This window comes from Ursus maritimus, unplaced genomic scaffold (assembly GCF_017311325.1).
Source record: "Ursus maritimus isolate PB19 unplaced genomic scaffold, ASM1731132v1 scaffold_6, whole genome shotgun sequence".
Lineage (NCBI taxonomy): Eukaryota > Metazoa > Chordata > Mammalia > Carnivora > Ursidae > Ursus > Ursus maritimus.
Genome location: NW_024426774.1, coordinates 37,861,017 through 37,922,199, shown reverse-complemented (window position 1 = coordinate 37,922,199; position 61,183 = coordinate 37,861,017). Strand labels below are relative to the sequence as shown.

At 43.4% G+C, this 61,183-nt stretch overlaps 1 protein-coding gene and 1 long non-coding RNA gene across 3 annotated transcripts in view; both read left to right on the top strand.

Annotated features, from left to right (window-relative positions):
* Positions 1–19,169: 19,169 nt before the first annotated feature.
* LOC121100943 lies at positions 19,170–22,697 on the top strand. Its single transcript, XR_005832715.1, has 3 exons — positions 19,170–19,289; positions 21,513–22,048; positions 22,429–22,697. It is a non-coding gene; the product is annotated as an uncharacterized LOC121100943 (long non-coding RNA).
* Positions 22,698–55,731: 33,034 nt separating this feature from the next.
* The window catches only part of KDM3A (lysine demethylase 3A), a 54,115-nt gene continuing 48,663 nt past the window's right edge, over positions 55,732–61,183 (top strand). Inside the window, exons 1-2 of one of the 2 annotated variants that reach the window (XM_040623225.1) lie at positions 55,732–55,784; positions 56,395–56,610. In XM_040623225.1, coding sequence (XP_040479159.1) covers positions 56,425–56,610 — 186 coding nt within the window. In that variant the 5' untranslated portion in view covers positions 55,732–55,784; positions 56,395–56,424. The remainder of the gene's footprint in view (positions 55,785–56,394; positions 56,611–61,183) is intronic. The other variant, XM_040623224.1, reaches the window with a different exon arrangement.

Sequence of the window (61,183 nt, the reverse complement as noted above, 5' to 3'; positions counted from 1 at the left end):
AGATGACTGAGTAGAACAGAGGTCCATGTAAGGTGTAGATCCTAGGGCCACTAACTCCATTCATATTCCGTTCACACTGTTCTGAGGTTGTATCCAGGAGCCCTGGACACCAAGAAGATGACTGCAGTATGAATTGAGAAATGGTCAACATTTCTTTTGTGCTCAGCCTGATATTACAAGCCAAGGTCAGGGGTTTCTGCCTAAGAACACCCATGGATTTTGGTCATATCATACTGAAGTACACAACACGTAGGGTGGCTGTCTGACTCATGGAGAAATACTCAGATAAGGGAAGGTAGAGGTCAACTCTGGGCTGTTGATACCTCCTCCCTGTTTATAGTTGATTGGTCCAGAGGTGGATACCTGACTCAGGCCAATTAAAACACTTCCTTGAGATTTTTCAAGCTGGAATAAGGGAAATGCAATGATCCCGCTCTGATGAAGAATGCATCAGAAGATGCTCTTCTCATTTTTCTATTTGCATGGAAGACCATCAGAATTAGGAGAACTTTAAGCTGTCATATAGAAACAAGAGTAAGGGGCGCCTGGGTGACTCAGGCAGTTAAGTGTCTGCCTTCTGCTCTGGTCATGATTCCAGAGTCCTGGAATCAAGTTCTGCATCAGGGTCCCTGCTCAGTGGGGAGTCTGCTCCTCCTTCTGCCCTTCACCCTGCTTGTGCTCTTTCTTGCTCTCTCTCTAGTAAATAAATAAAATCTAAAAAGAAAAAAAGAAAAAGAAAAGAAACAAGAGTAAGGAAGAAATGCCTGCATCATTTAAAACCTTGTTTCTAGAGCTCTGAGTCCAGCTATATGCCTGCCCTTCACATGTTATGAAAGCATCCTTACCTCACATCTCACTTTGGGCATAGAGTGGGCTTCTGGCACTTGCAAGTTAGAGTCCTGAGAAGTAAATTATTACCCTGACTATAAGGCCCTGAGTCCCAGGCCAGCCCATCTCCTAAGGGACCTCTGTGAAGAATGGTCCAGCAGTCTCTGCTAACTTTCATCATACCTGTGTCATGGCTGTTGAATGTCTCAAATTATTCAAATCCCCTGGCCACAGGCCAGGCCAGCATAGACCCAGGTGCCAGCCAAGTGGGTCAATCCCTTGCACCAACCTGCTGAAGACAGAGGGACAAGTCAGGGCAAAATCCTTGAAGGCAAACCAATAGTTAAGACTCATAGAAGCAAAACCCAACACCAAACCCCAAGTGCAGCATTGAAGCCCAAGAGCTGGGAGCCTGAGAAGCCAATTTATGGGAATAGATCAGTCAAGTTGGAAGGCAGGTCCCTGACCTTGGACATCTGCAGCTCCTTCACCAGCTAGGTGACAGAGTGTGGCCTATTGGCTAAAGGTTCAGGTTGAGAGGCCATGAACACAAGAAAGGTCAGGCAGTCAGGTATTATCTCAGTACTTTACTAGTTTGGGATGAGTTTCTTGGCCCTTCTGATCCTCATTTTTTTCATCTATAAAATGGGGATAATGATACATAACTTGTTGTGAAAATTAAATGCAATAACCTCCATGAGGTGGTTACAAAAATGGTTACAAATTCTTTGGCATGTCTACCTCAAGAAGTGGGGTCTGTGTCCCATCCTCTTGGATCTGGGTGAGGATGTGAATGATTTGACCAATATTTTACAGAGGAAGTGACATCATTTGACTTCTAAGGCCAGGTCATAAAAGTCCATGTAGTTTTCCCCTTACCTACTACTCATTCTTGGGGCACTGAGCTATGGGGCTCATAAAAGAAGTGTACTACCCTGAGGCCACCATGCTGTGAGGAAGCCCAAGTCATATGAAGTGGCCACATGTAGGCACTCCAGCAGGCAGTCCTTCAAGCTATCCCAGCCCAGTCACCAGAGATGTGAGCAAAGAAGCCTCCAGATGATTCTTGCCCCTAGTTATTAGATCACCCCATCCATTTGAGTCTTCCCAGCTGAGTTTCTGTATATATTGGAGTAGAGGTAAGCCATCTTGTGCCCTGTCTAAATTCCTGACTCACAGAATATATAAGTGTAATGAAATGGTGATTGTTTTCTGCCACTAAGTTTTGGGGTTGTTTGTTACACAGCAATATATAGCTAACCAGAATGCCATGTAAAGCTCCAGGTAGAGTAACAGAGTTGGGATTTGAACCTATCTCTCTGATTTCTTCAGACCAGGGACTTTCTACTTCACTAGTAGATCCTGAGAACAAGCACGTGGCAGTGATAGCGTTTACATTAAGAAAAATCAGGGGCACCTGGGTGGCACAGTGGTTAAGCGTCTGCCTTCGGCTCAGGGCGTGATCCCAGCATTATGGGATCGAGCCCCACATCAGGCTCCTCCGCTATGAACCTGCTTCTTCCTCTCCCAGTCCCCCTGCTTGTGTTCCCTCTCTCGCTGGCTGTCTCTATCTCTGTCAAATAAATAAATAAAATCTTTAAAAAAAAAAAGAAAAATCAGGAGAATGTAGTGAATTTTTCATATAGCTAACGTAACCCATTTAAAAGACCATCTCCTATTCTGAGATCATCCTTTCTACCTTTGGGGTTATTAGTAGGTCCTTTATTTTATGACATAATGGTGATAGCAATTAGAGATTGTTGCTTTATTAATGTCTTTCTTGGCAAAGTAAAAAGCTACCAAACTTATGTTTGGGTTTTTGGTTGCTGTTTTTTTTTAAGCCTTACTGGTGTTTGAAATTCAAAAGTCCAAGAGCCACTGCTTTGTCCTATTCCTCGAGTGTCACAGAATCTGAGATGGATACACTGGAAACTTGTATAGAGTTTTACATTTTCTTTTCTTTGTTTTTTAAAAAAAGATTTTATTTATTTGAGAGACAGAGCATGAGTGGTGGGGAGGGGCAGAGGGAGAGGGACAAGCAGACCCCTTGCTGAGCAGGGTGCCCGACGTGAGGCTGGATCCCAGAATCCCAGGATCATGACCCGAATCAAGGCAGAGGTGTAACTGACTGAGTCACCCAGGTGCCCCAGGTTTTAAGTTTTCTTTGGCTGTTCCCTATTCCCTCATAGGACTAGCACATGTGTTCATTTATAATTTATACCCCACCTGTTTCCAAAAAGATTCAAAGCAGTAGGATAGTCTTTCCCCTGTCACATCCCAGATGCCTCTAACTGTTACTGAGTCAGACAGGGCCCCTCCCCAGGAGCCAACAGGATTCAAACAGCAGAAAGGGGTTGATGGGGGACGACACTGTACTATCTGTTGAAGGCAGAGCTGGCATGTTGCCCTTTGGCAAGGCTTAGCAGGGAAAGGCAAGAGATTGAGACGAGGGGCTCTTGGCCCTCATCCTGGCCCAACCCCCACACGTGGGCTGGTAGGGGAAGTTTCTTCTGTTTCCTGGTATATGGCTCTTCAGACATCTATCTTTAGGCTGTAAAGCTTTATTTTAGGCAATACTTCTTTTCTTCAGGTGACTGGCTGATATTTCCAGGCCACCTTATGAAGGACCTCCCATGGTAGAGACCAAGAACTTCTTGGGAAGGTTAGTGTAGCAGAGAGGTTAAGAGTCTGACCCCTGGAGCCATAGTGCCTGGATGGAACCCTGGCTCTGCCAGTTACTAGATATGTCGTGACCTTGGGCAAACTGTTTTACCTTTCTATGCCTCTGTCTCCCCACATGTAAAATGGGGATAATAACAATAACAGTACGTATTTCGTAAGATTATTGTGATAAGTAAGCTAATGAAGCACTTAAGACAGTGCCTGGGAAAGGCAATTTAAAACCACAATGAGATATTCCCACCCATGAGATTGGCTACATTTTAAAAGACTGACCATACCAAGGCAGACAAGCCTGAGGAACAACTGGAACTCTTATACATTGTTGATGGGAATGTAGAATGATGTCACCACTTTGGAAAACAGGTTGGCAGTTTCTTATAAAATGAATTATATACATAAAATGCATAAATATGAAAAATGCATGTCCTCACAAAAAAAGAAATGTTTACTTACTGCATAGCCCAACAACTTTACCATCAAAAGAAATAAAAATATATGATCACAAAAGATATGTACACGAATGTTTGTAATAGCATTATTTGTAACAGCTAAAAAGTAAGCAGCTCAAATGACCATCAACAGGTGAATGGATAAACAAAATATGGGGGATCCACGCAGTGGAATACTACTCAGCACTAAGAAGGGACGAACTACTGAGACATGCAACAACGTGCACGAATCTCTAAAAACTCTATGCTAAAAAATGTCTCTGGAATTCGGAAGGGAAACCACAAATGTAGTCAGACGAATGCACTGCCATTTAATACTTGCAAGAAGTTTTCTGTCTCTAGAAATCTATTCTAGAATAGAAACCACACAAGGGCAGGGCTCCCGGTTGGTTTTTGTCTATGATGGAGCTCAAACACCCATCAATTGATACCTGACACGTGGTTGGAACTCTATTAATATGTACTGAATGAATGAATCTCTGGGACATACTGTTTCTTTGACTTGATAAAAGACCAAGATAGGCTTTTAAATTTCCTAAAGGTATACCGAGTGTGCATACACTGTTCTTGGGGAAGATGCGGGCCTTACTGTCATATGGATCCAAGCTTTTGAGATTGCTGGTTGGGAATGTGAAATTGTGTGCCCTTGTACCCTGTAACTGTGGGAAGTATCTACCCTTCTCTCTGTCTCTCTGTATGTCTTTTATTTTAAGGCATGGGTGTAGGTAAACGTTATTTGACTGTGAATGAATGTAGAAGACATTCTCCTTGAGAAGTTGCCTCTTGCTGTGGTGATGAGGGTGGAGTCCAGTTTTGGTTTTGTGAGGGGAAGAATGTTGCTTGCAGGATCTGAGGGGTGGGTGGGACAAGAGGAAGGGCCTGATTTAATGAGAGACTATGTGGGATTCTAGACACAGCTGGGCTGCTGTGGGACCAAGGTAAAGATGTGTCATGTTGGGAGGGAGGAAAGGGCATCCTTGACCTCTTTAGACAGAACCCAAATCTGCTTTGGCATGTGGACGAATGAGCAGGGAGCCAGGGAGGGAGCATTTTTTGGTAGGATGCTCAGGGTCTCCAGGGACACCACTGGCAGTGGCCATGTTGATTCCCTCTCAGGTGTTTGGAACAGGAAGTGAAGGACATGACAGGTGCTATATGGAAACCTTGAATTTTGGTCCATGTTCATAAAAGAAGAACAGATGCTAAGGAATTCACTAGCATCATTGAGAAGGGTCCTACATCCTGAAGACTGAGTCAGCAGGACTGAGTTTTGTGCCTGAATGGTGTGATTCCAGTGGCACTCAACTACAAAGCATGAAGACACAGTCCCTGTGACTTCCTCCCACAACCATGTCCAGGGCAGCCTTCCACCCTTCTATGGATCCAGATGTATCAATCAAGAGGGGCTAGATTTTGCCAAAGCAACAAACAACCCCAAATTCTCCATGGCTAGTCACACAAATTTACTTCTCACTTATCACTATATGACAATTACAGGTTGGGTGGGGGCTCTTCTCCTTCTTCTCTTCACTCCGGGACTGAGGCTGACAGAACGGCCACCACTGGAATATTGCTCAGGAAAGAGTATTCTAAAGAGTCTTACACGGGTGACCATTGAGCTCATATCTCAATGAACAGACCCACTCATATGGTTCTATCTTACCACAGAGGAGCCAAGAAGTACAATCCTATCACATGGCCCAAAGCAAGAAGCTGGAAATAATAATCACTACCATATCAGGACTCTCCACTTGCCATAACCTATTCCAGGTCCCCCTCCCTGATAATGCCCTGGCTTTTCCTAGTCTCCTCTTCTCCAGTAAAAGGCAAAACTGACCTGTCTAGTGTCCATTCTGTCAGGATCCTGTGCTCTACTCTCCATGGTGACATCTGACTAAATTGATCAACTAATTCAGATTGTCTTAACAAGTGCTAATGTTTCACAGATTAGGTTGCTGTGGATTGAATTTTGTCCCACTACCACTACATTGACGTGTTGAAGTCCCAACCCACAATGTGATGGTATTTGGAGATGGGGTCTCCAGGAGATAATTAGGTTTACATGAGGTCATGAGGTTGGGGTCTTCATATGGGATTAGTAAGAAGAGACACCAGAGAGTTCGCTCCCTCTCTCTCTCCACATTGTGAGGACACAATGAGAAGGTGGCCAGTGAAAACCAAGAAGAGAGTCCTCACCAGGCACCAAATGGGCCAGCATCTCAATCTTGGACTTCCCAGTCTCCAGAACTGTGAGAAATAAATTCTTGTTGGTTAAGCACCCAGTCTATGGTACTTTTATTATAACAGCCCAAGGTTCAGGGTCTCTAAGGTAGGAGCCCTGCATTTAAAGAAGGGCTATTTGGAGACAAAAACTTCAGGTCAGGCTTGGAGAGAAGCTCTTTGAGGATAATGGCTCAGGGTCCATGGGTCCTCTGAGGCCTCCGAACTCATCCTACACAAGCTCAGCTACTAACACATGCATGGCAAGTTATATGCTGGAGAAGCAATGTGGATTAAGCAACGGGGACTGCCCTGGGAATCAGAATTTTCAGATTTCTGTCTCCGCAACAAATGAGCTGTTGACCTGGGAACAAATCACAACCTGTCTGAGTTTCAGGTTTTTATTTCCCACCCGTAAAGTAGGAAAAATTGCCTTTGCCCTGCTTCCCTGCAAGGTTGTTGTGAGGCTCAAATGAGATGTTCTGAAAAGTCCTGAATATAATCCCATTATTCCCATGAGATGTTTATTCATTCTGGGAGTAGAAAGGAAAACAGGATCGCAGATGGACATAAACAGGATCACAGGTGGACATGCAAAGGGCCAACTATTCCCATCACAGGCTTTCTGACCATCGGGGACCCCTGGAGGCTAAGGGATATTCACCAACAGCCAACTATAGGCATAGCAAGCCTGTAATGCCAGTTCTCTGGGACGGGAACCCTGGCGCCCACACCCTCAGCCCAGGCCCCTCAAGTCATCCTCCAGCTCAGACAGCCCCTCAAGAGAGCTTTATTTGCCTTCATAATCTATCACCTTTTAGTATACTATACACAATCGATTCTCATTATTTGCAGATTCCGTATTTGTAAGTTCACCTACTTGCTAAAAATTTGTAACCCCCAAATCAACACACGCAGCATTGATTTGGGGATTACAAGTCATTTGTGGACACGCACAGAGTTCTGAAAAATTGAGTCACCCAGATCACACATTCCCAACGGAGGTCAAACAAAGCAATGCTTTGCCTGTTTTTGTTCTCCTTCTATAGACAAGGGTCCTTTCTGTGATCTACTTAGTGCTGTTTTATTTACCGAAGTTTTGTGCTTTTTGTTGGTGATTTCATTGTTTATAATGGCCCCAAGAGTCATGCTGAAGTGTTGCCTGGTGTTCCTGACTGCAAGACTCTGCGATGAGCCTTACAGAGAAAATACGTGTGTTGGATAAGCTTCATTCAGGCATAAATGCTAATGCTGTTGGCCATGAGTCCAAAGTCAACGAGACAGTAGTATATATTCAATAGGGTGTCTTTCAGCAGAAACACGCATAAAACAAGGTATAGATTGATTGGTGGATGAAAGTGTTGTAACAGGTCCCAAGAACCTAACCCTGTATTTCCCCTAGAAGCAGCCGCTCAGTATTTGCTAACTCAGTGTTTGTTCTGATTTTACGGAACTCCCACGAATAAAGAAAACAGATTATATTTTGTTAACTTATTTGCTGTCTGTCTCCCCCACTAAATGTGAGCTCATGAGGACAGAGATTTTTGTCTTTTTTATTTCAATCTGCTACGTTCCTAGCTGCGTCCCTGGTACGTGCGCCGAGCACAGAGCAGGCACTTGGCAAGTGTTTGTGGAATGAGTGAGTGGGAAGGAAGGAGTGAGTGGGGCTCAAATCCACAGCAGGTGCCCTTCTGTAAGTAGATTTTATTCCTGCTTTCCCTATTCCCGGCTTTCTCCCACAACACACAGAAGAGCAGCATCTGCGTGATACTTACCTGGCTGTGCTCAGTGTCAGAAAGACCCTTTCCTCACCTCCCTGACCTCTTATACATCTTGTATATTCCTGGCTGGAGCAAATCTAGTTACTTCCTCCTTTGCCCACCTAACAGGTGGTGGTGAGATGGCTCGTATTTGACTACATATCTTTCAATCCCAGGAGACGGGGTGATCTGAGAGAGCATGGGCCTGGCTTATCCATCTATGGTTTTGGCGCCTTGGCTCATGGATCTATGGTAAATATGTGGCAGTTGTCACACATAAATTTGTTGTATGAATGAACTAACAAATGAATGAAAAAAACAGACAAACTCCCAAGCTCTGCCTGCTTTACCAGAGCAGGATTTCTCCACTCGAATCATCCCCAGTGAGCTCTGTCTCCTTCTGCCTCTCTGATATTTGTGTCTGCACGGAAGTGGTGGCCACAAAGACAGTCAAAGACAGATGGCCTCAGCAGCCCCAATCTAACATCTCCCCAGATTGGCAGTCCCAGAAGAAAGAAGCTCTATTCCTCCAGGTGCACATATCCAACCCAGAGAAGAAGCTGATTGGTCTGCTCTTCCCACGCCTACCTTCAACCCAACCTCTTCTAGCTTTCTGATGTCTTTGAAGTGTGTCTACATCTCCCTGGTGACCACCTAAGAAGTTCATTCATTACTCCACAAAGCTGGTGCTACAGACTGAATGTTTGTGTTCCCCCCAAATTCATGTCCAAACCTAATCCCTGATGTGATGGTACTTGACATGGGATCTTTGGGAAGTGATTAGGTCAAGAGAGTGGAGCCCTCATGAACAGGATTATTGCCCTTATAAAAGAGACCCCAGAGAGATTCTCCATCCCTTCTGCCCCTGGAGGCACAGCAAAAAGACAGCCTACTGTGAACCAGAAAGTGGGCTCTCTACTAGACATGGAACCTGCCGGCCTCTTGATCTTGGACTTCCCAGCCTTCAGAACTGTGAGAAATAAAGGTTTGTTTTCTAAGCCATCCAGTCTCTGGTATTCTGTTACGGCAGCCTGAGCAGACTAAGACAGCTGGGCTGGACAAATGCTGAGCTCGCTGCACATCCTTCCTTTCCCAAGGGTCCAGGGTCCCCTGGGTGAGGGCCTAGAGAGAGCTGATTAGATTTCAGGGGAATGTCCCCCTGAGAAGTGTGCAGGAAGTTCATGCTTCCCCGGAATGCCATTGTTCCAGAAGACCTGGCTGACAAGTCCGGAAAAACAAGTAGTTCTCGCTCCAAACGTGAGAACTGTGTGGATTATACAAGTGGAAAATTGCTAGACCAAAAAGAACCCGGTTCATCCCCCACCTTCAAGAGCCAGTAACATTTAGGCTATCCAGGAAAGAAGAGTCTCTGTAGAAATCGTCATCAGCATCATCGACTGTAGCTTTTGGAAACCTCAGTTTCTTACCCACAAGATCAGTATCTCCCACAGGGCTGTTTGCAAGACAAAATTTTTAAAAATTAAATTAAAAAACACATATGAATCAGGTAGCAAGTATCAGGGTGACGCAAAGGGGAACTCGCTAAATTTCAGCTACTTCTCCGCCATAGTCAGTGTCTATCCCACCGCAGTGGGAAAGAGAAGTTCACGAACAGTAGCTTAAATAAATATAAACGCACACATTTGTTCTGGATGTTTCTATTCCTTTCATTCAATGAACAGGTACTGTTATTTTAACATGATTATCTTTTGCTTTCGTATTTCAGTGTATTTCGTTTAAAATGGTTAACTCGAGTATAAGATCAACATTAATCATTTGAGCCAGCTGAGTGTGTAAAACTTGGAGTTTTGGCTTCTCCGGCTGGCTGCATTTTCAGTTTGCTTTCTCTCTCATTGGTAGCCTGGTAGCCTAGTCGTTTTAATTCAGAATTAATTAAAGCCATTTCTTTCTCTCTCCAGGCAGAGGCAGGTTCTGTGGAAGCTGGGTGAATTACTACCATAAACTCTAATTAATCCACCCGGAGTCCAGTTATTGTGATGAGCGCTGGCTAGCCATGGCACACGGGGGCAATGCTTGCAGAACACTTGGAAGTGGAGGTGGGAAGCATTTAAACTCAGAGCCAGGGCCGTAAGAAAAGGCCCCGAAAAGGCCGCTTTGTCTGTTGAGCTCATTAAAGTGGATTACCATCAGGACAACCAGCCCCCAAATCACAAACTCTGGTGCTGCAAGACCCCTTTAGAGTCTGCTGTGGAAGCAAGCTTGCATTTCCCCATGGAAACTGCGCTGCCCGGTAAGCGGTTAGGTCCGGCTCAGCACCACCCTCTGATGAACCCACAAAGCCGCTGAGTGTTTGCAGCCTGAATTCTGGAAGCCAGGAGCAGGGAGCCTGCGGTGTGGGAGGGACCTGGTCCTGGTACACGGCTGCTCTTTCCCAGAGTACGTTGCCATCCTGGAACAGAAAGTGTTAACCTGGGACCCACACACGCTTTGTTGACCCCAAAAGGTTTGTGTCCACATGGGTTTACGTGTGCGTATGGGCATTGTTCCAGCGAGGGGATTCAAAGCTTACTTGTGACTCAGAGATGCCACTGACAACTCCGCCAGCCCTCCCGCCCTCCCCCCACCATCCGGGAATGTTGTAGAGTTAACTGTACCACGCAGTCTGGGCACTCTGTCTGTCCAGATGCCCCTCTAACACGTCATCCCCCTCAGTTCCCCATTCCACTCCCCCTACCATGGCCACCTGAACTAGGGTGGCAGAGCCGTGGTGCCTCAGTGGTGCTTCACAACCACTTAGGAGGGCTGGTTAGAAGGCAGCATGTGGACCCTACTCTTGGATAGACTCGGAGGGGAGTAGGGGGCTGTACCAGGCAAAGCCAGGCCTGCTGGGCCTGGAAGCCAGCCAACCCCTTGTCTCGGCCCCCAAACCTCACCCATGGCCCTGCCCCAAAACTTGGTTCTTGGTCTTCCTGCCACTGGAAAGGGGGGCTGGGGTGGCGAGGGGAAGCTCAGCCACAGCCTCTGCTGCAACTTGGCCACGGTTAACCTGGAGTCAGCCCTGCCCCAGCCCTGCCAGTTCATGGTTAGTGGGGAGCTGTGTTAGTCTGAGGGACTGTCCGCATACCATGTCCATTCACGTTGTTTCTTCTTCCTGGACAGAATCTTCTCTCTTTAGGAAAGTTTCTCCTGACCTCCAGATGGGAGCAGTGCTCCTGTCCCTCACACACCTTCTGAGCTCCCAGAAGTTTCTTTCATGGCCTACTACCCCCATGGATGATTACACCTTTGTGATACTGATGAGCTCCCCGGGGCAGGGACAACAGGTATTCCCAACAGCACCATTGGCTCCCTGGTGCCTGCACATAGTAAGCGCCATTTGTTGAATGAAAGACTGACTATGTGCTAAGGACTGGGTGACTATTCTTTTCATGCCCCCAAAATGGGGCAGCCATCTGACAAATGTATATATAGTTCTTTGGGTAGTGGGCAGAATATTTTAAAAGGGGATTGTCTCAGAGAATACAGAAGGCAGAGAGGCCTTAGTTATAAACCTCAAACATTCAGGCAGCATCTCAAACATCCAGTATTTGAAAATATTTCAAGCCAAGACAGCCCTCTTTGCATTTTACCCAAATTCCTTCTATCTCTGGCTTTGGCAGACCTCTACAGATATCCCTAAACACTATCTGGCATTTTCTCAAAGATCACTAGAAGACCTTCTTGTCAGCACCGTGAGGTGTGTGCAGAAATATCTGAAGTGAGGCCCAAATTTGCCACACAATACTGTTTTTTTTTTTCCATTTCATCCCTAACACCACTCTCCCACCCATCAGTGAATGACAGAATTAGATCAATTCAAACATGATATTCTAGCCTAGCAAAGATTTCCCAACTAAAAGAGCATCTATGTGTGTTTTTTTGAATCTAAGCATAGTCTCAGCTTCGCAAACCATGTATGTCTCTCTCGGTGAGGGACCAGGATCACCTCCTAGGATCAGTAGCAACCCCACTGGTGGGATGGGGAGGTGAGGGAGTGTAGTGGCATGAACAATGTCCCCCAGAATTCATATCTACCCCGACCTCAGAATGCGACCTCATCTGGAAATACAGTCTTATAGATATAAGTAGTTAGGATGAGGTCATATGGGATTAGGCCAGTCTTAGGACTTAGGACCAATGACTGTTGTCCTTAGAAGAGAGGAGGACACACAGAGACACACAGGAAGAAGGTCATATGATGATGCAGACAGGGATTGGAGTGAGACATCCAGAAGCCAATGAACGCCAAGGACTACTGACTACCACCAGAAGCTAGGACAGATTCTCCCTCAGAGTCTTCAGAAGGAACCAACCTGGCCAACACCTTGATTTCAGACTTCCGGTTTCCAGAACTGCGAGAGAATAAATTTCTATTGTTTTAAGCTACCGAGTTTGTAGGGGCGCCGGGTGGCTCCGTCGTTAAGCGTCTGCCTTCGGCTCAGGGCGTGATCCCGGCGTTATGGGATCGAGCCCTACATCAGGCTCCTCCGCTGGGAGCCTGCTTCTTCCTCTCCCACTCCCCCTGCTTGTGTTCCCTCTCTCGCTGGCTGTCTCTCTCTGTCAAATAAATAAATAAATTCTTTTTTTTAAATTTAAAAAAAAAAAGCTCCCCAGTTTGTGCTGATTTGTCACAGCAGCTCCAGGAAACTAATATGAGCGGCTGCCTTGCGACTCCCGGAGGAGCTGCCCTGGTGTCTCCATGTTCTCTGTGGTCTGGGCTCTTCCTGCATCGTCTGCAGGGCCCAGGGCAGGAATCACAGTCATATGAGCAAAGCATACAGGGCCGTGGGTTTGTGACAAGTAGCCACAGGGCAACCCTCTGAAAACAATCTGTGCAAAGTCCAATCATGGGCCCAAGGACAGGATACACTGCACGCCTCAGTTACCCCCCTCTACGGTAGAGATGATAACACGCCCCGGTGTGCAGATAATGTTAGTTAATGAGCAGAATTTCATTAACCATAGGCAAGGCTGGGTGCTAGGGAGAGAACAAGGAGGCAAAAACATTTGAAGGTTATTATCCAGTTCTTATTAATAATGTAATGATAAAAACTATAACATTTATTGGGCACATAGCATACCAGGCACCACACTAAGACTTTACAAGTCTCGATTTAGCCTCACATCAGGGCTTTTGACATAAATAATGTGTCCAAGTTCAGAAAGCTAGTAAGGAGAAGGGCAGATAAGACATGTGTGCATTAAAAGAAAGAAGAAACAACAGAGCTGAAGATACTATGTGCTGAGGGCAAGACTTAGCAGAAACAACATGCAGTGGCGAAAAATCTGTAAAATACAGACAAAAATAGTTCCAACCTCATAGGCTTGTTCTGAAGGCTAAATGGGCTAATGTTGCAAAGAGTTTTTTCCTTAAGTGTCTAGCAGAGAGTAAGCTCTCAATGAGTATTAGACAATCTAATTATTAGTCATATGGGTGGGTCAGAGAGCCAGGGCCTTCCAGATGGAAAGACTATCTCCAGGAAAGTAGGGATTCTGCAGTGGGTATATTTTATTCAGGAGCCAGAGGTCTACACTGAGCATGGAGATGAGGAAAGCAGACATGTGTGGCCAAATTAAAGAACAGGCACTGGGAAAGTGATCTGTGATCTTCTGAGCCAGGGCGTCCACAGAGTTGCTGGAGGAGGGGCGGCTAGGAGGTGGATGTTCTAGGCCCTTCCCTACTCCCCCCACCCTGAGTGAAACTGTATTGAGCTGTTTCACCCACAGGTCTTTGTTATGGGATTATGTCTGGAAAAAAGGACTCTGATTCCTAGCTTTGGTGCTCCCAGCCCTGTGAAGTTAGGCACTTCACCTCTCAGAGCCTCAGTGCTCCCACTGTGAGATGGGGATAATATTAGCAATTATCTCCCAGGGTAGTCAGGAGCAGTGAATGATTCAACATATTAAGAGGATAGAACACTACGGACACCTAGTACTAGCAAAAGGATTCTACCGCCACCGTACAGAGGAGGAATATGCTGATCAGAGACAGGAGATGGCCCCTTGAGGTTGCCAGGCTGGCTGGCAACAAAGCCAAGCCAAACCAATCTTTGACAAGTCCGATCCATTCCCAGAAACCCTGACCCACGCTTCCTCTATGCCAGACACTGTGCTAAGAGCCTCACAAATAAAACTCACTTAAGCTCCTGACAGTCCTAGGAGTTGAGTGTTATTATTCTCCCATTTTACAGATAAGGACACTGAGGCCCAGAGCAGTTAAGTAACTTGCCGGGAAGGGGGAGGGGGTGTCAGAGCTGGTTAGCACGCCAGCTGGGACGCAAACCGAGGCAGGCTGGTACCAGACTGTTAAACTTTGCCTCTATCAAGTGACAGATCTCTATTTGTAACGAGGAGGGCTGAAATATAAATTCGGGGCCAGAGGCAGGTGGCTTGCTGCGCTGTTTGTGGTTCCGGCTGCCTTGGGGCTGCCTTCGTGACGCAGCCCACGGAGGACAGCATCCGCGGAGACCCAGGTGCCCTTGCTCAGTCGCTTTTGCCCTTCCCCAGGTGCGCCTTACCCTGAGCCGAGCGTCCTCCGTGCCCTGGCTTCCGCTGCATGCAGATCAGCTCAGCTTTTCCACTCCGGGTTCAAACCCCAGCTCTGCGCGCTGACTGCGGACCTCCCTACACGCCACCCACTATCTCTAAAATAGGGATGCCTTTCTTGTTTCGTTTGTTTGCTCTGTTTTGTTTTGGTTTTCTTGCTGTACTCGGAGGAGGACATCTACGGCGTCTAAAGGCAGCGGCAGGTACGCATTCCCTCAATTCCTGTTGCGCCTCCGCCAGCCCCACCCTGCTACGCCCCTGCTCAGGTGCCCACACCTTCCCTCTAATTGCGGACTCCTGGGCCCGGGCTCTGCCCTGCAGACCGCCCCGCATCAGATGAGAAAATGCTCGACTCAAATGGAAGCTAATGGATCCAAACCTAATAATAGCAAGTAACGTTTAGAACACTGCCGTGTCCCAAGCTGGTGCTGAGTGCTCTAAATGCATGTTCTTGTGAAATGGTCCCACGAGTCCTGCAATTTCCCGAGGTTTCAGAGTCGCTGAGTAACTGGCCCGAGGTCACGCAGGAGCATAGCGTCAGAGCAGGACCCAGCAATCCGACCCCCGGCCCGGGCAGAAGGCCCCTCCCCGGTGCCTGCGCCCCACGGTCCGTCCCACCGAGAAGCAAGCCCGCGCGACCGGATTTCTGCCCCCAGCTAGGACACTCTAGCCAGGGGGCCGGCGGTGCGCGGCCCCGGGGAGGCGACTCCCCCGGGACTGGCCTGGGGCCGGCGCGCCCCCTGGGGGAGCCGGCGGGGAGAGCCCGAGAAAAGCCATGGCGGCGGGTGGGGAGGAAGCGGGAGTCTTGGAAGCCCCCTCTGCCTTCAGCGGGGTTCGGCTCTTCTCGAGGGACCGCAATTAAGTGAGGTCCCCAAGTTCAAACCCGGGCAGTTGGAATACTTACGCCCTGTGGGGAGGGCCCAGCATGAATCAGGAGCAGGTGCGTGAGATTTTAAAACGAGAGAGGTTCTCGGAGGAGCCCGCTGCACAGGCGACAGGCAGTCCCCTGGTGCTGGTGCCCTGACATCACCTTCAGACCTGCGCTGGTCTGAGGCAGCCAGGTGAGGTGAAAGCTGTTCATGTCCCACTCAGAGGTTGTCAACGAGGAGACTAGAACAATGCACTATTAGGGAGGAGGAATTTTCAAGTATAGAGGACCTCTTGATGGTCAAAGGATTCTTGCTTTGGACACAAAGTTGAAATTAAGAGAAAACTCTGAAGTTTCACTGATTAAAATTTCTGTGTCAAGAATCACTGATTCTATGACAGGTACCTCCCTAGGCAAAAGTGCACCTTGGGAATCTTCCCAGACCTGGGGTTAATCTGAGGATCACAGAAGCACATTTGGAGGGAATATTGAGAAAGCTAGGGGAGAGCTAGTTCAGTGGTTGTCAAAATGTGGTCCCTGACCAGCAGCTATTGCATCACTTGGGATCTTGTTAAAAATGCAGATTTGAAAAAAAAAAAAAGCAGATTTGAGGACCCCACTTCAGACCTGCTGCGCTAAAAACTCTATGGATGGGGCCCAGGAATCTGTGTTTTAAGCCCCCCTCTCCCAGCACCACCTGCTTCCACCCTCCCTACCCTCACCTCCGGATTCTAATGTAAGCTCAAGTTTGAGAACCACTTGTCTGAGTTCATCTTATTCTGGTTGTTCTTGTCCTCTGCATGTTTATCACGTGGTATTAATTTTATTACTGGTACTATCACAATATAGCATTCCTTAATTAGGCACTGGTGAGTCAACACAAAAATGAACAAGACATGGTACCTTCTTCTTAAGAATTCACAACCTAATGGGAAACTTGACTGTAACCCGGACAAACTGTGATCTGCTCTACAGCCGAGGAACAAACATAATAAGGGCACAGAGGCGAGAGGGGATTCATTCCTAATGATAAGCTGAGACAAAGCATTACTGAAACAGGGACATGTTAGGTTTGGATCTTGAAGGATGTGTGTGATTTCCAGCAAGCAGAAGAGGAGGAATTTATTATTACTCAATAGCATTTCAAATACCCTTAAACCAAGGGTTTAGTTTGTTTTGTTTTACGCTCAACAGAGCAGAATAGCAGTTATCCTTGGTGTCTCTTGTTTACCCAACAAGTCAGGGAGCCTCATTTGCTGGTGACTCTGGATAATAACAGGAAAGGGAAAATAAATTATCTTCATTAGGTTCCAAGGTTAGTGACCACCCAAGGTCATGGCTGGGGACTGTTAACCCAGATGCCACTGGTTTGGATTAGAGGAGCACAATGCAGAAAGAGTTACCTGGATCAGATGCCTGAAATGGAGACAGGGAAATGGAGAGACAGTAACAGAGAGGAGAGAAGGAATAGAAAAGGAATTGACTGACTGGATGGCTGTTACATAGAAGCCTGTGGAAAAGAGGAAGAAGCCGTGGTTCAGTAGTACCTATACTTTGCCTCCTAAATTAAATGTCAATAAGGCTTTTAACCTGAAAGCTTAAAAGGAAATTTAAGTCAGAATTTCAATTATTTAATACTACAACGTAGGCTATGTGGGGCTGGCAGAGCTGAGATCCAAGGTGGCTTGAGGAATCACGCTGCATCACCCGTGGGAGAGATCAGGGCCATCTAGCCCCTGGATCAGTCAGGGTCCATTTGGAAAAGCAAAACCAAACAGCAACTTGAACAGGGGAAGTTTAATGCAAAGAACTATTAACTGTAATAGCGGATTGGAGTAACGGGGGGTTGGCTAGAAAGGTGTGACGAGAACTCTAAAGAATCTAGGAACAGGGGCTGCAGGGAGTAGCCGCTTGCCCTAGTGCTGCCATGGTTCACGGGATGGCTGGGCTGCCGAGATGCTGCAGCGGCAGCACTTGCCCGGGACGGGGCCTCTCGGACGCTGGGGAGCGCTGCTCCCGGCCAGGCATCCCTGGAGGTGCTGTGCTATGAAACTGCCAAACTGCCGGAGCTGTGGTGCTGGCCGGAGGTGCTGGTCCCCGGGTGCTCCAAGAGCCTGGGGCTTCAGAAGCCTTCCTGCTGCAGGAACCTGCTGAGCAAGAACACGAGACCCAGAAGCAAAAGGCTTTCCTTCTGCAGGGTCTCTCCAGAGCCCTCTACTGCTCAAGCTTTCGTGCCAGTTGGGAAAGGAAAAATGTGTCAAAGTCCCAGCCCCATTTTCCGAGAGCTGCCCAAAAGGGTGACTCAGGGGCCGATAAAGCAATAATCTGGTAGCCAGCATGCTCTAAGCTGTTGTAGGCTCTCCGGGACACGGAGAAACAGCATCCTTTGATTTGAACAGGGCTCACGTGACAAGCAGGAAACAGCCGAAACTTGTCTACAGTTGGAGTTTTGGGGCTGGCAGAGACTTGTCTGATGGGCGCCTGGCCACGTGTGCCTCCAAAACTGTGTAGACCTCACGCTCTGGAAGGTAGGGTTTCCACTCCTAGAGACCCATGATAAGGGAGGCAAACATCCGATGACTGCCGTGCTGGGAGGAAGAGGGAAGAAAGTCCTTGACAGTCTGACAACGCGAGAATAGTTAAATGAGTTACGGAGAGTTTATAAGATGGAATATTATGTGGTCATTAAAAATTGCTACTCTAAACAATGTTTAAGGAAATTGTAAAATGCTCATGGTATAATGTAAAAAGGGGGAAAAGACTAAAACAATATATCTATAGAATATTCTCAATTATGTTTAAATAAAGTATGTATGTGTCTATAACGAAACAGGAGGAAATGGTAAGTGTTTATCTCTGGATAGTGATTAATTTTTCTTTTCTTCTTCGTATTTAGCTGTATTATCCATGATTCCTAGACTGAGCTTGTGTCACTTTCGTAACTAAAAGAAAATGTATGATACATTGTAAGGAATACGCATGTCTCTGGCATTCAGTAGCTGGAGGGAAGCTTGACATCACACTTCCTTCTGGGAGCTGAACTTCAAGATCGGATGTCTCTCCCGGAGCAAACTTAACTGCCTCTTTATGGCTCCGGTGGGGTTGTGGCTGGGGGTCCACTACCACCTTTTTCATTTCCCCTTCCTCCCTCTCTTGAATATTTCCTTTCTTTGTGCACGAGGAGAGAGAACGAAAACACACAGCAGTGTGATCACGTGATCTTAGTAAACTCTGCTCTGGACAGCTGGCCGCAGGGCATTCCGCGGTTTGTTTCTGAACTGGGGCAACTCCCTCCTTCCTCCCCCCGAAACCCCCCTCCTGAGCTGCTGGATATTTACCAGTTCATTTGTATCCATGTTCCCTCTTGAAACAATCACTGGAATACGGTGAGATGACTTTTTCTTAGATTTTCACTTGCTAGATTCCCATTCCAGAATCCTGTTTGTTTGTTTTTATTTTTTATTTTAATTTATTTTTTAAAAAGATTTTATTTATTTATTTGACAGAGAGAGAGAGAGAGAGTAGCAGAGAGAGAGGGAGAAGCAGACTCCCCGCTGAGCAGGGAGCCCGATGTGGGGCTAGATCCCGGGACCCCGGAATCACCACCTGAGCCAAAGGCAGACGCTCAACTGACTGAGCCACCCAGGTGCCCCTGTTTGTTTGTTTTTAAACAGAACTCAGTTATGGTAAAGAAATACATGCTGCATAACAAGAAAATCTAATGTTCATATCAATGATTTAAGTCTATTAATCAATATCCATTTGAATAGCTTCCTGTGTAATAAAAGGAATTGCATTTTCGTAGGACACTTTCAGTGAATCATTGTGTGACCAACCCCGTCCTCTTCTCGTGAGTCTGAGGCAAGACCAGCAATTTAATGACGGATATCACTGAGCAAATAATGGGAAAGCAATGGAGAGAGGTGTTTGAAACTAGTAAGCGATATGTCCCCGCCCACACCCACCACACACAGTCAAGGGGAGATGGAGATTCCCTCTGGCCTATGGAACAGAAGACACCTGGAGAGAAGCAGGAGAACTGGAGGCTGGAGGGAGTCCCAGGGCAGGGTGTCATTTCCCACCCAGGTTAGATTCAAATGAGTGGAAACCAGTAGTCTAGCACTGTCCGGTGGGGAGCCGAGAACAGAGAAGCTCTGTTCCTCCTTGCTCTCCAGAACTCTGGTACCTCACAGGAATTTCTCATGCCCTCATGCAGGGGGAGCCATAGAGTAAAAATGAGGAACTGGGACGCCAGGGACGTAGAGGTGGTGGGTCAGCCTTACTGAACTTCCCCTGGCTTGAAGTGGCATGGGGGAACAGCCAGCCACGTTTTCCTGAGCCCCTCTGCCCCGAGAAATGTACAGAAGTTAAATGAAAAGAGAGGAATGCTAACCTGTAGGGTCTCTTGGTTAAAAGAAGGGGGTGCTGTAGAAAATGGTGTAGCCATATGAAGCTCTGGGCCAAGAGCCAAACCCCTGCTAGAGTGGGATACTGTGGTGCTCCCCCATATTCCCTCTGGAGGGGATACACCCACCCCCCAGCTGCTGGGAACTCTGGTGGCTGACCATTACGCAGTGGGAATTGACCTGGCTGTGGGAAATGACCCTCTGGGCAGGAGCAGCCTACAGCTAGAGACCGACTGATGTAGGGATCCTAAAGCCAGCTTCCCTTGCTTCCATTTGGAACCCTTCTTAAGGGTCATTCCAACTCCAGAGCTCCTCCTAGGATGGGCTGAGGCTTCATTTGCAACCACATTGCCGGCTGGCTTCTCTGCACAGCCCTACCTTCCTCATTCCCTTATAGAAGCGCCTCCCGCAAACACTTTCCAATGAACCCTTTGTGTGGGGAGACAGTGTGCAGTTCTCCGTCTCAGAATGGAAATTTATTCTAGGATAATCAGGGCTAGGAGTGGTCCTAAGAAGCTGACTCTAAAAAGGGAACTGGGGAGGGGCACCTAGGTGGCTCAGTCGTTAAGCATCTGCCTTCAGCTCAGGGCACGATCCCGGAGTCCTGGGCTCGAGCCCCACAACAGGCTCCTCCCTGGGAGCCTGCTTCTTCCTCTCCCACTCCCCCTGCTTGTGTTCCCTCTCTTGCTGCCTCTCTCTGTCAAATAAACAAATAAAATCTTCAAAAAAAAAAAAAAAAGGTGGGAGGGGCCTGGGAAGTGGATCATGTGTTGGCTAGCTGGCAGTGAGGACCCCATTACTGGTGGTTGGTGGAATACAGATAGCCCCTGGCATGCTGTAACCATGCAACCCTTCCAACTTTGACCAGTGGTGAACTGGGAAGGAATACCAGTAGAGGGGGCACACCAGCAGTTACAATAATCCCAGCACTGGAGAAGCATGAGGGTGCCTGGAAGGACTACAGAATTGCATGACAATTGCTGAGAACATCGAAGTTTTTGAAGAGAGAAAATGGCCAGCACAGGGGGTCATTCACCAACTCAAGGCAAAATATGAAAGCCAGAGGGCCTCCTTGGCAGTATTTAAGGAGACTCTGATCTCCTGCAGCCTGAAGGCAGACAGAGCCGAAGACCAGACTCCAGCTCTGGACTTAATCATAATGGGGGAGCATTAGAGAATGCTGGATTCTCAGCCCCATTCTGTGTGGCCTCCCACAGTCAGGGGCCTGCAAGGAGTGGGATTCTGAGACTTGCAACGGGGATATCTGGGTAGACGCAGGTGAGAACTTTGAACGCCCAGATTCCCCTAAATGCTTTAGCGAATTAATGGTGAACTTTGGCTTAGCCCTCTAGGGTTCAGTTTAGCAAGAATTTTTATAAACAACATCCTGATGCTACTTGTCCCTGAAAATACCCAGTTTGATGGGCAAGGCTGATTTTATCTCTGCCATCCTTCAAAGGAGGAAATCAAGGTTTGGAGAGTGAGGAATTGAAAGGAAGACTCTAACCTGGGACTCTGACAGCTACGGCAGTGTTTTCTCTTGAGGAAGGTGGGCTCGGGCTTCGTGGCCACCCACACAGTTGCTTCTGCTCTTGGGGCTGAAACTAAAATACATTTCCCAGGCCACTCCCCTTCGCCTGGGGTTGGAACCTTGCGACCGAGTTCTGGACAGTGGACTGTCGACAGAATTGTTATCGCCATTTCTGGTATTTTCCTGTCTGTGCCATCTCAAGGTTTTCTTCTCTACCCTTAGTGACCTGCCGATCTGTGTCAAAGGTGGTGGCCCTGCTGGATATGTATGTATTTATTGGTACATTTCTTCTGTTTTTGATAGAAAAGTCAGGCCTGGTAAGGCAAAATTCGCAAGTCATCGGCAGGCATGTATGGGGAAACCATAGCAGTGGGGCGAGCATGAGAAACACTGCACTGTAACCTTTCATCTTTTGATTTCAAACACACGCATCATCACTGGGGGTGAGTGGAAGATTGAAGAGATAAAGGAACTGGGGAATCTGGGGCCTCATCTGGGGAGAGCTACCCTCCAGCATCCTAGATGTGTAAAGATGTGTGGGGTGGGATGGGAAGCACAGTTCAAGCTGGAATTAGTAATCCATGCGGTTAGTGTATGTAACTGTCGCACAGCAGGTCCGGGCCCCAGAATCTGAGTGAAGTCTCCTTGAAGGCAGAGCACGTACTCTCCACATCTGTGTCTCCTTGGCGGCAGCCCGGGGCCACACACTCAGGAGGCCTTCGGGAAATAGCAGGGGCGGCAATTCTGCAGAAGAGCAGGTGAGGTCTGAGCGCTGGTGGGGCCGCACTCCCCTGGCAAGCCCAGGTAAGCTGCTTGCTGCAGAGCCTCTGGGAGGCTCGCGTTCTAGGAACTTGAGGATACCTCTTTGTCTGTAGCCCATGGCTCCTGCTGCTGTGGGTGTGGGAGGGAGGGGTGGGAATAGGGAATTTCAAGGAGTGGGTCCAAAGGGGAGAGGCTGGCAGGGTGGCAGCGCCGGGGAACCACGATCTCTGCCTTCTGCGCCCGGGGTCTCCTGGCAGCTGCAAGGTGAGGAAATTTGAGAAGAGGCAGATTGGGTTTGCTCCCCTGGCTCTCGTGGCAGGGCAGGGTAAAAAGAGGCAGCGTGCCTTTCTCACACGACCGTTTCATTGTTCTCTAGATGCCGGCTAGCAGGCTCGGCTCCCTGGATCTCAGAGGCCCGTAGCAGTGCACAGTCCAGCGATGGAGGCAGCCGGTGAGGGACAATTACACCTTACAGCAGAGGAGGTGGGACAGAGGCCCCAGCCAGGGGCGGTGGGGCCCAGACACAAGTGCATTGTGGGGAGGCAGCCCCGTGAGGTGAGGGCCCTGCCAGAACGGACACGGCTCGGATCTAGAGAGCAGGAGCTGGAGGACCTAAAGAAATCCTGCAGGAGGGGCGCCTGGGTGGCGCAGTCGTTAAGCGTGTGCCTTCAGCTCAGGGCGTGATCCCAGCGTTCTGGGATCGAGCCCCACGTCAGGCTCCTCCACTGGGAGCCTGCTTCTTCCTCACCCACTCCCCCTGCTTGTGTTCCCTCTCTCGCTGGCTGTCTCTGTGAAATAAATAAATAAAAATCTTTAAAAAAAAGAAAGAAAGAAAGAAAAGAAATCCTGCAGGACCCACAGGCCAGCCTGGCTCTCCTCTGGCCCTGTCATCTGGTGGAAAAGTAGAAGTGATTGTTTCTTTCTTCCCCCTCCCAACACTCCTTTCCATCTTGTCCCTTCCTCGTTTTTCCGGGTGGCCAACCTTAGGCAGAGACAGTCTTAAGAGAGAGGCCTGTCTGCCATCACAACATAGGTCACCACAGAAGTGATGATGATGTGTGTGCACGAGGGGCAGGGCCTCTGAGACTCAGGCAGGGGACCCCCCTACCCGCCAACCCTCAAACTGAACAGGAAGGAGGAGGTCTGGGAGCCTTGAGCTGTTGTCACTGTCACTCTGCTCCAGGTCCCATGAGATGCTACCCAGGCCTCAGGAGGACGACTGAGCACGGTAAAGACGGAGGCCGAGACCCCAGTAGGGCATTCCCAACCTCAGAAGAGATCCCTGGGTCCCTTAAGTGACCTCATACCTGGAGACGCTGCAGGCCTGAACAATGAGGATAGTGACAACTGCGATGAACCGGAGAGGAGAGACCTTTCTCTGATTCTCAGGGCTCCATATGCACGTTCTGGGTGCCGCGACACCCCAGCAGGGGGAGCTGGACGGTGCCCATGAGGGATCTTGTAGAAAGGACAAGGTCTTGGAGCCAGAGCTAAGTTGACTTAAAGAATAAATGTAGCAAACTGAGGCTCACATACCGTTACATGTGTTTGGTTGGGTAGCTTCCTCTTTCCTACCTCAGCCTACTTGAAAGTGGATTATCATTTGTATAAGCCAATGTAGGGATATGGAGAGAGAGAGAGAGAAAGAGAGAGAGTTCTAATATAACCTCATGCCCCCGACAAACACACACACCCAGCTCCCCTACTCACCAGAGTGCTACCATTTGTTGCAATTAAGGACCCTGCAGTGACTCGTCATTACCACCCAAAGTCCATGGCTTACATCAGGGCTCCTGCTTGACGTCTACTCTATGGGTTTTGACAAATGTATAACGACATGGATCCACCATTGTAGTGTCACAAAGAATAGTTTCATTGTCCTAAAAGTCCTTTCGTTGCTCCCTACGCTGCACCCCCGCCCCCACGCCCACTGTAACCATCGATCTTTTTACTGTCTCCATAGTTGGGCCTTTCCTAGAATGTTATATAGTTGGAATCATACAGAATATAAAGCCTTCTCAGACTGGCTTCTTTCACTTAATAGTCTGCATTTAAGATTCTCCCATGTCTTTTCATGGTTTGATAGCTCATCTACTTTTAGTGCTAAATAATATATCATTTCGGAATGAACCACAATTTATTTATCCATCCATCACTGAAGAACATCTTGTTGCTTCCAGGTTTTGGCAATTGTGTATAAAGCTGTTAAACACATCCGCATGCAGGTTTTTGTGTGAACCTAAGCTTTTTGTTCCTTTGGGTAAATGCGTAGGAGTACTATTGCTGGATTGTACGGTAAAAGTATGTTTAGTTTTGTAAGAAAACCACCAAACTCTCTTCCAAAGTGGCTTCAAGGTACCATTTTGCATTCCCACCAGCAATGGATGAGAGTTCCTGTTGCCCCACATCCTTGTCAGCATTTGGTGTTTTCAGTGTTTAGGATTTTGTTCATTCGAATAGGTGTGTAGTGGTATCTTACCGTTGTTTAATTTGTAATTCTCTAATGACGTGATGTTGAACAACCTTTTATATGCTTACTTGTCATCTGTATTTCTTTGATGATGTGTCTGTCCAGGTCTTTGGCCCACTTTTTATCAGGTTCAATTTCTTAATGTTGAACTTTAAGAGTTCTTGGCATATTTTAGATAATACTCAGGTATGTGACAGATCTGCAAATATTTTCTTCAGTCTGTGGCTGTCTTCTCATTTCTCTCTCTCTTTTTTTTTTAAAGATTCATTTACTTGAGAGAGAGCAAGAGAGAGAGGGACCGGGCACATGGGCAGGGGGAGGGGCAGGGGAAGAGGGATAGAGAGAGAGAATCCCAAGTGGACTCCGTGCTCAGCATATTTTGAAGTGTATTGTTTAATCTCCAAGTATTTTGTGATTTTCCTGTCATCTTTCTATTATTGATTTCTAATTCAGTTCCATTGTGGTCTGAGAGCTTTGTATGGTTTCTATTTTTTAAAGTTGTTAAGGTGTGTTTTATGGCCCAGAATGCCTGTCTTGGTAATATAGTACAGCTTTTATTTTTTATTATGTGAAGAAAATAGTATAATAAGTTATATTTTCATCACTCAGCTTAACAATTATCAACACATGGCCAATCTTATCTCATTACCACTTTCTTACTTTCCAGCCTTTTAATTCAATTTAATTTAATTTTTAAGTAGGCTCCACACTCAATATGGGACTTGAATTCACCATCCTGAGATCAAGAGTTGCATGCTCTACCGACTGAGCCACCCAGGTGCCCCCTGGCCATTTTAAATCAATTTTAGACACGATATAATTTTATCCATAAATACTTCAATATGTATGAGAATGTAATCATCACCTTTGCGAATGTGATCCTTTGGAGTTCAACAAAATCAGCCTATCCTGAGACCCGCTGGTATCCTGCTTCCATCCACCCCACTCCATGCCCTCACCCTTGGCCAAAGCTAGATAAATCTAATTTGGCTCTGTGCATTGAGAAGATGCCAGAGGCTGGTGATGTAAACATGCCTTTAGGTAGCTATTTTGGGTGGGCGAGGGGACAGTGTTGCAGTTGGCAGTCTGACTCCAGCTGTCACCACCTATGAGCCATGTAAATTTGAGCAAGGCATTTAACTTTTAGAACTGTGTCTTAGTTTTCCTCCGATTAAACAGAGATCATAAAACCTACTTTGACAAATTGCTGTGAAGCTTAACTAAGATAGTAGAAGTGAAAGCCATATTAGTTAATATTATCCTAGTTTGTGTAGCAACCAAACCACGTTAGGGAAGATTTTCAATTAACCTTTGGTACAAGAACCTCTTTTGTACATAGGAAGCCCTGTGCCTCTTTAGAGAAGAGAGTTCAAAACACCCCCTCCCCCACCACCCCATGAAACCACAAGCTCCCAGGGCACTAATTCTCAGAACAAGGCTGAATTTGGGCCCTGATGGAGATTGAATCTTGAACGTGGGACACTAGGCAACCCAAACCGACTATCATGAACTAAGGTATTATCTGATCCACTGAGTCCTAAGGGCGGTTTTGTTCTCTTAGACTGGCTGCTCCTTGGGTGAGGGGACGTAAGCACAGACAGTCCCAACCTGACATCTTCAGAATGTGCAACCAGAGAGAAAACAGGGCTCTTTTCCAAGTGCTAATGAGAAAAATCCCATGGGAAAACTCTGATTGTCCAGTCTTAGGTCATGTGTCCATTGCTGGCCCAATCACGATGCCTTAGGAATTAATGCCCAGCTTCTGCCACCAACCCTCACTGGCGGCCAGAAGCAGACTCACGGCTGGGGTGCAGGGATAGTTTCCTATAAGAAGGAGGTCACTGTTACAAGCAGATGGTATAAGTAGTTATATACCACACAGATGGAGGAAATACATGCCTGTGAAATAATTAGTATTTTTTAAGTTCTATTTTCGTGGTGTCGCTAATAATTGTCTTTCACTCAGAACAAGGTATTCATCTTTTATGTAATTAAGCAAATGATCTAATCAAAGATTCAGAATACAAGTACTTTGATTCAGTTATTATCAGCAAATTACTGTGATTTTACAACTCAATTCATGTCCGTGAGATGAACCCTTGTCTCATTTACTTTGTAGTAACCTTTATAAAGGGCCTTATTAAGTCACGGCTTAGGGTGAACAGAACTGAAGTCACCTTTCTTGTCTACTCCATAGTACATAGGGCTTCTTTCTTTCTGTGGTCACAAATGCCTCTAATTCCCAGTATTATGTGAGATTGTCAAGTGAAAAAGTGTAGATGGAAGAGAAGACAAAAGAACTCTGTGGAACACTCCCTTCACAGGTGGAACAAGCAATCGAAGCCAGGGAAAGAAGCAGAGAAGGAGGAGTTAGAGAGGAAGCAGAGACTGGAGACTACCATGACAGGTGTTACAGAAGAGTTGTGGGAAGGAGGGTGGCCTGGAGGCTGGGAAGTCCAAGATCGAGGTGCTGGCAGATTCAGTGTCCGGTGGGAGCCCTCTTCCTTGTTCACAGATGGAAGTGTTCTCCTCATAACCTCACATGGCAGGAAGGGAGAGGGAGCTCCCTGGGGCCTTTTCTTATAAGGGCACTAATCCCGTTCATGGCGGTCTCCTCTCATGACCTAGTCACCTCCCAAAGACCCCACTTCCAAATGCTATCACACTGGGGATTAGGCTTCAACATATGAATTGGGTTTGGCATTTTCAGCCCCACTCCCATCTTCCAGAAAGGGGAGAGGGGCTGGAAATGGAATTAATGATTGAGCATGCCTATTTGATGAAGCCTCCATAACATCTCAAAAATACAGAGTTCGTATTGCTTCTAGGTTGGTGAACGCGCGGAGGTGCCGGGAGAGTGGCGTGCCTGGAGAGGTCACGCAAGCTCCATACCCCTTCCCATACACCTGGCCCCGTGCATCTCTTCCATCTGGATGTTCGTCTGGATCCTTGATCACGTCCTTTCGAAAGAAGCTGGCAAACAGTAGATAAACGGTTTCCCTAATTTCTGTGAGCTGCTCTAGCAAATTAATCAAATCTGAGGAGGGGGTCATGGGAACCTCCAATTTATAACCTATTTGTGAGAGTCAGGTGACAACCTGGACTTGTGATTGGCATCTGAAGTGGGGCGCAGGCAGTCTTGTGGAACTGAGCCCTTGACTGGTGGGACCCAACACTCTCCAGGTAGATAGTGTCAGAACTGAATTAAATTACAGGACACACAGCTGGTGTCGCTGAGTGGTGCTTGGTGGGGGCAAAGCTCACTCATATCTGGTGGCAGAAGCCCTGGGAGTGTGGTAGTCGTGTGAGACTAAAGGAGACGGGCAGGAGGAAGAGCGAGTTTTTTCTACACAATAACAAACTTCAGCGTGTGGCCAAGTGTGTCATCCAAAACACCGTCCCCGATTTTCTAACTCAATGTCCATGACAACCCTATCCCATCAACGTTATTATTACTACTTTATGGATGGAGAAACTGAGACTTTTATAGGTCAAGTGACTTGCCCGTCTCCAAAAAGCTAAAAATTAGCAGAGTTAAAATGCAGACTCGAATTCTCCTGCCCTACGAAGCTAGTTAAAATGAGGGGCTGGGGTGAGATCTGAGGGTACATGTACAAGGCTGAGTTCCAAGAGCAATTGTAAATTTGCTGCTTTCTTTTTGATGACAACCTCAAAAAAATGTCCTCAACCATTTCTAATGATGTATCTTCCTACTCGCTGTGAAAAATCCCTAAAGTGTTCATAGAGTAAGGCTTTTTATGTGCTTTTCTCAAGCTGGAAACAAGGAAACTGTGGGTCCATGAAACTAGTGTCAGGGGTTTAGTGGGATAGTTTTGTTGTTGAAAACAGATGCAAATAGTACTTGAGTTTAAGAAAGGCTGGATCAGATGCTTATGAAGGGAGATTCCGGCTCTAACATCTGTTTTATAGATTTACTGTGAAGTAGGAGCTGAGTGACTGGTTAGATTCATTCGTTTAATTACCCAACATTTACTGAGTGCCTAATATGCCTCAGGGCTACCGATGCCAAGAAGAATTAGACCCTATTCCTGACTTTGTGGAACAATGGTCCATTAAGTGGGCGAGACGTGAGCAAAAAAATATAATATAAAAATGAAATAATACGGTGCCCTGTGCGCTGCAGCGGAAGTGTTGACAGTGTTTATGATGCAGTGTTTATGATGCAGCGTTTAAGGTGAGGAATTGCTTACGCCTCAAGAGGGAGTCATTGGTGGGATGAAAGTCACAGGTAGGCCTAAACAGTGGGAGAAAAAAAGATGGGTGGTGTCAGGGCCCCTAGGATGAAGCACACAGGTGACAAGGCTCCCGGGCTCAGGTGTTGAGCTTGCATTTGCATGACCCTAAGAGGGAATGTCTCTTTGAATTTTGCATGCAAGCTGCTTCAGTCACCTTGCCCTAGGCCTGGCCTGAGTAACGAAGTAGAATTCTTTTGTGGTCTCCCCAGGTCCCCTTTGTTTGGGCAGGACATCCATCCCCTAGCTGCTGTAGAGTCAGTGGCTACCAACTCACAGCAGACCCTCTTTCCAGAGAATTGCCTTTAGCCAAATGGAAGCTATGACCCTTGGGATGTATAGTATGCTTCTTTCCCACTCCCCATCCAAGGACCCCCCCCCCCACACACACACACAACCAAGGTTTACCAGCTTACAGATGCAAAAAGAGAGAACCCGAAAGAGGGACTTCTGGAGCGGACCCACTCCCAAGTGAAGCTGGTGAAAATTATTTTAAATAAACCCCCAAACCACAGAAAGCCTCTGGAAATGGTTCCAAGGAATTGAAGAAATATTTATTCAAGAAAACCTACTAGAATTCAGTATGAGTAGCAAGAGTCAGTAGTATTTGAACCCAGGTATGCTCCCTGCCTCCACGTTCCCAACTCGGAGAGATGGAAACTCCACTCCAGACTGGTTCAGTCAAGATCACAGGGCTCCTACCCCTCCTCTCCAGCTCCTGGTTAGAGAGCTCTTCTCCTGAGCTAGCTCAGAATCTCTCATCTGGCCCCTGCTCCTTGTTCAGGAAAGTATGGCTGACTGGTGAGGGCTACCATCTTCCACCCAGCCCACACTCATGAGAGGGAAGCTCTACTTCAGTGGGAGATCCCACCCACTCTTGTTGCCACTTGTAAGGCAGTGATTTCATGCCAGGAGAAGTAAGTCAAGGAGAATGAAACCTGGCCATGGAAGACATACTGGGACCCTTCCACGGCATTCAAAGCATTCAAAGTCTAAATGAGTCACAGAGCCAGAGAAGTATTTGCCCTTCTGGGTACATATTTCAGCAGCCCAAGCTCCCCCTGGGAGCTTATCCTGACACCAGCATAATTTGCAGGTTGAGACACTGGGACCCAATCCCTCTGCTATTCTTGACTCTTAGGAGGCACTGAGAAATACGCGAGAATTGGGGTTTTTTTGTTTTTGCTTTTGCTTTTGTTTTGCTTATCAGTATGACTGGGAAGGCTACTGCCATTTAGTGGGCAGGGACAGTCCTACTCATCAAAGAATTATCCCACTCAGAAAGTCCATTGTATTCCTTTGAGAAAAAAACCCTCCAGATTGTACCCAAAAAGTACACTAAGAAATTGAGGAAAACAATACTAAACTTCCAGAATGTGTATTTCTGACCTCGCTTTAATATGTGGCTGAAGATGGATTTGGTGGCCCAGCTCGTAGGACATCTAGCCCCAAACCCTTTTTCGGTACCTCGAACCAGGTACCGGATGGCATGCTAAGCCAATATTCCTTGACCCCCAGCAGGGGGTGGATAAGAGTGGGCATTTCTGTCTCTTGGGGTCCTCCATTCTCAGAACCTGCTTTAGTGGTCTAATCGGGGAATGGAATGTGCCTCCCAGATTACCCTCTCTGACCCAGGCTCCACGGAAGTGAGGACCTTTTGGTCTAGCTCTTGTCACTTACATGAGGTAATCTTCACTCTACCTGTCCGAAGATAAATTTTAAATGACAAAAGAATCATCCCTAAACCCAAAAAGCCTATGGGAAAGGGAAAGGAGGCAGGGGAGAAGGAGGGCCAGGGAGGGAGGGAGTCTTTAGGTTTGGAAGGGATGGGTACCCTTTTTGTCAGGCATGGAGCAGAAGCATATCGTGGCCCTGGCTCAGATGACCAATGACCAGAGAGACACCCTGCACACCCGTCTCTTGGACAGAACTTTACGGATGGGGACCCCAGCCATGACTCCGGTTAGATTCTTCTGGTTGGCAGAGACGGAGAGTAAGGTAAGGATGTGGCGGATGTAAACAGGCTTAGTTTCTCACATCCCTGTCTTTATGGGCTGAACGTCACAATGACTCGCTTGCTAGAGAGATGTTTTTCAGGAGCTTAGGGGCCAATGATGTGAACATCAGCAGAAAAGAATCCTGTGCCCCCCCACCGCTGGCCTCTGTGTATGCCTTCGTCTCAACATACGGCTCCCCGAACTCAGTGCCTCCCCCCAGTTGGTGCACAGCAAACCATCTGTGGCAGAAAGACATTCGGAGGGGTGATGTGTTTCTCATGTACCTATTTTTTAAATCTTCAGAGCAGTGTCAAAGAGCATGTGAAATCTATTAAGAGAAACCAGAGGGACAGCTGTAGCCGTAGCTGAAAAGAAATCTTCCCAGTTTATATTAAAGAGTTTTTGCTGACACTTCCAACTTCCCACCGACTCCCTAATTATGAAAACAAACAGTTAAAAGTAGAAGTTAAGAATAAGAAGAAATAGGGATGCCTGGGTGGCTCAGTCTGTTAGGCATCTGCCTTCAGCTCAGGTCATGATCCCGGGGTCCTGGGATCAAGTCCCGCATTGGGCTCCCTGCTCAGTGGGGAGTCTGCTTCTCCCTCTCCCTCTGCCTGCTGCTCCCCCTGCTTGTCCTCGCTCTCTCTCTGTCAAATACATAAATAAAATCTTTAAAAAAAAGAATAAGAAGAAATAGATAAAACTATGACAATGAAGTTATCTTTTCAAGTGGACAAAGGAATCAATGAAAAGGGAAGGGAAAGAATCATGGTTCAAATGCATGAAACAAATTCAAACCAAACAAAACCAGAGCTTAATAATTCTTCTGGTACAAGTAATGGCAGGGTTTAAATATAAAATTATTTTTAAGGAATTTAAAATAACGTAAATATGAAAATGAATACCAACAACAAAGTACCAAATGACCTTAAAGAATGAATAAATAAATCCCAAGCCAATATAATGTGTTCACATAACAAAAGAGGCTAAAAGTTTAAGAATAGAAATTATGAAATAAAAGTAAGGAAGGTAATTAATTAGTTTTTTATTGAAGTATATCTGACATACAATGTTATTTTAGTTTCAGGCATACAACATAGTGATTCGACATTTGTCTATGTTACACGACGCTCACCATGGCAAGTGTTGTTACCATTTGTAACCACACGTTATTACAGTGTTAGTGACTATATTCCCCATGTTGCACTTTTCAACCCTGTGACTTATTTATTTTATAACCAGAAGTTTGTACCTCTTAATCCTCTTCACCTATGTCACCCTTCCTCTCACCTCCACCCCCTCTGGCAACTACTGGTACTCTATATTTATGAATCTATTTCTGTTTTTTGTTTGTTTTTTAGATTCCACATTGAAGTCAAATCATATGGCATGTGTCTTTCTCTACCTTACTTATTTCAGTTAGCATAATACCCTCTAGGTCCATCCATGTTGTCACAAATGGTAAGGCTTCATTCTTTTTTATGGCTGAGTAATATTCCATTGCATACACACACACACACACACACACACACACACATCTTCTTTATCCATTTATCTATTGATGGACACTTGGGTTGCTTTTATGTCTTGCCTATTGTAAATAATGTTGCAATAAACATAGATTGCACGTCTCTTTTCAAATTAGTGAGTTCTTTGTGTGAATACCCAGAAGTGGAATTACTGGATTGTGTGCTAGTTCTATTTTTAATTTTTTGAGGAATTTCTATACTGTTTTCCACAGTGGCTGCACCAGTTTGGATCCCCACTAACAGTGCACAAACTTTTCACCTTTTCACCACATCTTCGCCAATACTTATCATTTCTTATCTTTTTGATACTAGCCATTCCAACAGGTGTGAGGTGATCTCTCATTGTGGTCTTGATTTACATTTCCCTGATGATAAGTGATATTTTCATGTGTTTATTGTCCATCTGTATGTCTTCTTTGGAAAAATGCCTATTTGGGTACTCTGCCCATTTTTTAATTGAATGATTTTGGTTTTTTAGTGTTGAGTTATATAAGTTTTTTTAATATATATGTTGGATATTAACCCCTTCTCAGATATATGGAAGCTAACTAATTTAAAACGTAAAGTGTTTCTTAAAAATTTAAAATGTAAAAATTTAAAATGTAAAGTATTTCTTAAAAATTGAAACAAGTAAAATCAAAATATCAAAAATATTGAAGATAAAATAGTGACTGTTGAGGTGTAGCCAGGTTTAAAAAAAAAGATTAAGGGGAGAAAAACAGCTATAAAAAGATTAAAAAGGGGGACCCGGATGGCTTACTTGGTTAAGCAACCAATTCTTGATTTTGGTTCAAGTCATGATCTCAGGTTGTGACATCAAGCCCCAAGTCTGGCTCTGTGCTGGACATGAAGCCCGCTTAAGATTCTCTCTCTCCCTCTCCCCCTTCCACCCCCCCAAAAAAAGCAAAAAAAGATTTAAAATTAAACACAATGTTAGGAAAATAAAATATTGTTTAAATGCATACAAAATAAAAGTGTAAAAAGTTTTAAAAGATTAAAAGAAAACAAGTATGAAAAGATCAGAAAGATAAAACTAGAAAACTGATCAAGACTTAAAAGGTGAAAAAATCATACCATTTAAAATAATTCAAAGCAACCTAAACGCGAATAAAACACATACTAGGACAATAAAAAAGTACACAAGTAAAAGTATTTCAGACTAAATCCTTAATAAGGAAAGATAGGGGGAGTCAAGGGTGAGTGTGTAAGTGGGAATTTAGGATTGAAGCAGCCCTACAGGGAGGTGAAAAGGGGGTCCAGCGTGGGAGCAGGGAAAGGGGTTAGGACCCCCTCAAAGGACGCTCCGAGGAGGAGCCACACGGCAGTAATGAGCAGCTGACAGCCAAATCTGTCAAACCAGCTGGGCTTCCAGGCGGCCCCTTCACCCCCTTGTATGTGCTTGTCACAGCTGCAGCCCGGAATAATGGTGTGTGGTGGCGTCAGGCACCTTTCTACACTGAGGGTCACAGACAGTATAGGACAGGGGTAAATGAACACACCAGCTTTGAATGCAGATCAACTTACCCTTCTTGGTTACGTGCTCTTGGGTAAATTTCCTAACCTCTCTTAGGCTCAGGTTTCTCATGAGAAAAGTAGGAATAATCTACCTACCTTATAATGCTATTTGGAAGATTCCACAAGCTAAAGCTTACAAATTATGTTATAAGAAGTCAACAAAGGATAGCCTTTATCACTAACTCACCAGGAGGAAAACTGTCCATTTGCTTTACAGCTATGCAGGAAAAAAAATTTTTTTAAGATGTTAAGATTTCTTGACGGAGAACCAGAAAAGGTTCAACTGTGCCATCCTTTTTTTTTAAGGGGGTGCTTAAAATAACACAAAAAATTTTAAGTTTCGATATATTTATTTTGAGAGAAAGAGAGAGGGAGGGGCAGAGGGAGAGAGAAAATCCCAAGCAGACTCAGAGCTGAGTGCAGAGTTGGACCTGGAGCTCGATCTCACAACCCTGAGGTCATGACCTGAGCCAAAACCAAGAGTCAGAGGCTTAACCGACTGAGTCACCCAGGTGCCCCCAAATAACACAGATTTATTTTCTTACATTTCTGGAGCTCAGAAGTCCTAAAATGAAGGTATCAGCAGAGCTAAATTCTTTCTGGAGGTTGTAGTGGAGAATCTGTTTCCTTGTCTTTTCAGCCTCTAGAGGCCATCTCCCTCCCTCCCTCTCTCCCTCTTTCCCCCATCCCCAACTCTCATCCATTTCTGTAGTCACAATCTCCTTCTCTGACTCTCCTGAACGAAGCCACCTCTCATCCCCACACCAAGGACTCTTGATTAATTCAGGTCCACCTGGACAGTCCAGGGTAATCTCTCCATCTCAAGATCCTTAACTTAATTGTATCTACAGATCCTTTTGCCATGTAAGAAATATATATTTACAGGTTCTGGGGTTTAGGACATGGATGTCTTTAGACCATTACTCTGTCTATCATAGGCCCTCTAAGGATTAACCTAGTGTTCATTCCAAGATGCCCTGACTCTTTAAGCCCTAACTTGTATTAGGGGTGGCTTATTCACATCTACCTCAGAGGAACTTCTACCATGTTACACCTGTGCAGTTGAGAATATTCCCCTGACTTCTGACATATGGAAATGGGGTCTAGTGCCCAGTACCCTGTCCAGGGCCAAACAGAGAGCTCTTCCAAAGAAAGGAGTGGGGCCCAGTGGTTTGTGTTGAAAGTCGAGGGAACACTGTGCTCTGGCTATGGTACTGCCCTAGCTCTCTAGGAATTCATAAAAATGGTAGAACAGTGAGAAGAACCTGTTGGAGGGAGGAAGGAAACTCAATCAGCTTCCTCAACTTTCACAGCTCTACTTATATAGACTCTTGTGTGTGTGCAGTAAAATTCACGTAACATAAAGTTCACCATCTCAACCATCTTAAAGTGTACAACTCAATGGCATTAGTATGTTTACAATGTTGTTCAACTATCACGATAACGTAGTTCCAGAACATTTCATCACTGTGAAAAGAAACCCTGTATCCATTAAATAGTCAATCCTCATATCCCTCTCTTCCAACCTTTGGCAACCACTCATCTACTTCTGTCCATGTAGAATGTCATATTCAGATATTTCATATAAATGGAGACATACAATATGTGGTCTTTTGCTTCTTTGACTCAGCACAGTGTTTTCAAAGTCCATCCATATTGTCGTGTGTATTAGTATTTCATCATTTCTTTGAGGCCAAATAATATTCCATCATATGGGTATACATTTGTTTATCCATTCATCAGTTGTTGGACATTTGGATTTTTTCCAACTTTTGACTATTGTGAATAATGCTGCTATAAACACTCATCTAGGAGTTTTTGTTCAAGCATTTATTTTCAGTAATTTTGGGTACACACCTAAGAGTGGGGTTGCAGGGTCATATGGTGATTATGTGTTTAATGGGCCATCTTTTAAAAATATAACATAAATAAAAACTTAGGTAAATTTAACTAAAAACGTTATCATATTCCGGTGGGGAGTACACGCTCTCAAGGAGAAGATGACAAAAGTGGAGAGAAGGACAAATGAGGAGAGGTGGAGAAGATGAAAGGAAAGAGAAAAAAGAAAGAAAGAAAGAAAGAAAGAAAGAAAGAAAGAAAGAAAGAAAGAAAGAAAAGGAAAAAAAACCCATGAATTCGTTGGGATATAGGTTTAGCACTGTACGAGAAACCAAAATAACAATAGCCTGAACAAAATAAGAGTATATTTTTCAATGATGTGAGAGGGCCAGGGGTTCAACAGCTTCCAAAATGGCTACTCCAGTCCCTACCATCACATCTACACTTAGGGTGGACAACTCGTCCCCGTTTGCCTGAGACCGTCCCAGTTTTAGCTTAGAAAGTCCTGAGTCTCAGGAATCTGTACAAACAGGAACTGTTTGGTCACCCTACAACACTCCATCCAGCAGGAAGGGGAGAGGAAGAAGTGGTAGTCATGCCTTCCCTTTCAAGGCATAATTTGGAGGTATACCTATTGTTTCTGTTCCTATCCTACTAGCCAACACTTAGTCACATGGCCACATCTAATTATAGGGAAGGCTCAGAAATTTAACCTTGAGCTGGACAGCTATGGGCCCAGCTAAAACTTGGGAATTCATTCCTAAAAGAAGATAATGGATATGCAGAGACAACTAGCTGTCTCTGCCAACATACATAACAGAGAGAGGTACAGGGACACAATGCAAGCAGAACTGTGCAAGGAAAACTGGGAAATAGTCATTAAGTTTGTCATTACTGAGGTTTGTGAGTCTAGCTGTTAAGAGATTATTTCCTCTTTGTATACTTTATGATTCTACCAATTGGTAGTAGCACAACTAACAGGTGACTTAAATTTGTACCTCTTCCCTCCTTCCTTCCTTCCTTTTTTCTTTTCTTCCTTCTTTTTAATAAGGAACGTGCGTTATCAGTCAAGATCCTGGCAGCAAATGGCAGGTTCAAGTGGGATAACTGAGGAGCATGTAATGAAGGGACTATCTACGGGGCGAGGACAGGGTTAAGTTTGGCCGCAAGGACAGTACTCTAAGGCTAGCAATAATGTAGAGCCATCATGCCCCTCCTCTCAAGGGGCAAAAGGAGGAAGGCATTACTGGGTCCTGGAAGGAGCAGCTGTGGTTGTAGGAGAGGGACACCCAGCAGGAGATATGACCTCCACTAAAGGAATGTAGTTAAATCAGGGTCCAGCAGGGAAAGAAGAGCCTGGGGAATAAACACTCAAACTGCTCTCTCCTCCTACCCTCCAATCTCTTCTCCAATAGGAGGGCCAGCCTCCTGGGGCACAGAAATAGGAGGAAGCAAATCTGGAGGGGCAGATACAAAATACCCACCAAATCAACTTTTCATTAAAATGGCTCAAGTGTACAGAGTTAATAAGCACGATTTAAATAAATTAACAAACAATAAATAGAAATAATAGTTTAACTTTACCTTTTAAATTAGCCTTAATATTATTAATTGTAACTCATCTAATGCTGGTCTCATAAAGAGACCTCGATTTGCAATTCCCTTTGGAATTCGCCTTCAATCTTATTTTAAAGCCTGTTCTAGGACTTGTGCTTATCCATCAGACTCACTTCGTAGGTTCCCATTTCTGTTTTCAATAGGGTATTTTACCATATTGTAAAAAGTATTTTGTTTACTGGGTATTCCAGTATTCCAGTATTACTGGAATAATCCCCTGACATGCTTATGAACTAGGAATGCACCCCCCATAATGAAAACAAGCAAATAAACAAAACAAACCATTTTTGTGTGCATGTGTTCATCCTGGGCTTCCAGTGATATGTTTTAAAATACATTCAAGCTCCCAGAAGGACGTTCATCTTTAAAATTCTAGCTTTCATTATAAAGAAGGTATGTAAATTAGTATGACAAGCACTAACTCCCTAACTGGTCAATGGAAAAAGGGTATGAATAAACAATTTTTAGAAAAAGGGTAAGAAATATTCACCCTTACTAGTAATCAAAGAAAAGCAGATTTTAAATAATCAGACTCAAATTTGGTCAATAGCAAATTAGCAAAATCAGAATTTGTGAATCTTATCTAATACTATCAAGGGTACAGGGCAAGACTGTAACTTGTCCATATTTTTCGGAAAGTATTTTGACAATATGTATCAAGACTCTTTAAAATATTAATATTTCCAAAATCGAGCACTTACGATGTGTAAGGCCCTGCAGGGGTTTTCAGCAGGTTTTCTGTAGTTAACAGGACACACATTTCTTCTCTGCCTGGTGTGTGAAGGGGGGTGGGGGTGGAGATGGATAATAAACAAGTAAATAAATCAACAGGATAAAGTCAGGTAATGATGAATTCCATAAATAAATGTGTTCATCAGAGGTGGGGGAAAGAGGAGAGGCAGTTCAGAGAACGGCTTGTCAGGCAAGGTCTTTTCAAAAAATAAATGCTCAGTTGACACGTAAGTTAGGAGAAGCTAGTCTTGGGAAGATCAGGGAGAACAGAGTTCCTGGAGGTGGCACCATTCTACTTGGGAGCCAGGCTATGAGTCTAGGAAGTAGCTGAAGGCCTGTGTGGATGGTACCAGGAGGTAGGAGAAGAGACCAGAGGAGTGACAGGCCAGTGCAAGGGGATGTACAGGCCATGGTAAGGGTTGGATTTTACTCAGAATATGATGGACGTCAGTGGAGAAGTCTAAACAGGGGAGTGATGGGAATTAGAAAGGTCACTCTGTAAATCTGTATCTACTAACTTAGAAGTTTGTCCAGAATATACTGTTTTAGATGCAACCCTGCACTGCAGTTTGTAGCACTCTGATAGAGTAGAGGCTTGAAACAGAAATGAAGGCAAATTATCTAAAAAGCTGTGTATGTTGCTTGTCTGAGTTGCCGTGTGCTCCAGCTCTTGTGTCTATATAAAGAGGCAGTGTTACTCTTTGGGCCTCTTTTGTCTCAGCTGCAGAAGCAAGGTGATAAAGAGAAGGTAACCGTTTGGAAAGCATGGCAAGGAGACACACGTGTTGTGCTGCTGCTGTGACTTTAAGGTCTACCATCTTCAGAAGTTGACCTGTGGCAAGTGTGGCTTCCCAGCTAAGCAGAAGAGAAAGTATAGCTGGAGTGCTAAGGTTGAAAGATGAGGCCCCCAAAGATTGTATGCTGCAGGTTTAGGCATAGATTCCATGAAGGAATAACACCTAAGCCCAAGAGAGCAGGTGTTTCAGGATCCAGTACATCTTAAGGATTTCAGCAATTAGTCACAATACATGTTCTAGTTTAAAATAATACATAGATAGATAGATAGATAGATAGATAGGAAGTGTTACATATTGCTACGGGTGCAATAACAGCTGCTACACTGCCCGGGTTTGAGGCCCGGAATCTCAGCAACCCTGCTTCGTGGTTAGATATGTATCACTAATAAGTGGGTGTATCAGTTAGGATAGGCTAGGTTCTGTTGCAGTAACAGGTGATTCTCAAATCTCAATGGCTAATAGCAGCAAAGTTTATTTCTCCCTCATGCTACATGTTTTTTGAGGACCAGGCTATGTCTGTATTCCACATTCTTTACACTTCGGGACCCATGCTGAAGGAGCAGCCTCTATATGGAGTATTGTAGGCCATGTGGCTGAGGGAAGGGAGATGTGGAGAACTATGTGCTAGTTCTTAAAGTTTCTGCTTCAAAGCGATCCACTTCACTTTTGCCAACATATTATGTGACTCCTAAGTGTAACAGTATGGGGTTGGGAACCTTCATAGAAGAAAGAAAAAGGGGAAAATTCAGGGAGAATAAAGGAGTTAACTATTTCAAAATATTATGCAGCACCTAAGAACAGAGAGCACCTGCTTCTTGAGGGTCGTGTTAAGAGGATACAGAACATGGATCAGTTATTTTGTGGTGATGTTAAAGATGCCATAATTGGCACCATCAAGCTCAAATTCTCAAGGACATGGACTTTGTGGTGAACCACAGAAGTGAGCACAGCTACCAAGGGAATGCCATTCATGAAGAACATCTGCGAATGAGGCTACTGTGTAAAAACGGGGCAGTATGAGGGCATGGGTTCTGTCCATGACTCTTCTCTTTTTCTTTCACACCTCACATCCAATCATCAGCAAAGACTTCAAAATACATCCGTCATCTGACTGCCTCTCACCACCTCCACTGCTACCTCCCATCTCCCCCAGCAACAGCCCCCTAACTGGGCTCCAAACTTCTGCTCTTGCCCCAAGAAGCATCCTGACCAAACTTATGTCAGGTCATCTCTCTCCTTCCAGTGGCTTCCCATTTCACTCAGACTAAAATCCAAATTCTTATAGTGCCTGTAAGGGCCAACACTGGCCTTCTGTTACCTGTTAGCCTTAGCCCTCTTCACTCCCTCTGCTGTAGCCACTCTGGCCTCCGTGGGACATGCCAGGTCCACCTCTGCCTCATGGCACTTGCTGGTCCCTCTGCTGCACACACTCTTTCCCCAGGTATTCACATGCATGTTCCCACACATCCTCACGTGTGGGAACCCCATTCGAGCCTCCTTTTCCCCTTCGCAGTACTTACCATCTTCTGATATTCTGTATAATACACACATTTATTTTTCCCCAGCTCCCTACTGACATGTAAGCACCACGGGGCAAAAAATTTTTTCTGCCTTATTTATTACTGGACCCCAGTGCCTAGAACAGGGCTTGGCACATATTAGAGGTTCAGCTAATCTTTGTTAAATATTAAATGACTCCACTGTAGCTGAGAAGTAAAAAACTTAAGCTGTAAGTGTCCTTAGATCAACTCATATCTGCAGTAAACCAGCTTTCTCACTGGTCTCCCATCTCATGGGATAGGGTCACCGTGGCTCAAGCCAGAAAACCTGGAATCATCCTGGATTCCTCCTATACTTTTAGCCCCTTTTGATGCATCACCAAGTCCTACTGATTATTCCTTATTGTTTTCCAAGCCCTTCCATTACCCTCCACCTCCTCTGTCACTAACCTAGATCAAGCCACCATCATCTCCCGTCTCAATTAAGAGAACAGTCTCCTGACTTATCTCTGCTGCTGCTCTCATCTCTTCCATTTGATAACTCATGATCTGCTTAAGCTTGCTTAAGCCATTCAATGGCTGTTATTTGCTCTCAGCATGAAGTCCAAACTCCCTGACATGGCTTAAATCCCCTATCTGGGCCAGTATAACTCTTCAGCTTCCTTTCTTTGGGCCTTTGCACATGCTCTTCCCTTGGCAGTTTTATGCCATCTCCATCCCCTCTTTGCCTGGCTAACAGTTGCAGTGTCACTTCTTCCACAAAACGGGAGCTCGGACAGAAGCCTGTCCTTCGCCGTCCTAGCATTCATCACCCTCTCTGTTGACTATTCCCCCACCCACATACCCACCCTAATCTCTGAGTCCTGAGGGTAGGAGAATGAAGGCTTGGTCCTCAGCCTATTCTGGGAGGGTCAGAGAGGTGGCACTGGAGTCGTGTTTCAAAAGTGAAAGGAATTATTCCCCCTTACCAACATTCCCCACGACTACGGTAAATTTGTTACAACTGATGAACCCACACGAACACATCATAATCACCCATAGTTTATATTATGTTCACTCTCGGTGTTGTACATTTTATGTACAATGTATAAGACATTGTAGAATGACATGTTTCCATCATTATGGTATCGTACAGAGTATTTTCACTGCCTTAAAAATCCTATGTGCTCTACCCATTCATCCCTCTCCCTGCCCTTCCCCATTCCCAGCAACCACTGATCTTTTTACTGTCTCCATAGTTTTGCCTTTTCCAGAACGTCACACAGATGGAATCATACAAAATGTAGCTTTTTCAGATTAGCTTTTTTTACTTAGTAATATGCACTTAAGAATCTTCCATGTCTTTTCATGGCTCGATAGCTCATTCCTTTCTAAGTACTGATTGTCTACATATAATACAGTTTATTTATTCATTTATTTGCTAAAGGACATCTTGGTGGCTTTCAAGTTTGGGCAGTTACAATTAAAACTGATACAAACATCTGTGTGCAGGTTTTCGTGTGGACATAAGTTTTCAATTCCTTTGGGAAATACCAAGGAGCAAATTGCTGGATCCCATGGTAAGAGTATGCTTAGTTTTTTAAGAAACTGCCAAACTGTCTTCCAAAGTGGCCATACCATTTTTCCATTCCTGCCAGCAATGAATGAGAGTTCCTGTTGTTCCACATCCTCATCAGCATTTGGTATTGTCAGTGTTTTGGATTTTGGCCATTCTAGCAGGTGCGTAGTGTATAAAAGATCATTTGAAGGTGCCGCATGGCACGTTAAGTGGGCCAATGAGAGGATTTCATTTCTTAGAGCCTCTCATCATGGCAACTATGTCTTCAAATCGCCTTGTTATTGGTTCTAACAGGCAAGTTCAGCTAAGTCAAAATATAATTTTTTGGGGAAGTAAGAAGATGTTTAAACAGAAAAGATATTTAAGGTGGTCTATTCAATAATTTGTTTTTTCATAAATATTTCCTCGACTTTCCAAGGTTAGATATTACTTCCCTATAACCCTTGTTAAACCAGGAACTGCAAGGATGAAACCTGTGTTTCCCTAAATATGGAATGGATAAAACCTGTTTTACTTTCCAGAACTTTGTGATAAGAAATGAGGGGAATGCCTCTCTCACTTTAGGCAAATGAGATGGAGTTCTGAAAGGCTATCACTGTTAAAAATCACTGACAGTGAAAGCCTTTTACTATCTTAATTTTCTTAACCTCTTAATCTCATCAGTTCAACTGTGAGTCCTTGATAGTTTAAATGTGTGACTCTTTGTGCCTTCTGTACATGTTTCCTATTCCACAATGCAAACCCTGTCTTCCTCGACATATTAGAAGGATAATTTTCCTCATTTTCCAAAGTGCTATGATACTTTGCTATCTTAAAATTAATTTTATAAATACTGTTGGGCATATGTATACATTAAACTATGCATAACTACACATACCTTGTTTCATAAAAATAATATGTACTTATAATGTTAATTTCATTAATAATGAATAATGAATGATGAATAATTAACTTTGATTAATGAAAATAACATTATATATAAATATATGATATAAATTAATTTATTATACACACACACATATATATAACTGTAGGTATTACTGGAGCAATCTTATCTGTGAGGAAACTGAGACCCATAGAGCTTAGATAATGTGCTCAATCATCCAGTAAATGATGGAGCCAGGGCATGATCAGGGTTCACGCATGAGTCAAAGCCCTTGTTATTTCCACTGTACCAGTGCCTCTCCTTGTGTCTGCTATTTGACCAATGTAATTTAGAACTTTCAGCAGCACTGTTAATAACACCACAAGAAAGACCCTTTCACCCCCAGAAAGCTCTTAGAAGCTAAAAAGGCTCCATGGGAAATGTATCTGATGACAAAAATAGAGACCTGAGAGGGTAGGACCCAGAAACGCAGTCAGTTGGTTGTGGATACTTTGTCATACGGATAAGAAGCTTTGTAGAGTCTTTGGAACACCTCCCAGATGCTATTAATACAGCCCACTCCTAAGGCAGAGTCATTGAGTTGGATTTATGTTCATTTCATAGGTCATCAGCATTTCATTGGTCTGTTTAATGTTGTTTATTTTAAATCTATAAGCTCTTAAATATTTGATTAAAAGATAGAGATGCAAAAAAATAAGTTATTTTTAAAATTTTTCTTAGTTTTCTTTTACTACTGTTACAGTTTTATTTTTTCCTGCTTAAATCTTTCAACTTCTGGTGTAACATATGAGGTAGGGACTCAGCTTTACCTTTTTTCAGATGACTATCCAGTTTTTGCTGTGGGATCATTTGTTATACTTGTGGCCACCCAGTGTCATTTGAATCTCATTTCTATATTTGGGGATGTTCTTATGTTATGTGCCCTGCCTCCTCAAAGTATGAGGCAACATTCAATTCCCCAACTTCTGTTGTGGGTAGGAGAAAGGCCCATGACCTAGGCATGTACAAGTGAGGTCTTGATTTGGTAAAGAGCGTCATGGCGAGGCAGGTATACTACCCCAATATAGTTCCCGAGGAGAGTGATGAAGCACAGAGGAAAGATAAGAAGTCAGCAGCAGCAGCAGCACATCTATGCTGTGAAGTGTGGTACCAGCACTAGAAATGGTGCAATTATTCCTGTGAGCAGTTGAACAGGCTAACTCAGTTTCCAAATGCTTCACCCCAAAGCTCAATTCAATGACCCTTGTAGAAAAAAATTTAATCTACTTAATATTGCTTAATACATTTCTTTTCTGTTAAAACTATCTCAATTGGATTCTATGATTGCAAATTAGAACACTGATAAAGATGTGTTGGCAACAGTTTTTGAATAATTCATCTTTTTCTCCACTAATCTGAATTACACATTTGGTGAAATTTTGCTTTTGAAAAATGAAATATCAGGGACCAGATTTACCCCCTGGCTAAAACAAATTAAAAAAAAAAACAGACAAAATATATGAAACAATGGGTTTCAAACATAATATTATGTGGTGCAAGGCCATGATTCCTGAAAGAGGGGAAACAAATGAGATGAGCCCTGCAACTGCCCAAACTTACATTTTTGAGAGTTTTTAGGCCACAGTTCGGGGGAACCCAGGCAAAGCCCTGGGTTTCCTTGAGTTGAACAGATAGACTTAGGAGACTGGGGAGGCCAAGGCAGCTAGAATTCACAGAGCAGAGTGCCAGAGGGGAAAGAGCTGCACAAAGAAAAAGTTCTGGATAATTGTAAAAGGTTCACTTCAAGTGGTTGGCTAAATGCTCTAAATACTCAGAGCATATGAGAAAGTAATCTACCCAAAACTAGGAAAATAACTGTCTGAAAGGAATGCTATCACCAGAGCTCACAGAGAGCCAGGAATAGCCAATGATTGTACCAGGCAGAGTAGAATATAGCACCATTCATGGGGTATTAGGTAAAGTTCTCAGAAGAGCTATATAAGCCTTAGACTAATCACCTCAATAGTGTGATAAAACACTAGAACAAAGCTCAGTACTATTTGTAGGAATACAAAAAATATCCAGGATCCAGCAAAGCAAAATTCTCAACATCCAGCATCTGAGCAAAAACCATTAGACATACTTATTCACAATGAGAAGAAAAAATCAACCCATTGAAACAGACCCATAAATATCATGGATGATAGAATCAGTAGACAAGTACATTAAAATCGTTATTACCAATATATCCCATATGATCAAAAAGATAGAGGAAAGCAGAAACATGTGAGGGAGAGACATGGAAAATATACAAAAGACCTAAATTAAACTTCTAGAGATAATAAAAACCAATGTCTGAAATGAAAAATACCATGGAAGAGATTAGCACAGACTAGACACTTCAGAAGAAAAAATAGTAAACTGGAAAACAGCAATAAAAATGATCTAAAATAAAACAGAGTGAGAAGACCGAAAAACTATTTAATAGGGCATCAGATAGCTGTGGGACAACTTCAGGTGGCCCAATATATGTTCAACTGGAGTAAGAGAAAGAAGATAGAGAGGAAAATCTAAAATTTTTTTTGAAGTGATGACTATTTTTTCAAATTATTTGAAAATTGTAAATCTACTGATCCAAGAAGCTCAACAACTCCAAGCATAAGAACATGAAGAAATCAGGGGCGCCTGGGTGGCACAGCGGTTAAGCGTCTGCCTTTGGCTCAGGGCGTGATCCCAGCGTTCTGGGATCGAGCCCCACATCAGGCTCCTCCGCTATGAGCCTGCTTCTTCCTCTCCCACTCTCCCTGCTTGTGTTCCGTCTCTCGCTGGCTGTCTCTCTCTCTGTCAAATAAATAAATAAAATCTTTAAAAAAAAAAAAAAGAACATGAAGAAATCTACCTCAAGCACATGATAATCAAATGACTTAAAGTCACCAGCATAGCCACAGTACAAGAAATGTTAAAGGAAGTTCTATGGGCAGGAAAAAAAAAAAAGATACCAAATGGAAAGCTGGATTGACATAAAGGAATGAAAAACCCCAGAAATGGTAACTATGTGGGTAAACATTAAAGATTTTTCTTATTAACTTAATCTCGTTAATAGATAATTGATTTTAAACAAAGTAATAAAAATGTATTTGGGAGCTAATGACATGCGTAAAAGTAAAATGCATAAAAATGGAAATATCGTAAAGGACTGAAAATGGCAGAGTAGGGAGGTTTAAAACTCTGTTCATCTTTTAAAGGAATGATTATGTTCATAAAAATTGTCTGAATGAACTTTTACAGAACTCTAGAACATTGTAAAAATGTATAACAACCAGAGGAATGCTAAATGCAGAAATAAGCCGCTAAATTTTTGTAATATAGCATTGTTTGGCATTTTTACTTACCTACCTACCATGCCCCCACTTCCCAGATCAGCAGCGGTTACAAAATATCTCAATAAATTTAAAAGCATTGCAATCATACAAAGCATGTTCTTTGACCACAATGGAATAAAATTATAAATCATTAACAAAAGAAAAGCAAGAAAATTCATGAAGTATGAATTAAACAACACTCTTAAATAATCACTGGGTCAAAGAAGAAATCACAAGGGAAAATAGAAAATATTTTGAGACAAATGAAAACAAAAACACAACATACCAAAACTTATGACATGCAGCAAAAACCATGCACAGAGGGAAATAAAATATCTCAGATCAATAACTGTACACCTTAAGAAACTAGGAAAAGGAGTACAAACTAAATCCAAAGCTAGTGGAAGGAAGAAAATAATAAAGATTTGAGATCATTGAAATAAAGATTAGAAAAACAATAGGGAGAGTTAATGACCCCAAAAGTTGGTTCTTTGAAAAATAGCAACAAATTTGACAAACCTTTAGCTACATTAACCAAGGGGGAGAAAAGAGTCAATTAATAAAATTAGAAGTGAAAGTGGGGTTATTATTACCAACCTTATAGAAATAAAAAGAATTATAAGAAAATACTATGAACAATCATACACTAACAAATTAGATGTGAAATGGACAAGTTCCTAGAAACATAAAAACCACTAAAATTGGCTGAAGAATAAATATAAAACCTGAACAGACCTATGATAAGTAAAGAGATCAATCGAATCAGTAATCAAAAACCAGCGAGAAAACCCGAGGACTAGATGACTTCACTGGTGAATTCTACCTGGTTCATTTAGGCGTATTGTCCTGCCTTCTCCCTTTTTCCTTTCCAGGTATTTGTGCCCTTTNNATGCCGAGCCTCTCTGATTTTTTTTTCTATTGTGTGTCTCTGTGCAGACTTTCCTGTGGTTATGCTGTGTTCACATGAGAAATCTGCCTGGCACATCTGCTGACCTCATGGATCTGCCTGGTATCTCTGGTTCCTCTCAGCCATGCCTGCTCATGTCCTCTAAGCTGTAAATGGATCCGGGCTTGACAGCGAAAAAGGCAAGGATTCAGATAATCTGGGGAGAACTGTGTAAAGAAGGAAGTTGGTTCAGAATATACATGGAAGAGGAATCAGTAAGGAATTTGGGAGCAATAGATCCAAACTGTCAAGAGTCAACTCAATATTTATTGAGCAACTGCTGTTAACTAGTGCTAGTAAGTATAGATTCGAAGAAAAATAAGACAGAGTAGAAAAATCCCAGGCAGGATCTTTGAATGAGAAGGTAGGCATGCCTAATTTAAATGCAGGGAATGCATAAAGATTGTGGTCAAGACTGAGTCAAAGGCAGGTGTGTCCGAGATCATGGCCATCCAAGGGCCAAAAGTTTCAAACAGTGGATCAGTGTCAGCCCAGTTGTTATAAAAAGAGCAATAAAACAAAAAAAAATTGCCTTTTGCTTTCTACTTTAGATGTAGAAATCTTCAAGAGAATGTTGTTCCCACTGTAATGATGAGAATGAGGTGAGTTATCTACAGAATGATGGTTAAGTCTGAATGAAACCTAGTAAATGAAAATCCATGAAATGGCAAGCCTTCCTAGGAGAAAGGAACCCATGGCTGATTTCACTCATGGTAGAGTAGCAGAAACAGCAGAAGGAAGCATCTGTGGACGCAGGCAAGAAGAACAAAGCTGAATTTTAAATGAATTTTAAAGGCAGGATGTGGTCTAGAATGACAGTTTAGAATTCCTGGAATGTGAAGACACAGGGGAGTCTGAACCAAACTGCCAACTCTTTTCCATAGACCTTTTCACTGACTTCTCAGAAGAAAGGTTAAGACAGGCCATCTGAAAGACACTCTCTGAGGCGCAGATGTGTTAGTCCTGTTGACGTCTGAGGGTGAAGTGAGAGAATGAAGAATCACTCTGGGCCTTACACTGCGTAGGAGGTCAAGAAGTTGCCCACTGGGGAAAGACAAGTTGAGACACCCCCCCTGAAGGAACCCCACAAGCATTCCCAGCCTTACAGTGAATATCAGACAGTATCTGCTGCTCGGAAGAGATAGAAAAGCTCTCAACAGGACCCCTGAAATGCAGTCACATGCAATCTGCTGACATCTGTGGGTAGATGAAGAAAAGGAAGACGAATCTTCCAGACACTCAGATTCCAAGTCATGTTAAATGTTCTCATACCAGAGGGTTAGGACTAGGGTGAGACCAATGAGGCAAATGAAGAGCTTGCCCTTGGCACAAAAAAGGGGTACCCAAAAAACTCAGCAATTATGATAAATAACATTCTAATGCAATATTTACAAAATTCAAAGTTATGCAAAAAAATCCATAATAAGCAAAATCTAAACATTTTAAATAACAACAGAGATGGTATTACTGATTTTTTCCCTTCTGCCTCGGCTTCCAAAATAGCTCAGCACAACATTTATGGATCCTGTCTCTTTGTGTACCTCAGTAAATGCCTCACTTCTCTTACCTTAGTCCTGGTCTTGACCTTCTCTCAAATAATTCAAAGAGACCAAGAGATAATATACTGGCATCTTTAAATGAATTTTAAATGAAAAAAAAAAAAATCCCGTCAATCCTGAATTCTATATCTAGCAAAAATATCCTTCAAAAATGAAGGTGAAATTAGGAGTTTTTAAACAGACAAAAGCTGAAATAATTTATCTACAGATCTGTACTGCAAGATCTACTAAAAGAAATTCATTGGTATAAAAGAAGTGCTGGGCCCTATCTGAAGGCTGCAAAAATCAATGGTTTGGATATATTTATAATAAACTAAATTAAACTTTTTCTATAAGAAGAACAATTAAGATCACTTATTTGAAAACGAGGATGAAGCCTCACCTTCTAATTTACTTTCCTGTTAGTTCCTTCCAAAGTAAGGTCTTAAAGCTGTGACTGACATTTTTCTCATGATGAATCCTCACAGAACATTGCTTAGCTTGTGGTAAGCAAAAAGGGAGAGGAAGACATATTTAAGAGCTTTACTATCGGTGTAATCCTTCCTAGTTGAATGTTGTTCTCCTCTTATTCCATTAAGTAAAAAAAAAAAAAACAAATCAGCACTGTTACTCAGTTTCATTTTTAAATGTTACTTATGAGAAATATTCCTCATACAATTATGTATATATTACTTATATGCCTCAAGTCAAATTGATGGCTTTGATGTATACACTAAAGCAAAATGAATAATGCAAAAATTAATATTATTAGTTGTAACTATGAGATGAATTCTGACATCAGTGTTAATTATCATTTTGTATTTCCCCCCTTATGTTCTCTATAGTATACATACTCCCCAAATCATTGAGCTCTCTTAAAAACAAAAAAGAAAAACAGCTTGACATTGTGTACATATTTTCTTCTTGTTGATCAAATCACACACTTGGAAACATGTAATGAAACTAAGTGGAGTATATATCAGTCTTGGCTTAGTATTATAGGTGGGCAGAATTGTACAATGAACATTATTACATTATTCTTTTGATTGGTCCTTAGGCTATCTAAATTGCTAAAAAATTGTTAATCCATTTTAAAAGTTCATTAGGCTGAAGGTAAATTATATTGGATAGGAAGCTGTCTTTGAAGGAAGGAATGAGGAACAGCAGAGTTAAAATATCAGAAAATATAAAGGCAGAACAGATAAGACAAAAATAAAACTTAGACTTAAAGTCAAATATATTCATAATTATATTATTCGTAATAGCCGAGGACTGAAAACTGTCAGGTATCGATCAACAGAGCGTGGATATAGAAACTATGGCATATTCAGACAATGGAATACTAACTAGCAATGAAAGGGAATAAACATCTTATAGATGTAATCACAGAGATGGATCTCAAAAAATATGCTGAGTAACGGAAGCTAGGCACTAGAGTACATACTGTATTACGTCATTTAAATAAAATTCAAGATCAGGCAAAACCAATTTATGTGGATAAAAATTGGGACAAAGATTACAATGGGCAGGAGTATTGACTTGAGAGAAGCACTTAGGGGTGATGAAAAGCACATTCAGGGGTGATGGAGTATTCTCTATCAGGGTTTGGCAAAACTTTGGCAAACCCTTTCTGTAATGGGATGAAGAGTAGATATTTTAGGCTTTGAGGCTCATACAGTCTCTAGTACAACTGTTCAACTTTACCATTGTAGCATGAAATTAGTCATAGATAAAACATAAACAAATGGGTATGGCTATGTTCTAATTTTATTTGGGTGTGAGTTATATGGATGTAGGCCTTTGTAAAACTAATGAAACTGTTCACTTAAGGTCTGTGCATTTCCCTAGATGTAAGTGAACAGAAAAAAGTTCTTATAAAAAAGAAGCAAGGAGCTTACTTAGTATTGATGCTCTACTTGCTTCATTAATTGTCACAGGTGCACTGCATTAACAAATAGCATAAGATATTTACATTTTCACACAAATACACCATTCTTGTGCTATTTAAGGAAAGAAGATTTATTATTATTTTTTTTAGAGAGAGAGTGTGTGCCCACCCGTGGACAGTGTGGGGGAGAGGCAGAGAGAGAGGGAGAGAGAATCTTAAGTAGGGTCCAGGCCCAGGGCAGAGCTGATGTGGGGCTAGAGCTCATGACCCTGAGATTATGACCTGAATTGAAATCAAGAGTCTGATGCCTGTTTTTGTTGTTGTTGTTGTTGTTTAAGATTTATTTATTTTAGAAAGAGAGCACATGAGTAGGGAAAGGGCCAGGGGGAGAGGGAGAGAGAATCCCAAGCAGACTCCATGCTGAGGGTGGAACCCAATGTGGGGCTCGATCTCACAACCCTGAGATCATGACCTGAGCTGACACCAAGAGTCAGTTGCTTATCAGAGTGCACCTCTCAGGTGCTCCTAGAGTCCAATGCTTGATTGAGTCATCCAGGTGGCCCAAGAAAGGAGATTTAGACAGTAAATATTATATTCTAATTGTTTTGCAGCTGAGGGATTAGGGTCCAAACAAATTCCAAATTACTAGTTGCTAACTTTCTCAAAGTCTTTTAGAAACTTCTGATGTTCTTTGGGGTAAAAGTCAACTCAACTTGTTAGTGACAAGATTTTGACTGGAAGGTATATGCTGGAGCTTTATAACCAGTAGAGGTGATTTCTGATAATACCTCCAGGCTAAAATATATTTGTTGGAAATGTCAGTAACTTGCTACTCAGTTCTTTATCTGCCTTGACCTTGGCATATCCTATGATCTTTCTGAATATTTCTCCAAATTGGAATTCTCTTCTGTCTTCTTTCCAGGATGCACCCCTCTCCTGGTTCTTCTCCTGCTTGAAACATCTCTCTTGGTCTTTTCATTGTCCTTTGCTGGTCCCTGTATGAATGCTCTCCTCACCTTCCTTAGGCTCTAATACCCTGTGCCAGGCTTTCCCCCAATGTGGGCAGTCTCTTCATCCCGGTTGGATTCTGACATTCTACACCAGGTGAGTCCCATTCATGGATGTCCTCCTTACCTCACTTGAGCTCTAGATATTCTTTGTTGGGTTCATCTTCTGTGTGTCTACCCTTCCCACCCCACTTGGGCTCTCCCTCCCCATGTGAGGCTACAATTCCTTACTCTTTCTAGTTCAATCATTCCATGCCAGGCAGCCTGTCCTTATGAACACATACTTTGCTCTGCACTCCTACTGCCTTTAGGACTGAAATGTCTAGGAAGAGGAAAGGAAAAAAATTTTAATTACTATATTTTTACTTAGCTCTTAGATCCACCTAACCAATAGACCCTAAGGCATATATTGAATAGTTTATTTCCACTCATTTGAAATTCTGTGCTAATCATAGGCTAATTTTCATATATACATGGATCTGCTTCTGTATTCTCAACAGTTTTGTTTTCTGTTTTGATTCTTTCATTCATTGATAGTGTAGTTTAAGAAGAAATGGCATTTTTACCAAGTCATATAAGGAGACAGAACTTTTCAAATCTTCTTTTATGCCTGTCAGTAAAGTCTTACAGTTTTCTTCATATACATTTTACTGATTTCACCTTATGTTTTTTCCATAGGTATTTTCAGTTTTCAGGATCATAGATGGTTTCTTTTTTTCTATTGTACATTCTAATTGATGCTTAAGGAATAGGAATTCCTTTGATTTTCTTTGTTTTTTTATTGCACCACATTTTGACTCTTATATTAGCCCTACCAATTTGGCACAAATGCTCTTGGGTGTTAATGTAGTAGATACCATTCACAGGATTTGAAAACTAACTTTCAGGGATGCCTGGCTGGCTCATCTGTTTGGGTGGCCAACTCTTGGTTTTGGCTCAGGTCAGATCTCAAGGTCCTGGGATCCAGTGATCCAGTCCCATACTAGGCTGCACTATTGCAGGGTAGTCTGCTTGTGGATTCTCTCTCTTCCTCCGCTTCTGCCCCAACTCCCAGCTCATGCTCTCTCTCTAAAATAAATAAATACATCTTTTAAAAAATTAGCTTTCAAAAGTAACGTGCATTTGCCTTATAAAAATGAGAGAGTTACCAATAATGCTAAATCACCTTTGACCAATACTTCCAATTCTATTATGCCTCCCCAATACCAGTAACTATTATCATGAGTTTAAGTATGTTTCATAGAACATATATAGTGTTATTTGTGTGCATTTTCAAATATTACCAAATGCAACTTTCTTTTCATCCAAAATGTGTTTTGCTAATCTATCCTTATTTGTACATCTAAATATATTTCATTCAAAAAATATAAATATATTTCATTCATTTTCAAATGCTCTACAGCTTTCTATTAGATGTATCACACTCCATTTATTCATTTTATTTATTCATTCCCCACCTGAAGTACATTTGGGTTATTTTGAACTTTCACAACTACAAACAATGCTGAAATGAACAAACTTGTTGATGTTGCTTAGTTCACATGCGTGGATGTTTTTCTAGGGTCGATATCTTATATTCATAGGTGTCTGGGAAGTTTAACATTATTAAAAAAAATAATTAGTGCTAAATATGTGTGTCTCTTAACATTCCTAACATTCTAGGCAGTTCAGTGTTCAATATGAATGTATGGTCTTTTTAGCCTCTACTAAAATGAACATATGGTTTTTCTCTTTTAACCTGTTTTGGTGAATTATAGTAATTTTCTAATCTTGAAATATCCTTGTATTCATATAATTCTAATTAATCATAGTGATTATATTTTTTTAAATACTGACTTTAATTTCATTTGATTTTTAAACAAGATTTTATTTATTTGAGAGAGAGAGAGAGAGAGAGCACGCACACACAAGCTGGGGAAGAGGCAGAGGGAGAAGGAGAATCAGAGGGAGCCCAATGCTGGGTTTAATCCCACAACCCTGAGATTATGACCCAACTGAGCCACCCAGGTGCCCCAATTTTATTTAAGAATTTTCCATCTATGTTCATGAGCCTCATTGACATGAACTTTTCCTTTTTTGTATTCTCCTGATTCAGATTTGATAACAGGGTTTTGCAAGTTTTATAAAATGCTTCAGGGGCACCTGGGTGGCTTAGTCAGTTAAGTGTCTGCCTTTGACTCAGGTCATGATCACAGGGTCCTGGGATCAAAGCCCGCATATGGCTCCTACTCAGTGGGGAGCCTGCTTCTCTCCCTCTGCCTGCTGCTCACCCTGCTTATGCTCTCTCTCTGTCAAATAAAGAAATAAAATCTTAAAAAAAAATGCTTCAGATATTTTTCCATCTTTCCTATGTTCTGGAACCACAAATATAGGAATTATATGTTCTTTGAATCTTGTTAGAACTTATCTCTTTGTTTTTCAAATTAATAGTTCATTATGTAATTGAAGTCCTCCATACCTCCACTTATTTTTAAAATCTGAGATCCCTATTTCTGGGGTAGATATATTTGTATCTTCTGCTTCTATTACAAATTGTCAAAAATTTCCCGTAATTCTAATATTTAGTCTTACCTATGTTCTCAGAGCGACAATAGTTTAAGAGTGTATATTATCTTTGTGGACTTTATCCTTTATTAATATAAAACCCTTTTCTTTTTTGATGCTTTTCTTTTCCATTATATTAACATTGCTATATTGCTTTCCTTCTATCACCATTTGATTAGTAAATCTTTCAACCTAATATTTTCATGCTTTCTGTGTCTTTGTTGGAGCTTGCCTGTGGTCTAGTTATAACTGGATTTTGTTTTTAACCCAGTGAGTCTTTTTAATTTATGAGTAAAATTAATCCATTTATATTTATTGTAAATACTGATGTTTGGACTTACTTTTCTCGTCTTATTTTTTTCTGTTTACTATACTCCCTTCAAGTTTCTTTTTCCTTTCTTGTTCTCATTTCTGACTTTTGTTGGGCTGGATAAGTTTTCTTTGTTCCATTTCCCCCCTTTTTAACAGTCTGCAAATTATAAATACAATTTAATTCTTCAGTGTTTATATTTAGATTTTAAAATTTATTTAATGTCATATATTCAGAACATATAAGTTAAAACTCAACACCTGGCACTAATCTGTATGCACAATCCCTTTTTGAATTTTTTTTGATTCTCAGTTTTCACGCTTGTAAAATTGGCACTAAGTGTTTCTCACTTAATTTTCATTTAATCTTGAGGATTAAACGTGATGCCATGTCAAGCTCTAGGCTTTATTGAAAGGTCTTCAATTCCTTCATTCCATTTCTTCTTTATTCCACCGAAAAACTTCAGGTCCAAAAGACACAATCGCCTCTTATCTCCTTTGTCCTTCAAAGTCACCTCTTCATATTTCTTGCATCATTATGGCCTTCATCTAGTCTTTCAATTTCTATATAAGACTCAGAATATCTTCCCAACTTCCCTTTACATAAAAAAAATCCCATTCTGCATTGTACTGAATGGCCTCTTTTGCTCTAGATTCAAAGAACGTCATTTCCCAATGACTCCATGCCTTTCTTCATTTTTCCTTCAAAATGGCGGACTTTAGACGTTCCACGAATAACACCACGTGCGCCTGCGCCTCCCGCGGCCATTTCGCTCAGCAGCCCAAACTCCAGCCTCTGCTCTGCGAAGCGCCTGCGCAAGAGCCTCCAGAGCCCAGTGGCTCCTCCCTCTAGCTGAGTACGCTTGAAACCGCACGTTCCCGTCCCTTCCCTCCCCCGCTGACTCTGCACCGCCCTCATCCTTTTCCTGTGAGATTCTTCCGCCAAGTGGAAAGCCCATTTTCCGTCGACAGCCTACGCAATTGAAGAGCAATCCAATAGGCATATACAGCCCTGGGGCTCGTCACTCATTCTTATCTATGCACCCCTACAATTTTCCTCTGGCCCTTAAAGTTGATAAGCGATTTCGCGGGACTTTTTTGCATACCGTAGGCAACAAATGGAAAGAATGGCTGTGGCGGAGGGATCTCTCGCTTACGCTCTGTGTACTTTAACCTAATGGGGGTCGTCCGGGAGTCGGAAGGGGGAGGGGAGAGGGAGGAGGCAGCCAAGGAATTGTTTTTTTCTCTCGCCCCGCCTGCGCCAGGCCGGCCAATGGTGATGGGCTATTTACCCACGAGCCTCGCCCAGCTTCTTGGACTAGGCCAATGAGCGGCGGAAGCGGCTCCGAGGGGGCGGACCCGAGAGGCTGTGCGTGTCTTGTGAGAGCTCTTGAACCAAGTCAGAGCTAGAGCTGGGCGGCTGGAAACGGCGGCCGCCGCCGGTGACTCAGGGAGGCAGGAGGCGGGGTAAGAGCGCCGCGGCCTCGGCTGAGGGGAGAGGAGGAAGAAAGATGAAGGCGCCGAGCCCGCGGCCCTGCCGCCCCCGTGTTGCGGCGCAGGCCCGGGCGACGGACGCCCGGGGGTCTGCGCCCGTGAGAGCGCTGTGTCGGGGCGGGGCGGCGGGGCAAGTGCTGAACCGCGGGCTCGCCCCTCCCGCGGGGCCGCCCGGGGCGGGGACGCGGCCGCCCCGGACGGGCCCTCGCTTTTGGCCTTTTCTTGCCCAGGGTGGGGGGACGAACACTTTAAAATCCACTGAAGCTGCAGAATAATTCTCCCCTCACTCCCTCTGCGTTTAGGTTTAAGGTTTTGGAAAAGCGAAACTTGGGAGAACGAGGGTCACGCGGCGCTTGGGCCCGTGTTTGCGGTGGGGGAGGGATCCGGGGGGCGGGGGAGGACGCCGGTGTAGAGATCGGGTGTTGAGTCCTCCCTCGCAGCGGCCGCGGTCGCCGCCGCCTGGGGTCTGGTGCTCCGAGCCGGGTTAGGACCCATCCCTCCGCCTCCGCTTCCCTCGCGTCCTCTCTTCCCGGCCCCCTCCCACCGGCAGCCCCCGTTGCATTTTGTTTTTGTATTTTTGCAGGGAGGAGTCCTTCCTGCAGGCGTGGAAACCATGGTGCTCACGCTCGGAGAAAGTTGGCCAGTATTGGTGGGGAAGCGATTCCTCAGTCTGTCCGCAGCCGACGGCAGCGACGACGGCCACGACAGCTGGGACGTGGAGCGCGTCGCCGAGTGGCCCTGGCTCTCTGGGACCATTCGAGCCGTCTCCCACACCGACGTTACCAAGAAGGACCTGAAGGTAAAGTCAGCTCCCGGGCCTCAGCTGTCGGACGTTTTGTAGTAACCTTGGTAACGAGACAGCAAGTGGGGGCCCCCCTCCCTCTTCTGAAAAGGGCGACCAAAAAGTTGGCATCTGATCTGAAGGTGCAGAAAACTAGACCTTGAAAGTCTTTGAAATGGTTGTGTAGAACCGAGGTGTGTTTGGCCTGCAGTTGCCTGTGTTTAATGACGGCCTTGGGGTTGCTCAGACACGCTTCGTTATTGCCCGCGCTGTGCCTTCCTGGGACTGTATGATTAGTTCTCGGAAGGGGGAGTGTTGTTAACTAGATTGGTCAAGTAGGTGATGTTAGGAATCATTAAGAATCGAGGGCTAGCGCTTCCAGGTGGTTTTTTTGTTTGTTTGTTCCTCTTAATTTCTTCACCCAACTTGTTAAACTTTCAGGCTTGATAGAAATGGAGTGAGTGAAGAGGGAGGAGCTTAGTTCTGTTTGGCATATTAGGGTGGGTTCTTGTCCGTATATGGTGGGTCAGGGTGGAAGTGGGTTCCTGGTCGCCTGTGATGAGTCTCTAGGTAGGTGTGGGCTTTGACCATATATGGAGGGCAGGGGTGGAGCCGACCCTTATATGGTGTGTTAGAGGAATGGCTTTGAAATACTCCACTTTGGTGTTTGGGGGGAGGGAGAGAAACGGGAACAAATGTGGGCAGTGATTTTTAATCAGAATGACACTCAGAACCTTTTTCAGTTAGATCTTTTCAAAAAGAGATGAATTCTAATTGTACTCTCCAATAGAAGTATTGGTGGCAAAGGATTGTCTGGGAACAACCAGTAAGGAAGCTCTTCTACCAACAAAGACTCCTTTGTGCAAAAATAACTGGAGAAAGGTCCCTAACAAAGACTCCAAAGTGGTGATAACTTGAAGGAAGCTTGTTACAACAGAAGAGATTTCCACCCTGGATAGTGGATATATTTCAGCATCTTCACTGGATCATTACTGCTTTTTCTTGAAAACTATGTTCAAATTGGGAAGCAAGTTTTAGCATTGGCAGTCGAATACATGTTGATTTCTGACACACTGTTCATTCGAACACTTTAAGGTGATAGTACATGCCCAAACCAGTTTTAGTCTGCAAAGGGTTGTTGGAGAAGGATATGTGGTCGTATATTTTTAAAGCTTCCAGTGTGCCTTGTCTTCACGTGGAAAAGGAGGAGTGACTATTGAGCACTTAGCCACGTGCCAGGCATCCTGCTGAACACTTCATAGCCATGATCTTATTAATCCTTACAGCAACTCTTCAGGAGGAGGTACTAATATTGCTTCATTTTACAGACAAAAATATCAGAGTTGGGGGAGATTAAGTATCTCACCAAAGTCACATACCTAGAAATTGTTAAAGCCTGTGTTCTGACCCAGGAAGTTTTGATACTTGAGCCCACTATTTTTACCATTATGCTCCCTGTGTCACAAAAGGACTCCTGTCATGCACTGTAAAGTTTGGTTTTTCTCCTCCTTTTCATTGCTCCCAGCAAACCGGGTTTTGCTGTTTTTATAGAAAGAAAGTAGTGTGGTACAAAGATGGCCAACCTGTTTGCTTTGGGCTAATGATCCTTCTCCATAAAGTGGGTTTCGTGTACCAGATTTCGGTCGTAGTTGTTGTGGTTTATTTCACCTGCCAAGTAAAATTTTCTCTGGTGCGTTTGTTTTTATCTGATTTGAATGGAAACAAGATTTAAATTGTTAGTGCTTTGGCAGATGAATGCAGACTAGGTGTTCTCTTCCCCAGCAGGACCTAATTATAGACCCATTGGATTAGGAAGGCAATCTAGGAGGTCCTTTTCGGGTATTCTTTTTAATCTCCACTTTTCTGCCACCCCCAATCTTTGAGGTGGTGGTAATATCTTCATTTTCAGAACAAGTAGATAGATTTGGGAAAAGGAGTCTTGTCCAGATTTGCATAATTAGCTACTCAGTGATGGAGGGAGGATTTGAATCTAGGTTTGGCTGTGTTTTTTCCATCGCACTAAGGTGCCTCACCTGGAGATAAACAGGGATTTTTTTTTTTTTTCATTTGAAGAACAGTTTTAACTACATTTGATTTTTGGTTTACCTGCAGACTTTGTAATTCAGCCTTCATCTAAGGTGCAAATTACTTGATTGCTTTTATCTAATCATGATTTATCATTATGTTCCTTAATTGAGTAACAGATGGTTTAAGTTTTAAGGGCATATTGTAGTAGCAAAAATACAGAATTTCAAAATACTAGAACCAAATCGTGCTTGGGGAAATGCAGGCAGGAGCTAGTGAGTAATGAAGACCATGCATACAGTTGGGCTAAGTGTATGAAGTTTTGGGGGGTGGAGTGGGACTGGGGTCTAAGATGAATATAAATGAATAAAATTCAAGTAGTATGTAACTGGTTTGGTATTAGAAGTACAAGTTTGTCTAGACTGATTTGCTGCTCTGTGAGGATGATGTTAATGAGGCCAAGACTTGTTAACTTTGTTTCACCTGGAGAGAGACTTAACAAAGTCACTCAGATACAATGTCTAGTTGTTGATTACAAAGAGTCGGGATGAAGACATAATAATGATTGAATGCTTACTATGTGGCACCTTATTTAATTCTCATAAATATTTTAGATGGTAAACCACATTTTTACTGTTATAATTTGAGGCTTGAAGAAATTAAATGACTTGCCTAAGTTTGTCTCTAGATCTTAAACACTGGGCTTTATATTCAGGTAGAGTGAGATTGAGGCATTGTATTTTGTGAGCCTTTTATCTTTAGCACTTAGAACATTGCTTGGCATGTAGTATTTGCTGAAATATTTGAATAAATGGAAGGAATCACAATTATTCTACATTGAAAAGCAGTTTAGAAATAATCTTCTGATGGAGCAGTGGCATTCTCTTGCTACAAATAACAAATCTTTATTAGTATGATTATGAGAACCTCTTTTTATCCTACTCTTTCTACTTGAGTGCGAGACAAGGGGCTTAGTTCATTGTACATGCTGGGAATGTCCTTTTTCCTCATCCTGTCTGTCTAGGTCTTTTCCAGTTTCCTTTCTTTGAACCTAACTTATACTTGAGTCTTCTGCTTCTTAGTTCTTAGGGATATCCCTAAGTAGCAGATGAGTAGTACTTGACACCTCTGTGTACTGTTTCCTGCTGTTAGAAGTTCCCTTTTTGGCATTTGGGTGCCTTGACCAATGCCTAGCCTTTTCATCCTTACATACAATTGGAATTTTGCTGCCAGTCAAACCATGTAAAGTGAGAAATTCCTTCCAGTGTAATAAAATCTGTTTACCCCCATAATTGAATGCTAGACTTCAGGATTTTAGATATGTCTTTCTATACCTAAATAAAATGCTTAAGCAGAAACATAAAGAAATAATTTCCTAATTTGTGGAAAGTGGTGTTCTGCTTTATAGTGCTGGGCATAGAATAGATATGTCATTAAAAACTTGACTTAAAAACCATGCCATTCTGTAACTGCCTGCTTTTAAACTTGGAAATATCTTACTTGGCCTTTCTGATGGTTTTTGTAATCATATACCCGGGTGAGGTTAATGTATGTTAAGAGTGGGAGGTTTCAAGATTAGCTTGATTAGATAAAATATTCATGTATTAAAAAGATTTTCTGTTGGGGAAAAATTAACTTGAAATAATTATTTGAAATATTCAACATCTGGTCCAGAGATTTAATAGGCTAATAAGGTATACATTTACAAAATGTCCTATTAAAAGAATAGCAAGTTTGGAAATTATAGGTAGTGAATCATAATCGGCCTCTTTTTGGCCTTTGGAATCAGACAGCATAAATAGCATCTATTTGTGTACCAAAGGAACATGAGGGGAATAACACAATTTAAAGGAGAACTAGTTACATCACTAAACTTGCAGAAGCTTGGTCAGGTCACTTTAGTTCCTTCTGAATTTGAATTTTTATTGATGTCCGTTTTTTGGGGGTGGGGCAGAGAGAGAGAGAGAATCACAAGCAGGCTCCATGCCTAGTACGTGAGCCCAATGTGGGGCACGATCTCACAACCCTGAGATCATGACCTGAGTCAAAAGCAAGCAAGAGTCAGACACTTAACCCATTGAGCCACCCAGATGTCATTGGTATGTCTTTTTATAGAAATTTTTGCATAGGAGGCTTGGGGGGGGGGGTCCCTTACATATAGAACCTCAGGCTTCAAGGCACAAATGAGAGACATTTGTGGTTGTGATAGGAAACTTTTGAAAAGAAGAGGAGAGCTTACAACTTGTTTCATTATATATTTTTTTTAAAAAATCACCTTTTTTCAAAGTAAAGTTAATGTGAGTTTTTGACTAATGCAACATAATACTCCAAAGTCATAAACTAAGTTATTTTTAAGGAGTTAAACTTAATTTTTGAATCACTCAAAAATTGGAATATAAAGAAGGGCCCCTGTCTAAATTTTGGCTTAGGGTTGACCATAAGCTTTATAGATAGTGATTTGATAAGAATTGTGATGTTGCTTAAGGTTTGGAAAGCTACTCAACATCTTAATCCTTTACTTTTTTTTTTTTTCCTTCTTCCCCTGAGTAGATACTGGACAGTCATA